The 60948-nt window shown below is 23.8% G+C and overlaps 12 protein-coding genes and 1 pseudogene across 12 annotated transcripts; 6 read left to right on the top strand and 7 right to left on the bottom strand.

Moving 5' to 3' along the window:
* Positions 1-17408: 17408 nt before the first annotated feature.
* On the bottom strand, positions 17409-18456 carry LOC128960040 (uncharacterized PE-PGRS family protein PE_PGRS46-like). Its single transcript, XM_054306106.1, has 2 exons — positions 18402-18456; positions 17409-18283 (listed from the first exon to the last, which is right to left on the bottom strand). The coding sequence occupies exons 1-2, from the start codon at positions 18454-18456 to the stop codon at positions 17409-17411; spliced, it is 930 nt and encodes a 309-aa protein (XP_054162081.1).
* Positions 18457-20572: 2116 nt separating this feature from the next.
* Positions 20573-22010, top strand: LOC128960051 (uncharacterized). The gene is made up of 4 exons (XM_054306117.1): positions 20573-21475; positions 21565-21736; positions 21811-21864; positions 21973-22010. The coding sequence occupies exons 1-4, from the start codon at positions 20615-20617 to the stop codon at positions 22008-22010; spliced, it is 1125 nt and encodes a 374-aa protein (XP_054162092.1). The 5' UTR covers positions 20573-20614.
* A 2111-nt stretch (positions 22011-24121) lies between these two features.
* On the top strand, positions 24122-26557 carry LOC128958610 (glycine receptor subunit alpha-2-like). The gene is made up of 8 exons (XM_054304499.1): positions 24122-24179; positions 24484-24656; positions 24749-24813; positions 25209-25545; positions 25622-25854; positions 25933-25965; positions 26030-26236; positions 26303-26557. The coding sequence occupies exons 2-8, from the start codon at positions 24500-24502 to the stop codon at positions 26555-26557; spliced, it is 1287 nt and encodes a 428-aa protein (XP_054160474.1). The 5' UTR covers positions 24122-24179; positions 24484-24499.
* Positions 26558-31229: 4672 nt separating this feature from the next.
* Positions 31230-32489, bottom strand: LOC128958170 (testis-specific serine/threonine-protein kinase 4-like). The gene has a single exon (XM_054303988.1). The coding sequence runs from the start codon at positions 32408-32410 to the stop codon at positions 31247-31249; it is 1164 nt and encodes a 387-aa protein (XP_054159963.1). The 5' UTR covers positions 32411-32489; the 3' UTR covers positions 31230-31246.
* Positions 32490-32644: 155 nt separating this feature from the next.
* On the top strand, positions 32645-33847 carry LOC128958203 (ubiquitin recognition factor in ER-associated degradation protein 1-like). Its single transcript, XM_054304022.1, has 2 exons — positions 32645-32870; positions 32935-33847. The coding sequence occupies exons 1-2, from the start codon at positions 32695-32697 to the stop codon at positions 33809-33811; spliced, it is 1053 nt and encodes a 350-aa protein (XP_054159997.1). The 5' UTR covers positions 32645-32694; the 3' UTR covers positions 33812-33847.
* A 1512-nt stretch (positions 33848-35359) lies between these two features.
* Positions 35360-36711, bottom strand: LOC128958192 (alpha-methylacyl-CoA racemase-like). The gene is made up of 2 exons (XM_054304010.1): positions 36554-36711; positions 35360-36479 (listed from the first exon to the last, which is right to left on the bottom strand). Exons 1-2 carry the CDS (start codon positions 36659-36661, stop codon positions 35433-35435), a joined length of 1155 nt encoding a protein of 384 aa, XP_054159985.1. The 5' UTR covers positions 36662-36711; the 3' UTR covers positions 35360-35432.
* Positions 36712-37102: 391 nt separating this feature from the next.
* LOC128961079 (small nucleolar RNA U3) lies at positions 37103-37316 on the bottom strand (annotated as a pseudogene).
* Positions 37317-42990: 5674 nt separating this feature from the next.
* On the top strand, positions 42991-45894 carry LOC128958236 (uncharacterized). The gene is made up of 4 exons (XM_054304055.1): positions 42991-43455; positions 44793-44882; positions 45031-45336; positions 45413-45894. Exons 1-4 carry the CDS (start codon positions 43416-43418, stop codon positions 45670-45672), a joined length of 696 nt encoding a protein of 231 aa, XP_054160030.1. The 5' UTR covers positions 42991-43415; the 3' UTR covers positions 45673-45894.
* A 942-nt stretch (positions 45895-46836) lies between these two features.
* On the top strand, positions 46837-47681 carry LOC128958247 (ubiquitin domain-containing protein UBFD1-like). Its single transcript, XM_054304066.1, has one exon. It carries the CDS (start codon positions 46896-46898, stop codon positions 47574-47576), a length of 681 nt encoding a protein of 226 aa, XP_054160041.1. The 5' UTR covers positions 46837-46895; the 3' UTR covers positions 47577-47681.
* A 278-nt stretch (positions 47682-47959) lies between these two features.
* Positions 47960-48550, bottom strand: LOC128960058 (uncharacterized). Its single transcript, XM_054306130.1, has 3 exons — positions 48493-48550; positions 48316-48412; positions 47960-48246 (listed from the first exon to the last, which is right to left on the bottom strand). The coding sequence occupies exons 1-3, from the start codon at positions 48508-48510 to the stop codon at positions 47960-47962; spliced, it is 402 nt and encodes a 133-aa protein (XP_054162105.1). The 5' UTR covers positions 48511-48550.
* A 1425-nt stretch (positions 48551-49975) lies between these two features.
* Positions 49976-51617, bottom strand: LOC128960068 (protoheme IX farnesyltransferase, mitochondrial-like; the record flags this gene model as incomplete). The annotated part of the gene is made up of 3 exons (XM_054306142.1): positions 50945-51617; positions 50458-50880; positions 49976-50394 (listed from the first exon to the last, which is right to left on the bottom strand). Coding segments are annotated over exons 1-3 (1323 nt in total), but the record flags the coding sequence as incomplete, so codon positions are not given.
* Positions 51618-52066: 449 nt separating this feature from the next.
* LOC128958225 (uncharacterized) lies at positions 52067-53122 on the bottom strand. Its single transcript, XM_054304044.1, has 3 exons — positions 52733-53122; positions 52355-52667; positions 52067-52273 (listed from the first exon to the last, which is right to left on the bottom strand). The coding sequence occupies exons 1-3, from the start codon at positions 53003-53005 to the stop codon at positions 52134-52136; spliced, it is 726 nt and encodes a 241-aa protein (XP_054160019.1). The 5' UTR covers positions 53006-53122; the 3' UTR covers positions 52067-52133.
* Positions 53123-56069: 2947 nt separating this feature from the next.
* Positions 56070-58150, top strand: LOC128960079 (syntaxin-12-like). Its single transcript, XM_054306152.1, has 6 exons — positions 56070-56236; positions 57084-57153; positions 57229-57328; positions 57426-57569; positions 57650-57982; positions 58055-58150. The coding sequence occupies exons 1-6, from the start codon at positions 56170-56172 to the stop codon at positions 58148-58150; spliced, it is 810 nt and encodes a 269-aa protein (XP_054162127.1). The 5' UTR covers positions 56070-56169.
* The last annotated feature ends 2798 nt before the right edge of the window (positions 58151-60948 follow it).

A 60948-nucleotide genomic window follows, 5' to 3' on the forward strand; every position in this document is an offset into this window, starting at 1 on the left:
TGTTTGCTTTAAACTTATTGCACTTGTAATAGGTTTTAGTTTAAGTTTTTATTTTGATGTAGTTTTTTTGCATAAATTATTTTTGCAAAACAACAGGCAGACAGAAAAAATATCTATAAAAAACTATTATTAAACAAAATAATGTTTTTATGGTCGTCAAACACTAACATTATTTATATGTAATTTAATTGTTTAGTTGCATTCACTTATTTTTATTTTACTCTCGTTTTTAAATATTTATTTAACTTAAATGACTAGTAAAATGAATTGATATACATATAACACAAAATAACAATTCAATTTAAAAGCACTCAATTTTTATTTAATCTTCAATTTTACACATCATTAATATAATGACTCTTTTAAAAACTAAATTATTTAATCAAATTTTATTTATTAAATAGAAAATGATTATTGTTATTTTTTCAATTTAATAACTTGTTGATAATAATCAAAAATGATTGCAATGAACAATACTATATAGTAATAACAGTATTAATATTAATAATAACTTTAAATTAAATAACAAAATATAGTTTATCATAATTTGCTATCTCGTCCTCATTTGAACTCATTTTTCATAATTATAGTTTAGTATAAAATACATTTCAATTTATTTATATAATTATTATTGTTTTAATATTATTATATATTATTAAATAGTAATTTAAGTGAGCTTACTTTTTGTTATATAATATATCAATTAAATTAAAATAAATAATATTCATAAATTGAATGCTTATTTGTTAATATATTTATAATTTAAAAATAGTTAATAAACTCATTTATTTTTAAAAATGGTATCATCATATAATTAATAGTTATGTTTATTATTATTTATAATATAATTGTATAATATTTTAAATTCAAACATTTGTTTTTTTATAAAATACAAAAATTATAAGAAATTATAAATTTTAATTAAATTTATTTGTATACCTATAATTATTTATAAAAAAAATGTAAAACACTTAAATTATTTTACTAAATTTAAAGTTTTGCTTATTTTAGTATAAATTCAAATTACAAAACATTTTATCTATTGATTATATCAAATCTTTCCAATCATCAACTATTATTGCATTAAAACAAAACAAAAATAAAAACACAGTAGTATTTTAATTTATTAATAATGAAAAATTAATAAATATAAATATCTATAGAAAAAAAATCTCATGTGATTCAACAACAAAAATGATTAAGTCATAGTGTTTACTGATAAAAAAATTATTGAAAATTTTATTGTAGTTGTTTACTATATTTGTAGTTTAAATTTATTTCCCAGAATAGCAACAATAACAAAATATATCAAAATAAATAAATATAACATAAAATTTTTTACTATCCTTCAATTTCTCAATTAATTTCTGAACCAATCACTAATATTTATATTATATAAAATTATAATGATAATAAAAAATTATTTGGCAAACATTAAAATTGAATCAAAAGGGCAAACAAAAAAAGGTAATAAATATTTTGTTAACTTTATTGAAGGCATCATTTGATGCGAAGGAATTTACTCTTATATATGTATAGCATATCCTATAATAACAATAAACAAGAGTTTTATTTTATGATTAACTTTATTGTGAATTACTTGACATTTTTATAACTATACTATTTATATATAGCTATAACTATTAGCAATAACCACAACATTGAGTATATAAATTAGATAAATCTTTGTCCAATTATAGGTAATATCAATTTTTACTATAAGATGTGTTTAGCGCTTTTTTAGTTAATGAAATATGTTTTAGTTAATGGTTTTATATATAAAAATATTAATATATTTAAGTAAGAGTTGTAATAAAGTTGAGATTTTTATATAATAAATATTCGGCTGTTTATCTAAAAGCGAAAAAAGCAAATAATTTGTTTCAACAAATTTTTTTTTGTAACAAATTTTCTGTACCTTAACTTTATGGGTTTGAAAAATAACACATTTCAATAGACATATATAGACAGTATTATATTATATTATATTATATAGTTTGTTTTCTATAGATCTATAGGAGTTTATTTTGTATATAAGAAAAGTTGGTAAATCAAATCGATTTTTTATATACTCTTCACCAACAATAGTCTGTTGGCTTTTTGGTCTATTGTTGTCTAAAGTGTGAGTCTATTAAAAGTTAAAACTCTCTTTAGATTTGTTATGGACTGTATATGTACTATATATGACTATATTGAAAGGAGAGAAAATATATGCGGAAACATATTTACAAGAGTTTTCATGATATCAATACTTGAAATTATTTGCTGAGAGAGAGAGAGAGAGAGAGAGAGAGAGAGAGAGAGAGAGAGAGAGAGAGAGAGACGAAAAACGGATACAACATATTTGTCTCTCATATATATACATATAAAACAGCTCTCCATTAATAATAAAGTGACTGCAATTGTGTACTTAAATTGTATAGAAAATAAGCCATTTTTCTTATATATACACACATATTATATTTGCAAAACTATGTACAGTGCGATAGCATAAACAAATTGTGTGAATATAGCTAACTATTATATAGTGAATTATACCGACTATTATATACGATTGGAGACAGCTATTGATGGTGACGGGTGTCTCGGGTCTCGTTTTCTTAGGGCTGTCCCAATGATTGGCGCTATGAAATTGAGACACATTTTATACATGTATTTATCTCTGTGTTAGTGATACACAATATAAGTTAAACTAATATTGCATTACTGTTTAAAAGATATTGAAACCTTATTATAATGGTGACAAAAGTGACGCCAAACACACAATATGACATTAATAGTGCCATTTTAGCTGCCAATACCCTACCCGTCCCCTCCTATGGTTTCTATTATTGAATAAGTCTACTATAATGATGTTCGCTATTTCAATATGAAGTTCATTTGGTCTATTCATTGGATAAACCTATTGACTCTCTCATTGCTATCCCGTTAAAAACGACTCTTATTTATAGAGAATTACATCTCAATCATAGGCCGATCGTATCACACATTTTTAGGATTGCAATTGCAATTGTGTCAAACCTATTGAAAAGGTTAACATAAAATATATTGCATCCAAACTTTTAACTAATACAACATTCACTCTATTCATTGATACCAACCTATCCTAGTTTAGGACTTTTTTATGGATAACTCAATAGTATTGCCTAAATACACAATTAAGAGTGACATCTGTTTATGTCTAAGTTTGTCTAACTTTACGCTAATCAAACAGTTTGTGTGGCTATTAGTTAACATATTAAAACATATTAACAAATTTTATTATAACAAAATATTTATTATTGCATATAACATACTGTATTACTGTATATACTTGTTTTTCAAAATAATTTTGAAAAATATTTTAATTAACTTATTTGAATATTTACAATATATGTATAGCTTATAATATCTCCTAAATAGACTATGAATAGCATAAGTAAATTATAGTGTGTTTAGTGTGAAGTGTTGAACACAAAGGCGAGGAGTATATCAACCTTTAGTTAACCGCCCGCTGTGTCTAACGATTCAATGTCTTAGATATATATTTATTGAACAACGAGTGCCACAAACTGTCTTAACTTATAATAAGGTGTGTATTGAAGATATATTACTTGATGTGCTTATGTACAGTATATACCATACATGTAAATACATGTGTATATCGTTATAGTCTCTCTCTCTCTCTCTCTCTCTCTCTCTCTCTCTCTCTCTTCTTTCTCATAACATGCAGAAAAAATTCACTAACAATAATGAACTTACTATTGATAGACTTCTTTATCCATACATTGGATGGCCGGACAAACCATTGGCCCGTAAACTATACTTTTAGCCAAAACTTTATAGGGAAAGGAAAATAAAATTTTTAGAAAATTACTGAACGCTTTTCAGTAGCATTTTTATCAATAGTAAGCTTTTAATGTATACATACTATACATATAATGTACTAATTTTACTGAGAATAGAGCTCTTATAATGTTATAAGTGATATAAAATGTATGTTTTTAACACATAACTAATGAGTTGTTAACTTTACTATAAAGTTATTTATGAAACTTTTTTCCTTTAAAAACCGTTTCAAACAGTTTTGTTGCACTCCTTAATATATTCATTGAACATAAATCTTGTTATTTTAATTTACTTAATATATGTATTATACTCATAGAGTACCTATAATATCATACTCAACATAAACATCATGATAAGTATAGAGTAATACTTTTAATAATAATTTGTAACAAAGGTTAACTTTTTTCAATTCACAATTTTCAATTAATTTTATGTTTAAAAATAATGATTTGATGGTAAAAATATTTTATTTTAAGGAAATGAATTAAGATTTTATACAGCATATAGTTGTATACAATTTGTACACACACACACACACACACACACACACACACACACACACACAGAGAGAGAGAGAGAGAGAGAGAGAGAGAGAGAGAGAGAGAGTATGAGGACAGGTATGACTGCAAAATTTATTGTTATTTATGATGATTATCTGATTTAAAATAATGTTATAAAATCAATTTTGAAACTACAGATTATTTTTATAACATATTTTTACTTTCTTTAATTTAACAAAGAGGACTGACACACGATTAGGTTAATATATAATTACAATTTCAAACTTAAAATATTTACATAAACTATACAAAAAACGTAAAAAATTGCTACTATTATTCAATTGTAACTACAGTATAAGTTAGAGATATTTACATTTCGTTTATTTAAATGTCCTAGGATAAATTGTATTAAATATGTCATATTTATCTATTTTTATATAATGCGTTTAAATATACAATTTTTATATCTTCACATGTAATAACTAATCACAATGGTAATCAATGTAAAATCAACATGGTAATATTATATATAGTAAAACTATATATATATATACCATTTACTTTATATACAATATATGTATAATTTATATATTGTAGAAAACATTTATAGTTTTTAAGTATTCAATTTTTGAGCGAAATTTGAGAGTAACGCCTAAAACACAATTTTTAAAGTCATTTTAAACACACGAAAATTATTTTAAGATATGTAAATATGAGCTAAAAACGGTTGAAATGTTATCTTATATTTTACTACAAAATAAAACTATAGTAAAATTTAAATATTTTAAAATACTGTACATTTATTGTGTATTGTATATGAAAGCATTAAATACGTGATTTCATTGAGCATTAACAGAAAAGTGTTAAATAAATACAGACTCACAGCTAATTCAATGATAAAAGCATTCAATAATCACCTAAAAACTCATATTATATTACAAATGTTTTGCTTAACTTGAAATGTTTGCTCTACTTTAGCATCACTTAACCACTGAAAAACCATAATAAATATCAATAGTTTATAAATACAGAGTATTGCAGAGTATTGCAGAGTATGATAAGCTATAAATTGTATAGTATTTAGTATATACCTAATGATATCAAATGTTGAGTAAAGGTTAATATTTTTTTTAAAAAATGGTCTACCTAGTTTATTTCCTAAATAAATATAAACTATTTTATAACATATAAAATAATGAATATTTAATTCCATAACAAAATTTTTAAAATTAAGCTATTAAGCTCACTTTTGGGATCATCAGGCATATATTATATATAGTACAATATATACTGTAGTTTATATACAGTATAGTATATACAAAATAATATTTTTATGCTAAATATTTTATTACACTGTATTGTATTATTAGTAATAATTTATTACTATATTATTTAATATTACTAATAATTATTGATGACTATATAATAAATAAAAATTGAAACATAAACTAAAGACTAAGATTTATTAAATAGATTATTTATAATAAAATAAAAATCACTTATAATTAAATAGAAAAATTATATAATATTTTAATTAATTGATAATTGAAATTTAAAAAGTTAATAATTAAAAATTTGTTTAATTAAATTAATTTGTATTTATTATTTTTACAATTATCACTAACAAAGTAATGATACTGAATTAATATTATTATTATTAAATAGTACTAAAAAAGCTATAGTATACATTATACAGTACAGTAGTAAAATATTAAATATAATAGACATTTAATTATATCAAAAATATTATCTCAATTAATCGTTGCATAGAAATTATAATGAAAGACATTTAAATATTATCATAATCATTGCATTCAATCACATTCACATAATTTATGATAGAGAGAGAGAGAGAGAGAGAGAGAGAGAGAGAGAGAGAGAGAGAGAGAGAGAGAGAGAGAGAGAGAGAGGTTATATTTTTAGTATTATAATATTTATATCCAGATAGAGAGTTGAGATGCAATTTAGATAATATTTTATGTGAATATATACATGAATTGTTAGGATCGACAATAGTTTTAAATATATAGTACATTATTATTACTATTATAAGTTATAACATTTATATGACTCTCAATATAAATATCTTAATTTAGAGCTTACATTAGAGATATGGTAAAATTTATTACATAATTGTAAAGATAAGCTAACAAAAAAATTGCCAAATAATATATTTAAAAATTTAATTTTAATAATTTATATTTTATTATATGTAATGTATATAACTTTAACTAAAATACTGTTTTATGGCAAATATTAAGCAATAATTCTAAGCTAAACTAAGTCAACAAAAGTCAATAACTAAATAATAAAAACAAAAGATATAGTAAAGCATAAAATGGCTTAAACTCAAGTATATTATGTATGCATATAACGATATTAATAATAATTGCAATAAAAATCCCATAAGAATTTACATTAATTTTTTATTATACTTGTGATATCCTCGTCATAATTGCAATATTAACTATAATAATCATACAGTAATTGTAAATTTATTTATCTTTAAGCATAACTTTTATACGAGCTTTTTTAAAAATAACTTAAATAATATAAATGCTTTTAATTATATGCAATCAAAGCTGCGATATAAAAATTATTGATAATCATCTAAAAAGGTTTTTTAGATTATTTTTATTTTACACTTTATAAGCAGTAAATAAATACATTTAATAGCACTAAAATTTTACTTATTTTATAAAATCATGAGATTTTTATTTTACAATAACTTTATTATTAAATTATCTTGTTTAATTAATTGTTGTCCATTTGCTTGACTTATATATAATTATCTACAATTTTGAAATACAGTATTTGCATAAAATTAATTATGGGATTTATTTTTTTAGATATATTAATTTAATAATTGCATTTATATTAATAATTATTTTTAATTGTTCTCAAAATATTAACAAAATTTTTGTTTATACAGATAATAATTTATTAAATTAAATAGTTTTTATAGTTGAGTTATAAAAAATATCATAAAAGTTAAATTATATGTGATTATTATATCTTAGTTAAGATCATTATATATTTTATATAAAAAAAATAAATCTTTGAAAACCTCAAACAAATAATTAGTAGTTTTAGTAAATTAACATTTTAAGTGCTTTGACAATATATTTAATTAACTAACTTTTTTTAATTCATTGTAAGTATTAGTTATATTTATTAATAGTAATTATTTATAATTATGTTTCAATGTCATATTTTATTAATTATATTATTTTGTTTTTTAACTTACTGTTCATATAATAAGTATTTTATATATAAAACAAATATTTTATTCAAACTATATACAAAATCTTATTAACTATTTTATATGAAATTAAAAACAATATTAATTATGAAAACATTTTGTAGTATAAAGATTATTCTGTATTAATATATTCATAGCATAAATGACAAAATAGTTGATACAATTATTATATTTATGGGTTATTATATCTACAATATATGATCACAGTTTACAAGATTAAGTAACAATGTGTCATATTATGTATTAATTAAAATTAATCTTATTTTTTTATCATTTTAGACATTATTTTATTATAATATTTATTATAATAATATTTTTATATTAGTCTTGTCTATTGTTATTTATTAATAATTAAAGATAAATCATAAAATATATGAAATTCATTTAATGTACTAATAAATTAATAGCTTTTTTAATAAAAAAAATAAATAAAATTTTTTATTGTAAGCCTAAATAAAATAAATTTAAATTAACACAAAAAACATAAATATTATTAATTAATTTTTTATTATAATTTTTGAAATTATTAAAGCATATATTAAATCTATAATATAATAATAAACTTTACACTATTTATTCAGAACTATAATAATATTAATAAATCATGTTATATTATATATTTCATTAAAATTGATTATTTTAAAATTGCTAAAAATATATATTTTTATTTATGTTTTGTTTGGTTAAAAGGAAACAACTAAATGATTACATGTTTTTATAATCCCATTCATTTCTTTTCCATTAAATTTCAACGAAAATTATTTATAATGATTTTACAATATTTAAGGTATACTTAAGTTATACTATAATCTTATGACAAACTTTCATTTAATAGACAACTTATCTCATAATAATATTCATTATTAATATATTAGGTATTAATTTATATAAAAATCTTTAGTTTCGTTCACATCTATTATTGAAATTTTATTAACTATTGACTGTTAAAAATCTTTTTCATGTCTGGAGGTATGGGATGTCCTGAGAGGGCTGACATCTCCTTATAATTATTATATTGTTTGGTTACTAATGTATTTCTGGTGCACAAAATTATAGTTATTTTCTAATGAATTTTGATTATGTGTTTTGCAAAATAAAACTAAAATACTATTTAATTTGTTTTAAACTTGTGTTTTGCTACTTGTCTATCATTTGTGTGTAAAAACACATTCAAACAGTATATTTATTAAGTCATAAGTGGTTTCATTTAAAGTTATTTAAAAAATGTTTACTCCATTTGCTTTTATAATTCAATCAAAGCATACATTCAATCATTTAAAAGTCAACATTTGAATGAATGGTTGCTATCGTATGATACCCTCAACAGTGTATTATATCTTAAAATCTTATCTTTAAAACTAAAAAGTCTTAATATTTTTAATGTTTTTAATGTTAGTATAAGCCATATATAAGTCAGACTAATGGCTCAAATAATTTGTTATATGATAGTTATAACTTAAAAATGTTTATCAAATATATGACAATTAATGTTATAAATATAATATTAAATTTATGTTTATAACCATATAATAATAAAAGGGAAAATATTATTTAAAAATACAACTCAACTACTTTACAAAATATTTACTTTTTTAATCACATTTAAGGATAAAATTATTAATTATTAATATACATTTGACATGAATTTTTTGCATAGTTTAAAACCAAAATTTTAATATTATTAATAATTTTTAAACGTTTACTACAAAAAACTTTATAATTTTGACTTTATAACAGTTATGACTTTTTTTTGTTATTAATATATTTGTTATTTTCTTATAAAAATTCATTTCAAATCACAAAAAAGTGTTAAACAAAAAATCCTTGAAAGTCAAACCAAAAACCTATTAATCAAATAAAATATGTTATTAAATAAATAAAATCCTCTAATGTTTAGTGTTTTTTTAATAATTATAATTTATATTTTTAACTTATTATATTTTATATGCTTATTATTATCATATAATACAGTATAATACTAATAACGTTAATATAGTATTTTAAGAGTTAGGTTTTGACATATAATTTATTTTATTTTATAAATTATTTTTTATTTTGCAAATAAATTGCAAAATATAATCCGTTAAATACATATTTTTATTATTTACTAAAAATATTTGTGATAATATCATAGATTAAATATTTTACGATAAACAGTTATGATATGTGCAATACTATAATACTGTATTAATTATATTATATTAACTCAATTTTTAATTACGATATAATAATATGAATACAATAAAATATATTTTTATTTTCTGATTAATTATATATTAATAAATAAATCATTATTTATAATTAGTATAAATAATAAAAATGTGATTATTAAAAATGTAATGTTAATCTTAACATAAAAAGAAACATTCTCAAAAAATTATATTAAAATTAAATATTTAACAATTGAATTAACATTATAGGATTTATAAATTTAAATCTAATAAATGCATTATAATTAGATAGAGTTGTTAGCATATTTGAATAATAAATTATAAAATTGTATATATAATGATAAATAATAAAAATATAACTTAAAACACACGAATAATGTTATACATATTAACTAGGGTTGCTAAGGGGGGGGTAAGACATCTTACCCCCCCTGAGATCAAAAAATTTTGACTTTTACCCCCCCCTGGCTGAAGCCAAAAAGTTAGGGGGCCCCTAGCAATTTTAAAATATGTAAAATTTTATATTAAACAAAAAAATAAATATTAAATTAGTTTTAATATAAAGTAATAGCTTATGTATAGAAAATAAATAGATAAAAATACTTAATTACATCTATTTAACATTATTTACACTAAATAATATCGTAATTTATGTAAGAAAACAATAAAAACTTAATTGTTTTTATATTTAGATATGAAAAATAATTATTTACTAATTAACGAAATATGTTCTTTAAAAATACTAATTATGATATTAAATAAATATTACATAAATAGAGTTGGGGCACTCCACAAAGGAAAAAAGTTCCCTAATAAATTCCCACCAATTACCCCCCTATAAATTTCCATTTTACCCCCCTGAAATCGAAAACCTTTAGCAACCCTGATATTAACATTAATTAAAAGTACTCATTGTTAAATAGATGTATTAAATATATTATGTATAATATTTTTTAATTAATAATAAGTTTTTTTAATAAATAAAAGTTTATACACGTGTTTTAATATTATGATAAAATTCTATATGAATTTATATTTTACAATACTTTTTAATAAATAGAAATTATATAATAATTATAATACAATAAATACAATTTATTAATATAAGCTTTATACAAAGTTTAATTTATACATATATTATTTCATTAATAATAGATTATATTTTAATATTATAAATTTTATTATATGTAGTAATAAAGTACTAATTATTAAATACTATAATATAATGTATAATATATTAAAACTAATTGATATAATTATGTCTTAAATAAATCTTCTCATGTCTCAAACAGATGTCTTGTCATAATAAATGGATTTTAAATTAATTTATTTTTTAAACTTAACATTGAATTACAATTTTATAGAAATTAGATGTATTTGTTTGTATGCAAATTGGTGTAACTATCGAGATATATATCATCTAAGATGTCTTAAAGCAAACACATTGGCAGTCATTGATCTTATCAAATGTTTTATGATTTTAAGCAATAGATATACAAAAAACATAATAAATGCAAAGTAAATGACAATTTTCTTGTTATCCGTAAATCGGTTTCACAAAAATTAATTTATTAATCTTAAAGTCGACAAAAAACATATACAAATGTATAGATTGTATGACATTTCAATAAAATAATAAATTAAATGTATATACAATAAAATTATTGCAGATACTATATACAGATGTTTGGGCAGATTTGTCCAATTAGTTTTTAAAAACAATTTTCAATAAAACAATACATTTTAGAAAATAAAGTTTTAATAAAGTAAAACAACTGGACTTTAATGGAAATCAGCTAAAAGTTGTATTAATATAAAATATCAATATAAAAATAATAAATCCAATTTAATAAAAATTTATATAATTTAATTATTAAATAACAGAATAATTGATATTTATTGTTTTTATATTTAAATAATATTATAATTTATTTTAATATTAATTATCGTAATACTACCACAATACAAAATAAAGATAAAAACAATATAAATTAATTTTATTACTTTTTCAATAATAAATCAGATAATAATTTATTTATAAAAATATTTAAAAATAATAGAATATAGTCTGTAGCTAAACACTAGATACTGTTAAGTGATTAATACATTAATAGATTGATTAGCAAATACACTATAATATAAAAGTTTTGACAAATATTAATTAATAGTATTATTTAAAAAACTATGAAATCATAAATTGAAAAAATATTGTTGCAAATAATATTCACAAACTTTTAATGACATTACGTTAATGGATATTATTTTATATTTGTATATCTATTATTTGCAATTTGTGTTAAGGAAATGAAATTTAAATATTTTTTAAATATTTTTTAATTACGTAAATGAATGAATTAGAGAGAGAGAGAGAGAGAAAGATTTAAATCATTTAGAATAAGTCATTAACTAAATTAATAGATTATAATAATTAATTTCAAACACAAATCATTTGGTATTATATAATAACATTATAGTCGGAACTGATTTTTTATGGTCTCTAATTATATAAGTTATACATAATATTAAATAACATTATGTTGATTATGATAATTATTGTGTAAAATACAATACAAATGATAGATTAGTGAATCCTTTGATATAAATAAGTTTTTTCTTCATTAGTCTTGTCATTGTTTTTTAAATATTTTTAAATAAATGATAGCATTGTTTTGTTTTTTTTTTATATTATACTTAAAATGTTATGTTAAAGCTTTTGTTTGTTAATTAACTAAAATAATATATAATATATACGATATTGTTATGCAATCACATATATTGTACGACAAAACATTAGAATCTTAATATTCTAAAGTTTTTATAAAAAATAATATTTGCTTATAATGTACTATACATTACAAACAATTACATTAATTACATTTACATAAATATATATAATTAAATACTTTATATTTTTATGTATGCATTATCAATTCAATTTGTTTTATATCATATATGATTACATCAAATAAGAGCTATTAAGTGTTTTTATCAAAAAATTATTTGACTAAAATCCTAAGCATTGTTTTAAATTGTATACATAAACTTAACTATTAATTAAGTTATGCAATTTTTGTGTATTTTTAGAATTATAACAAAATAATTTTTTAGATATATTTAACCCAATTATTATAAAAAATGTCTTATTATTAGTAATTTTTGAATTTAAAAAAAATATTATTATTAATTTAGCTATTTTTATTATTTTTTCAACAATTATTAAATATTATGTTAAATAATTGATTTATAATTATTAAATAAATAATATGTTAGAACGTTATGTAATTTAATTTTCGTTTAAAGGAGTGGTTTTCAGCAAACACTGTAATATATTATTTAGTAAATGTCTGAATAATCAAATTTCTATCAAATATTTGTGCACTAAAATGTTTTATTAGTACTGATATTTTGCATATAAATTAGATAATAATTATAAATAAATAATAATTATATTTATAATACTTAATAAAACAAACATACAATATAAATATTTTTTAATTTAATTTATATTATATTTTATTATATAAATAAAAAAATCAACTTGTAGAGTAACCCAAAATGACAATTAATTAATTTTAAAAAATTTAATAAATAATAATTATTGTTATAAAGTTATTATACGTTGATTTGATTAATAAAATTTTATAAAAAATATACATTTTGAGTTTTTATTAACTAATTCTTATTTGATTAACAAATAAATAATCAACACTTACGACTTTAGATACTAATATCAATTTTAAATAATATAAATTACATATTATGATAAATAATAATTAATTATATCATACTAGTAATCTCCCGCAACATGTATAGCCTTACAATTCTTATACTAATTTTAAAATATTCATCATAAGTAATTTGAATGACCGTCTAATTTACTACCTTATATAATAAATCAATATTTTTATTAAATACAAATTAAAATAAAATTAAAAAATAATTTATATACCGGTATATAAGTATCAGAAAATATTTAAAGTATAAAATATATGATAATAATTGCTATAATCTTTAATCAATAACTTTGGGATCTCTAATGAGTTAATGCCATTAATACAAATAACATTGCTTTCAATAAAAAGTGTAAATTTTAATACAAATTTAAAATTTTTGCATTTGAAAAAATTTTACAAAATTTTAGCACAGGTATCTAACCTCCCGGTGCCCTATGACTCATATAATATAGCAAAATGTAATTCCACAATACCTGCCTACCTGTACATAAAACCTACCAGTGCTCAATAATCATTTAAAATTTCTCATACAAATAACATGGCTTTGAATAAAAATTGAAAATATAACAATACATTTTTAGATTTGAATTAAAATATGGTTGTTGATGAAAGGTGTCATACAAACAGACAAACAAACAGAGACTATTATATTAAAGTGTTATCTTGATATTAATTTTAATCTAAATTACATTAAACAAATATAAATACTTAAATGTAGAGATCGGTAAATAAAAATTTTCTAATAAATTTCTCTAAGAAAGTTTTTCAGGAATAAATTTCTATAGAAATTTTTACTTTATCCTTATATTATGAGATCCCCATATTGTAATACTGTACTAATTATACATAATATACACTTCACTACTATAGTAATGGGACTCTTATTTATAAAATTCATATAATTATCTAATTATAATTTTAGTTTTTGTAAAATTTTATTTATAATTGATTTATATTTTTGTTTAGTGTAATTAAATGAATTATTTTTTACTTTGAATATTAATTAAAAATACTAATAATAAAATTTATTTACTATTTATAGTTATAATGAATTATTTCAAAATAACAAATATCGAGACAACAAAATTAATATTAGGATCTCATAGACGGAAATTTCTTTTAGAAAATTTCTAGAAATTTCCATTTTTTGCCATCACTACTGAAATACCATTGATATAAAGTCAGCAAATGATTGTTGTCTTAATAATAATAAATAATAAATAATAATAATATTGATTTATTATTGATAAAATTATAAACTATTAAACTATTTTTTATTTGTTAACATTTTAAATGAATTATTTTTCTAATTTGTTTTTTACATAAATATTTTATACACAAAAAATTATATATACCGTAATATATTTTGAGAGATTTAAGAGTAATGAATCATTACTAATGATATACAGTATTTAAATTTAAATAAAGTAAACATTCAATGAATAAAAAAAGACAATAAATTTTATATATTTTTTAAATTAATAAACTGTTTGTTGCCATTATTTTATTAAACATTATGATATTAAGCAATTATTGCAATAAAAATAAAAATAGTAGTTATTATTAATTATTTTTATGCAATTTATTGAAATTATTGCCACTTTAATTGAAATAATATTAAAACTTGTTTACAAATTATATTAATAATAAAATCATTGCAATATAATTACTTTTTACAAACAATTATTGCATATATTTTAGTGATTGTAAATTATATACTTTATTTAGTAAATTTGCTTTGCAATTATTAATAAAAATTAATTATTAAATATGTGAGTTGTATTATATTATTAAAAAAATTACTACAGATTTTATAGTTAAAAAAATATAAGCCTCACAATGATTAAACAAATTAAGTAACAAAATATTTTTGAATTATAATTTATGAAATGTACTTTTATAAAATAAAAATCTTTACGAGTAAACTACCATAAATTAAATATTAATTTGTTTATCTCATACTCTGACATTTTTTCAAAGTTATTATTACAGCAAACTTTTTTTATATTACATATACTGTATATATGTAAAACTATATTATTTATAAATGTCGTATAAAAAATCGTTATACTTTTATGTAAAAAATCTACCATGATACATTTAATGACAATTACTAATTTATACATTTTTGAATTTTCATATTTTGCGTTCGGGTTTACTATAAATATCATATCATTTTTAATTCATTAAAATATTTTATTTTTCATATTTAGTTCATATTTCTTATCTTTAAAGCATATCTTATCATTTATAGTATTTAGTATAATATATTTTATTAGTAATTTAGTAATTAATACGTTAATTTGATAATTATGCAATAAGTATCTGTATAAATATCTATAAAAAATAATGAATGCAATTATTATGAATGCTGTAATAGTCAACAAAGTTATCAATATTTAACATTAATAATAAATATTGATAATAAGTTTTTAATAAGTTACTAATAATATATTGAAGCTATTGTTAAAAACAAGATCTAGTTATTGTATCACAATATACATATATCTCACTATATTTATGAATAATATTTTACTTATTAAAAATATAAATTCAAACCTTTAAATTAAAAAAATAATAATTCTTATTTTAAGTAATAAAAACATTAGTATATATTATAACTATATAATACAAAATAAAGATCTTAAGATTTTAATCCTTATAAAATAAATAATAAACAAAATTTGTTTTACTATTATGTGATTTATTTAAAAATTCCTTTTCAAATATAATAAAAAATAAAAGTATTTACTAATGCATTGTAACTGTTTTTTAAATAATTATACAATAACTATGATTCAATTAAAATTTAAAAATTAGCAATTAGTATGTGGTTTAATACAGATTAGCTATTAAAACATTAGTAATTATTGTAATTATATTCATATAATATAGTAATATAACATTATATTACATTAAGTGAAATATACTATCAATTATCATATAAAATATAGAGTATTGTATTGTATTGTATATAAATATATTCTATAATATCAAGGCTTTTGTATTGATATTAATAATAAGAATAAATTTAATGTTTTAGTGATTATAAATAATTTTTTTATTTGTTTTAAAATTTTTTCTATGTTTTTTGTTTGTTTTTTATGTTTAATTGAAAACCTCTAAAAAGCAATAAATTTAGTGATAAATATGGGTCAAGACTTAATAATTACAAACGCTTGTGATTCATAACTATACGTATCTTTTATCTTAATAATGTATATTAAATATGTTTCAAACAAAAAATCTAATCAAAATAACTATTACTTAATTAAACTTTTGCTTTAAAATGTTTTGTATTCAAAGTAAATCACAAGTATTATTAATTGCAATTTGTATTAATTTATTAACCCTATAATTAAAACAACTTGTTATATAACAATTTATTTTTTTTAAATTTTGTTACGAAATTTACAAACACACATATAATTGTTTACAATTATTTATAATAATATTAATGATTATTTTGTAAAATATTAGTAATTATTTAAATTAAGTAAATAAAATATTTTATAATATCTTTATTTTTATTTTAATACTTTTTGAAATATTTAAAAACATACATGTAAAGTATTAACAATTGAATATTAATATATTGTTTTTCTATCAATTTAAATGTTTTAAATTTTGTTAATTATTAATATAATTCAAATATATTGAAATTATTTAAAATGCATAAAACTACAATTTATTGTTTGAAATGTTTATTACAATATAATTTTCATTATCATTAACAATAAAATAAATTAAAAAATAATACAATTTAAATTATATAATTTGAAATAATTGTTTACAAAAGCAAAAAAACAATGAATGAGATAATAAAATTGCTGTTTTAGAGAAATAGGTATTTAATGCTAAAAATCAAAGTCATGTCGTTTCCAGAAATCAGTGGTAATAAATGTCCGCATAATTATATTTTTCGTTGTCCAACACCATCAACGCCGTCGGGTCTACCCCTGTCACGACCGGCAGCTGTACTGTCGTCTTCATCATCCCATCCATCAGCGGTTTGTTGTGTTTGTGTTTCACCGATTGGAGTTTTTCCTGATGTTCCTGTCTGTCCCGGTCTGGTTCCGGGCATACCTGGCCATAAGTATTGAGGAACGCCTATTAGAGGATATCCTCCAGTACCCAAAGGTAAGCCTCCCATTCCCGCAATTCCACGACCAATAGGATAGCCACCAATTCCACCGCCTAGACCAACTATTCCAGGTAAACCGCCAATACCTCCGAGACCGCCACCACCACCAAGTCCACCGAGACCACCACCTAATCCACCATATCCTCCAAGACCTCCAAGACCTCCAAGACCTCCAAGACCTCCAAGACCTCCAAGACCTCCAAGACCTCCAAGTCCTCCAAGATTTCCTAATCCTCCAAGTCCACCTCCATGAGGGTATCCGCCACCAAGTCCTCCTAGACCACCAAGACCTCCAGTACTGCCAAGTAAAGTATGCAGACCACCACCATATGGTGAAATACCACCAAATTGTCCCCCAAATCCCCGTCCTCCTAATAATGGATAACCGCTAATTAAAGGGTAACCGCCAATACCACCAAATCCGGGCAGTCCTCCAGCTCCTGTTCCCACTCCCGGCATTCCTACACCAGGAATTCCACCAGTTCCAGCTCCTGGTATACCACCAATACTTGAAGGGCCAGAAGTTCCTGTCCCAGGTATACCTGGCACTCCTGGTGGAGCCACACCAACTCCAGTACCAGGTGGTCGACCTCCTGTAAGTCCGGGTCCGCGACCACCACCTTTGGTTCCATACTGCGCTCGTACTGATGTCGCAAACAATACGGTAACAAATATCACAACAAATTGTATTATTTTTAAAATAATCATTTTATGTCTGCTTATATATAAAACTATAAATACAGACAATTTATTTTATTTAACTCAACTTATTGTAGGCATTGTTTGCCTTTTTATATGGTCTGGTCATGAGATCCATCGAATAGAGTATTATGAAAGTCTAAGGATGTGATATATGTGAAGGACATAACCATTTGGCCAAAAATCAAACAATTATTTCATAAAATTCATAAAAAATAAAATTGTTTAATACATCAAATTTGTAACAGTAGTATGTTATAAATGTCAGTCTATATTGTAAATCATCTCAACATCATTGACTAAATAACATAGTTTAATAATTTAATTTTATAATTATTACATTTAAAAATTCAATAATTTATTAACTAATTTGCAGACACATTACTACCATTTTTAGAAAAAAATTTTGGATTTGTATCAATTGCTAAGTAATTGAAAACATATTGTTTTATTTATTTTAAACAAAAGCTCAAAACTCAATTTTATTAACAAATTTATATTTTTGTATTTTAAAACTAAAATCACTTTTTTTTTACTGAAAGCTATTATGTTTTACAATTTGTAATGTATAGCAAAAAATAAATAAATTAGATAATGTTTATCAACTCACATTTTATAATATATCTGGTAATAATTATAATTAAATGCATATTTTATGATTACTTATCAAATATTTCATTTATACAATCTTTAGATTTAAACTAATGAATATTAATAATGGCATATAATTTATACTAAATGTAAAAGTGTTTTTGAGAAAATAAAAAAAAAATACTTCAGATTTATAGTTAAAGTAAAATACAGTATATCATACTCTATATTCTATTAATAAATTTTGTTATATTTAACATATTAAACATTTTAATACTTAATTTTTTTAAACACTATCAATGTGTGGAGTCTCTCTCTTATATGAAAAATATTAATATATCATTAAAAGAGAAAATAAATATTTTATTCATATATAAGATATGCTTTAATACTGTATGTATATTTTGGAAAACATAAAATGCATTTAATTTGAATTTATAATCTATTTTTATGGACACACTTTTACTATCACTCTTTAAAATGAGATTTTATTTTATTATAAATTTTTTATATATCATATAAATAAAAATAAGTAAAAATAAAAACAAGTCATTTGTTTAATGAATATGTAAATTATATGAAAATATTTATACATTCTATGCCATTACGACATTTATAAATTAGATACAAAATATTTTTTTAATAAAATAAATAAGTTAATTTAATAAAATATATATAGTGTGTTAAATGATAAATATATTGCTATAAATTCAAATTTTCAGTGAAACAAAATAAAAAATATTAAATATATATTTTCATATTTTTTAATTAATGATAATTAAATTTAGTAGTATATGTCTTATAAGCTGAAATTAATGCACAGGTTTACTGATGTAATCATTATTTAAAAAAAACTTTTTTAACTTATATAATATTTTATATTCAATTTTTGTATTATGCTAAATATTATACTTATATTTTTTGTTTATATTATTTTATTTTATTTAAAATGCAAATAGGGATTATATTTGAATATATTCATAGTATATTTTACTGAATAAACATAATAATTGATGTGTCGATGTTTATACTTATAATATACAGTATATAATATAGTTATAATATTTTTGTATACAATATTAATTTGTATGGCATATCTTAAATGATTGCTATTTTGTATTTGACAGTATATCTTTACTTATGACTAAATATCTTTACCAATTAATCAATTAATGTAATCAACTAAAAATCAATTCATGTAATACATTTGTAAGTGTATTGTAATATATTGTTAATAGAGTTATTATTTTTTTTAAATAGACATTTTACATAACTATATCAAAAAATATTATTTTAAAACTTAGTCTTAACATTGAAATATTTTATTACCGAATATAGGATATAATATACAGTGAAAGTGATATTATTTAGTACACTATATTACTTTGATAATACTTTAACTATAATTTTTTGAAAAAATATTTTATAAACAAATTTTTATTTACAAATTTATAAATCATTAAAATCCATAATGTTAATTACACTAATACACATTTCTTTATAGTTTATTTTATATATAATATATAGTTTTAATTACTAATAGAAACACTTAACATAATATAACGATATTTAGTGGTTACGATTGCGCGTGAAATTAAAAAAACTCAATAAGTATTGTATTAATAAGTTTGTCCATCACTTCATTATTCAAATCCAAACCGTCATATTTAGAAATTTTATGATAAATGTCTTCAACAGAAATAATGTGTTTTATTATAATTTTATCTATAATACAATTACATGATAGTCTCGATACTCCCGGTGCTAATGTAGTGGTCAGACCCACAAACTCTAGTCCACCGGAAATGTGTGTTCATTCGTCACGATTTGATTCAATCACTCAATTCATATATTATGATAATGTAAATCTAAAGCCGGGATATTTCTTTGCCAAAAATGGTTATTATTGGATATTAGACAGCGATGTGATGCCGACGGCTGACAATTGTAAAGGTCGACTACCCGATGATTTTCGGGCCGACGCCGCCTTTTTCCGGATGTGGAAGCGCTGTGTCGATGACATAATTGTACCAATGATTGTGATTGTCGACTCTGACCTTAATTCTGAATATGGCGTTAATCTCAAAAGTAAGACTTATTTGATTCATAATTCTTCGTGGATTAACACCGTTGATCACCGACTCAATGATCCGTCACTCAAACACTTATGGCTTTATCCGGGCTTTCAATCTGTTGACGCAATCATCAACTTTAGTAACATAAAAGTCGGTCCAATGGCTAAAAAGTTGGGCGACGAGAGTATATTTGTGATGACATCGGCTCTTAATAATACCTATTATTACGATTGGGTTCGACTTATTGGATGTTTAGACAATGAGTTCAAGTTTAATGGGAAAGCCGTCAACTTTTTTGGTGGTCCACTATATCGAGCTCTTTGGAAAATGAATACATCTGTGGACGCGGCTATGGTTTACACTATGTATCCAATGGTTGACCCGAATGTGGGACCATTAGAGGGAGACATCAGTTTGTTTCAGGAGAACTCTCACTACCAGTTCTCCGTTGACTTAGAATTAGTGGCTAATGTTAGTCAACAAAATAACAGAAATAATTATTTTGTGAACAACTTTTGATAAAATATATTAAATATTATTTATTTATTTAATTATTTAAGGGTCATCTCTACTCCAATAACCTGATAACCCAATACTATTCAACGTGGTTGGAGTGCGCACCGGGAACTACACCCGAACCGCCAATAGTACCGTCAAAGTTTACAACAGATCCGTCAAATTTAGATGAAAAGACCACAACTATAGTTATTAAAACATCCAATTGGCCAATACGTATGACATATCTATATTTTATTATATATATAATAATTTGTTTACTAATTATATTATATATATTTGCCAATTAGTTGCAGATAATGCCAATGAAGAAAAAGGAGACATTGATTTCATATTAATAATTAGTGTAACAATTATATCAATATTAGTCTCAATATTAATCATTTTATCCATTTATTTGGTTCGTTGCGGATATTTCTCGACCCAAACTCATAGCTCTCGTATTAATTCAGAGTCTATTCTTAAGTCTAAAGACAAACAATATTTCTAATATAAATAACATTAAATAGAAAAACAGTTAATTTTTGTCAAATAACTTACTATACATTTAAATATATATATATATATTATTTTAATGTTTATAAACATTTATTTTTTAATGATATTTTGAGAAAATGTATAATTATTCTAAGACTAAAATCTTTGCATTAAAAACAATTTATTTATTTAAAAAATTAATTTAATATAAATCATTTTAATTTTTCAAATCACGTTTTTCATTAACATGACTATTATATTATTTATATCTAGACTTTTTTATGACAAGAGTAAGCAAATTTTTTTATAATCTCTAGACACTAGACTTAAATACGTATAATAAATAAATACTTTTAGACTTATATTGAAAACATTTTCAATTATTTCTAACAATTTGCGTTTTAATGTTGTAATTATTATTATAAAACAATCAAACAATTAGATGTAAGTTATGCTTTGTGCTTATGATATAAAAATTATGATATTACCTATAAAATCCATAATAATATAAAAAATAAATTATTAATAATTATGATTATGATATGATTAATATTAAGTGAACAGAAATTTATTTGTAATGAATTTTGATAATGTTTGCCAAATATATAGTAAGTATTGTCTCATAAATATATGAATAACAAATGTTATAGATTTGTTAAACGAGATAATACCAGTTAATGTTATAAATAAATTAATTGTTTTAAATATATTAACTTTTAAATATGTGGAAAACTGTGAGAAAGTGACGTCAATTTAAATAAATAAATTAATTTTTCTTTATTGTGTAACTATTGTAATAATTTTGACACTTAATCAAACAATACTTCTACATCACAGTCAAAAAATGGTTAATTAATATTTAAAAATCATTGATAACGATATAACAATTACAATGTGATTGAACGCATTAATCAATTTACTCAAGTTATACATTGAATTCATAATAATATCAAATGTAATAATTTTGTAAAAATGATTTGACCCATAGTTATTACAAAAATGATGGATATAATAGGTAATAACATTGCTATACATGCAAATAGGTAATACAATACTGTAAAGATTATAATAGTTTTCTGTAATATCACATAAATTTAAAATTATTAATTTTATATAAAAATAATACTGCACATTTTTAATTATACAGTTTAAATTTATAAAGTTGATTGATGATAACTAAAAAATTTAGTTTTGGAAATATAACCCAATTGTGATTTAAATTAAACAGTTTGTTAATTATAATTAGATGTTTACTGAGTTTTGTAACAAAATTAATATGGAAATGATATAATCATTAATACATATTTATGTAATATTATCTATAAATATACTGTATATATTTTGAGTTGATTTATTGATTTATATCAGTTTTATGTTTCTATTATTTTTTGCAAAATGATTAATACTAATATAATAAATACTAATATATAGTTATAAATTATTTATAGTTATAAATACTAATAATAAATACTAATATAAACCAGTTGAGAATGCTTCAAAAGCATTCCCATACGATCTCCTTAACTTAAAAAAGAAAAAAAACAAAAAAAAAATCAAAAAAAATTTTTGCAGCGGAGCCTGGATTCGAACCTATGTCCTCGTGGGACAGACAGACGGACAGACGGACAGACGGACAGACTTTTAGAATGCATATACGTATTCCTTTCAGGAATTCGTGAAAAGTTATTATAATTGTAACAAAATACTGTATATAATTTTGACAATAATTTATTGCTATTTTCCAAACTATTGATAGATTTTTACTTATGTAAACTTTTGTATGTGTGTGTCATTTGAGTGTTTTAGCAAATTTTTGCTACAAATTAAATACTATTTTTATTTAAAAATGTAATAAAAAATACAAAAAAATCAAATGTAATGAAATTGACGTTAAACATATTGAGTGATTCTTCAATTATTTTATTTGTTTGGCAATTGATTGCAAAATTATACGCTTTTAAGCCTCATATCCATTCAATTGATTATTTATTATAATTTGTATTTAATTTATATCCCATTCTCCAGAATATATAAAACAATACAAATTATTGTTTTCTGTTAAATTTATTTTTAATTAATTATTTATAATGTCATCCATATCTTTAATATACAGTTGTATTGTATGGATAAAAGAGCAAAACACGAGTCTTGTAGCTATGAATTTGTCAAGTCATCAATATATGTAAGTTATATTTATATATCTATATTATAATGTATATAATAAATATATAAATATATATATCGGTATAATACAATACATGAGGGGGTTAGCACTGATTTTGATGTTAGATCATCACAACAATTATATGAAATAATACTGTAATTATTATTATAATAATAGGATAGTAATTAATTAATAAAAATGATATGCATTTTTCCAATTAATATATAAACAAAAATTTTTATATTTACCAAAAAATCTAGAATACGTTTTCTGTCATAATATATATATAATTAACTAATTGATTGGATGTTTGTATGTGAAGGTAAAGTACTATTGAAATGACTAATTCTTTGAGTCAAACGAGAAAACTATGCATTTGTGTAATTCATTGTATTGTGGCGTCAATTCTTCAAATGAATACCAGTGCTCAGCTCTGGTCTATTGTCGATATCATACCCAAGACTTATGACCCGAAAAAGTCACCAAATCCTAGAGGTAAGCAATTATTGTAATTTATACATAATTTTTTAATATTTGATAAATGTTTGATTTATATTTCAATATGAATTTTCTCATACTTTTTAAAGGCGTTACTAAAGTCAACATTAGTGTCATTGTTAATGATTTATTGTCAGTCACTGAAAGTGATTCGGTGGGTATTTCTAAATCTTTATTAATAAATATTATGTCATTTACTATTTATAATTAGATATTTATTGATTGCTAATATATAATTAAAAATAGGAAATAAAAATATATAGATTCAGAAATACAGTACTCTTTTACTATATTTTAATTAGAAAATAAAAATTGATTAATAACGATAAAATGAAGTGCTGAAATTATTTACACATATTAAAATATTAATTTATATTAATATTTGTATTTTATAATAAAAATTGCTAACTAAAATTTATATAAAAAAATTAAATAGTTACTATTTTAAATTTAGTAAATTTTTAGTAAAATTATTACAATAAATTCCATAATTATCATATATATTTTAATATTCTTATTTTGTAAATTAATTATATTTTATTTAAATAGAGTTTTCAATTAGATTTAACATTAAAACTCAAATGGTATGATCAAAGGTTAAACCTGAGCTCAGGGATCCAAAATGATATTCTTGATCACAATAACACAATTGACAATATAATACTTGATAGCAGTTATATTTCAAAATTCTGGATCCCAGACATATATTTTCAAAACGCACTGTCCGTCTCTATTGTCAATTCTGGACTAAGTGTGCAGTATCTGGTGATAGGCATCGATAAAAATATCACATACACTGTTAGATATAGTGGTAAATTTATTTGTAAAATGGATTTAACTAACTATCCTCAAGACTACCAATTTTGCTCTATAGAGGCAGTTAGCCGTAAGTTTAAATAACATTAAAATTATTATATTTAATATATAAATTATTATATTTTGGAAATTATTATTAAAAACAGTTACACAAACCAGTTCTCAGTTATTGATGCAATGGGAAGACTTTGTGTCCGGTTATAGTAATTATCCCAAGTTTCGGATCAGATCCATATATACCGACTCTTGTGTAAGGACTTCATATGTCGGTAACTTTTCTTGTATGAGGGGAACACTTAAATTGGTCCGTCGGGTCAGTTATTATGTTATCCGTGTCTATGCACCTACTTTTCTATCGGTCATTATTGCATTTGTTGGCGTATGTGCTGTATTCACATTATTAATATTATATAATACTTTATTTATTACAATTTTATGTATTTTATATATTTAATAGTTTTGGATACCTATACTTGGATGGCCTGCGAGGGTAAATAGAAAAATAATTTATTAAAATCATGAAATGTATTAATAATAATAATATTTAATATTAGGTAACAATAATAGTGACTCCGCTGTTAAATTTGATAACATTAGATATATCACTGAATAATGAGATCAATGTGTCGTATGTGGTGGCCATTCACTGGTGGATGATTTGGTGTCAGATCTTTGTATTTTTGGCTCTCTTTGAGTACGCTTTGGCCATCTCTTGGGCGCACTTTATCAATGATAAAAAAGCATTTAAAACTGCAATAATTGTAATTTATTTATTTAACTATTTAATATTATATATTTTATAAAATATTATTTATATATATATATAGTCTCAAAAAGATCTGAACATGAATTTATTAAATGGCCATTACTTTGGTAACAATAATTATTTTGCCAAATGTGGTAAAATTGTCGACAAACTATTGATATTTTTCTTCGGTGTCGTTGACTATCATAAGGATCCGATGACCAGAAATAAAGTAGACTACTGTTCCCGTTTGATATTCCCATTCCTATGGATCTTATATTGTCTTATTTATATACTTGTTACAATATGTCCMTGGGCTGCTAATTATAATCTATAGACATAATCAATTTGATTATTTATTTATTTAATACTGTAAATAGTTATATATATATTGCAATATTTAGTACAAATAAATTTTAATATTTAGGATTTACAAGAAAATAATTTCATGTTTTACAAATATGTAAATATATGACAAAATACTTAAAAAATATTAGTATTTCTAACTAATTAAGAATAATAAAATACTGTATTATATTATATTTTTGTTTTTTTAATCAGTTATTTAAACATACTGTATATGTAGTACATATGTAATATAAATACAATTAAATTACTTGTAAATAAAATAAAAGTAGTAGTAATAATAATTGTATAAAAAACATTAAAAATGTTTACGAGTTAGTGTTAAGCAATAAAATTAATGTAGTGTTTGTTATGTGTTGTAATTAATGATTTGAATCATCATAACTTATAATTATAATTTTTATAATTAATAAACAATATTAATATTTTTATCAAAAAAAAAATATAACTATTACAATATCAGATTAATATAACTTTATATACAAGTTGATGACAAACAGATAAGTTTATTAACTTTAAAGTTTATAGAGTAATATAAGTTAATTTTACAGTAAAATAATAATCATATAATCAATATTATAAATACACAGTTCACACAAATTTTGACACACAAATCAATTAAAACTTATTGTAATTTAAAAAATACTCATTTTATTCAAATATTAAATTTTGTTACAATAGTTGCAGTCGTTAAGCACAGGCATATCAAGGCATGAAATATATATAAGGATTCAAACAAAGGGTTGACCTATAAATATGTCATCAGGTATTTGAAGGGCAATAAATGTAGTGAAAGTGCTATTTATGACAAATATGTTAAAAGTATTTAATTTTAGATTATTTTTAATAAATTGATAAGGTGTGTTTCACATATTACGTTCGCACTTGAGGGGAAGGGGGGGTTAGCTAAAGCGAACTTTTACGAACGAGGGGGAGGGGAGGGGTAGAGACTTTAAGAACGTTCGCATTTAGATAATATTTTATTTCTTGTGGGGGGTAGCGGTTAGGGACACGCGAACGTAATTTTTTAAATGACAGCATACGAACAATTGCGAACATAGGGGAGAGAGGGGGTCTAGATTTCTTAAAAAGTGCGAACGTAATATGTGAACCACGCCTAATGTGTAAAATATTTATTGTTTGTATCCATTTATATCCATTTTCGACAATTTTCGTTCAATTGTAAAGTATGTTTGAAAACAACCAAATGTTTGATTACTATTGCTGTCATATAATCTTATATTTACTGAATATTCCCCCTGTTTTTGATAATAATAATATATAGAATTATTGAATAATTGAATTATTAAATGGGAATTAACTAATTATTACATAATATATGATTGATTTTAAAATCTTTTACCTGAATATATGTTTTCAAAAACGTAAAGTCGGATAATAATATAATAACGTTATTCAATAATATATGACTTTCTTCAAATGGACAGTTAGCATCTGGTGCTAACTTTCCCATGTATTTAACATACATACGCCACAAATCGCATACATTATATGAACTAAATTATAAATTTTCTTTAAATAATTAATATTGAAAATTATGTTATATGTGTTATATAGATAGTGTAAATACAGTACCATGATCCTAGTTTTAAAATGCACGGTATCTTTGCACGTGTTGGCCATAACTTTTCAATATTGAGTTTTAGCTTAAAATTATCGGAAACAATGTCCTGTAAAACATCCAAATTGACTGAAAATTTGATTGAACCTAAAATTTTTGATTTATTTTATTAAATTACTATTATATAATAAAAAAGCATTACCTGGATATTTAATAGGATCTGGATCAATTGTAAAGTTATTAAATCTTATTAGTTTATTATCAGCTCCACAATCACTATAACTAAACTTTGAACAATTAATTGTGTTAAACAAAATACATATAATTGTTAACCAAAACATTGCTATTAAAATCCATAATACATACAATTTTAATGTCTGCTAAACTAAATTAAGCAAATGTTTTAAAATTAAGAAAAATAAATTTAAAAGAAAAAAGTATTTTGTTTATTTATAACATTAAACTAGTCTATTTAAAACAAATTAATTAATTATTATTATTTATAATATGTGTTATATTTGAACTAAATAAATATTATTAGAATTATAATCAGTTACAATTAAATAATTTAATTGTCTTAACAATGTTTCACAGATACTGTATTATTGTTATGCAATTCAAAGTAAACAAATTTTAGATTTTAGTTTATATTAATTAAATTATTATTGTTTTGTTTCATAATAACAAGCAAACAGATGATAGATCTTTATTATCAATTTTGATGGCATTTTGAAAAAGTGGATATTGTTATAGTCGTCGAAATAAATTGTTTGATAGAGTTGTTGGATATGACTGTCATATGTATTCTCAGTATAACTTGAATCCATTGATTGCTGTAAATTTCAAAGGGTGTGGTATGTGGTGAGGGAGGGAATGGTTGGGAAATGGATTTATAGTTAAGTTAATGATTTAAACAATACACTAAATGACAACAATAAATGGTCAGAAATTATTAAATTTTTCATTTTATCACATTTTTCAAAAAACCGATTCAATGGCAATGTATTTAGTATTGTCCGTCGAGTTTACAATCTGTGGTACGTTTGAATAAATTGAAAGAAAACATGAGAAATGTGTTGCGAGTGTTGGATAAAGAGGGCAACGGATGCATCAGTCCATCAGTTCAGACAAACAATGAATGAGAGGTTGAGTATTGAAGAAATTAATGAACTCATACTAGAAGTGGATTTGGGAGACAATCGTCAAATCAATTACAAAGAGCTCATCACTAGTTGGATATCAGTTTGCAAATAGATATCATTGACAATTGTTTTTGTATTTTTTTGGAAATTAATTTTATATCTTTCATAATTTTTCATTTATAACGTTTAAATTGAAATATTAATTTATCTCAAGTATCTATAATTAATTATTATATTTTTAAATTAAGATTATTATGAATTAGTTTTTTCATATAATTCAATAAAGAAAATTTTATTGGGAAAATATTTTCACTTTTTTTATTAATATTTATATAATCGAATTTATAATAAATAATTAAATATATAAAATATTATTAAATAAATTGAAAAAAATTATCCCCAAAGACTGATCCGCTGTTTGTTATCTTTGGTTCGTTCAATAGTGAAGTTAACTCGAGAACAGCCGAAAATCTCATTAGTTTTTGAATTGAAAACTTTTAGATCAGCTGTAAAATCACCCTAAAGTACAATATATTATAATTAATATAATTTTTAATATAATTAGGAAAATTAAAGTTAATTAATACTTCAATAATACTGGCAAAAAAGCTTAGGACACCAAACTTGGGTAATACTATTTTGGCATTTTTATAGTCATAGTTCCCGGCTTTTAATGGACATAAGGGAACAGTAGTTTCTTTTGGCATCACATCAAAAATGTCTTTCCAAAAGTTACAAAAATCTAATGAACTGTTAAAATTAGATACAAATTAACAACAACAAAAATTATACAATAATAATATATGTTTATTATAATACAGACATACCAGGAACCGACACCTAAAATACACGGTATTTTAACTTTAAATGGACTCAACTTTTTAGCCGATATTTTCACTTTTAAGTTATCTGTCGGCAAGTCTTTCAAAACATTCAAATTTATAGATAATTGTAGAGAACCTGTAATTATAGTTTGATGTGTAGTATTATTTGCAAAATGAAAAATATTTATTTATATCACAAATTACCTGGATATTTGAAAACATACGGATCTACAGTATAGTTATTAATTTTAAAAATGCTGTCACTGTCACCGCAATTGCTAAATGTAAAGTCACTGCAATCAATGTAATAAATTAATTGTAACAAAATTAATAAAATCATAATTTTATTAATTTTTACAATTTTTTAGTTAATGCCCCAAAAGTATGCGATAATTAGGTTCATTGAGTGTTGTATTTTGTTATAATTTTCATTTTTTTAATTGTGTATATTTCATATTTTAAGCACATTTGTATATAAAGCTGTTTTAATTGTACTAAATATTCACAAAAAATGAGACATAATTTTATACTGTACAGTATAAAAGCACTAAATATAAATTTGTTTTAAATAAACAGATTATTAGACAAAATATAACTCATATACAAATATTTAATAAAATTTTATATATAAATATAAATTATGCATTTATATTATCAAATTATATGTATAAAAATTGTAATAGTTTTTATTATAATAATCATAAAGTATAATCACATTAAATGTCTTTAATTTTCAAGAAATTTCTGTACAAATTTAATAATCATTTTATTTATTTCACTTTGAAAATATTGTCCACAAATAACAAATTACTATTTTATAATTTAATGATTTCATCGGTGAATGATTTGATGATAATATCAATGACATAACCGACAGAAATTTATTTTGAAGTTTTATATTTATTTTCAAAGAGATAAATATTAACTGATTTGTATATTAAAGTTTAATTTTATTATATTTATAATTTTTAATAATTTGATAAATACTGTATATTTATTGTTTAATATATTAAAGAAAACTATTTACAAAATTTAGTAAATTGAAACTGAAAATAATAATGTTATTTAAATTGTCAATTGATTTGAATTGTTTATTATAGAGATATTCATAGCTATTCAAGAGGTTTTGGTTGAGTCTTAATCCACGGATCATTCATTAATGTCTGAGTTGTTGCTCTTTTGGTGACATCCGGTTCAAGCATTTTTCCGATCATTATTTTCAGCTCATAAGACAACTTATTTTTAACCCTTTTCTTGAAATCCCAGTCCCGTTCCAGTTGTTTATTAAGCATTTGTTTGTCGTCATCTATTTTGAAGGGCAGTCCATCGCAAATCATGACATAGAAACAAACACCAAGACTCCAAACATCTGATATAAATGGGTTGTAAGGCTTTCGTTGCAATATTTCGGGTGAAAAATAAGGTAATGAACCGCAAAAAGTGGTCGATTGCATCTCTTTCTCGTCAATAATCATTGAAAAACTAAAATCACTTAGTTTTGGATATAGTCTTTGGTTGATTAAAATGTTCTCTAATTTGAGATCCCGGTGCGCTATTTTCAATGAATGCATATAATCAAGCCCTTCAAGTATGCGTGTGATGAACTCCCAGACCACTGGTTCGGGTAAAGCTCCGTTATCTCTCAACCATATGGTTACCGTTCCATAGGAACAGAACTCCATAATCATAAATATTCTGTTAACTGTTTGAGAGACTTCGTATGTCTTAATAATTCCCGGATGTCTTAGTCTACGGATAATATCGACTTCTCGGGGAAGAAACTGTATTCTATAGTTGTCATTGGTTTTGGTTAAGTCAATAACTTTGACGGCCACTAATCGATTTTTTTCAGTCATCACTTTATAGACTTCGGCATAATTGCCGGATCCGATGGACTCAATGAGTTGATAGTTCTTTGTCGCCAAATATTCGCGAACTATTTGAAACTCTTTTGATTCTTTGGAGACCAAACCCAATGAATTGTAATTAGAAGCCGAAAGCGCTTTCTTTTTCTCCTCTTTTTTATTATTCTTAAGCTTTCCGTAAGCACTTTGTCCTCCTTTAGCTGATATCTTCAGATTTGCCAGTTTTTCGTCTTCAATGATTTTTTTCTGGTCGTTATCGTTGTCCTCGACATCCAATTTAAACAACTTCTGTCCGTTGTTTCCAATATTTTTATGATCTGTCGGTCCCTTTGGGTTTGAGTTTGGGTTTGAATTCTCTTTTGATTTGTTTGTCTCATCGACACCTTTACAACAACAACAATAAGAGCCCATATTTTAACTTTTAATATCTAATGTTAAGAAAAATATCTGTAATTTCAATATTATGTATCAATTTATTTGGAAAAAAATTCAAACTGATTTTTGTTTTTAAATAACACCAATTATATGCGCGCACTCTAATAACCGTAATCGACAAAAATTATCATTAAATATAATTAATAATTTTGTTTGTTTTATTAATTAAATTTATATTATAAATATCGCGATATTTCTTGTTTTAGTTCAGATTTGAAAATTAAAAAATAAATTATTAAAATTATAATCCAAAAAACCAAATGGCAGTAAATTACAGAACTATAAAATTGGGAAAATTAAAGGCCTTTTCTATTGATCACATCGGAGACAATAGTAGTCAGAGAGTGTCAGAGGCCCAAAATGGGGGCAAAATTGTGTTACCCCACAGTATATTTCGGAGAGTTTACCGATTAGAACAGTCACCTATGATTTTTAGGTTATTATTAACTGATTTTAATTAAAACTAATTTGCCATTAATTTTATGTTTTTCTATAAATAGGTTAACAAACAAAAATCTGACAATACTTTCTGGCGTTTTCTCATTTGATAGCCAAGAAAAACAGGTATTGGTTCCCAATTGGATATTAAGAGGACTTCAAATTGATATGGGTATGGATGTGTCCATTGAAGTACTATTAACTCCACTTCCGAAGGGTGTGTTTGTTAAGTTTGAACCACTTTCGCGATCCTTTTATGACATCACTGATGCCAAGGCTGTCCTCGAGTACTGTATGTCAATGTATGTCTGCATTACCAGAGATGATGTCATTTCCATTTGTCATAACAAACACATATATGACTTGAGAATATGTGAAACACTGCCAAACAATACAATAGATATCACTGAATGTGATCTTAATGTAGATTTTGCAGAAATGAAGGAAGAGTTCAAACAGATTCCTTTGCCTAAAGAATGCGATTTGGATCACATGAAGGATCAAATGGATAAGTCTTGTTCGCCATTTCCTGGAACTGGACATACAGTTAGTGGTTTAAAAAGAAAGTCCAGAAAAGAAACAAAATCTAACACAAGAAAATCACTTCATAACAAAAGAGGAGTTCCAGATTTTGACCACAAAATCGGAAATATTTTGTTTAAAAGACACAAAAAAGATGTGATTTCAAACATGTCGTCAGAAAAGGACAAAAACCAAAAGGCAGAAGAAAAAGGTGAAGAAAATAATACAAATAATCAGAAAATGCTTAAAAATGAAGTGACACTCAATCCACAAACAAATGGTTTGCCCATTGCATCGACTAGTAGTGGACGGCAGTCATCACAATCAAGAAGAAAGGGAATCATCACTAGAAGTCAGACCCGAGAAAAAAGAAAAGAAAAAACTCTTTCAAAGAATTCAAAAAAGAAGAAAAAATGAATTATTTTTTATTTGAAAATCAGTCAAATATTTCAATTAAAATTCTCATTTAAAATGATATAAATTTATATTTATCATATATTTTGATTTTATTAAAAACACTGTATTTATGATTTAATGTAAGATCTATTTTTATAATATATTTAAAAAACATTATATAAATAATTATTAATTATTAGTAACAAATACTAATTATTTAGTAGTCATATCAGTATTTGTAAGTATAATTCAGTTTAGTTTAAGTCGAGCGACAATAATATAAAAACAATAAAATGTGATAAACGAGACAATAATATAAACTTAAATGGAATAGCAGTTAATTTCTATTAATTTTTAATAAAGTTATTCATAACTTACCGTTTATTTGACATTTATATATCAACTTTTCAGACAAAGATATCTAACTGTTGACCTATTTGTTGATAATACTAGAAATGTTGACAATTCAATGGTTACCGATTGCTGTTTTCATCATTTTATACTTAATGACTAACGGTGTGGTTGTCGCCCAATCGGTGGACTCGTTGTGCAACAAACCAATTATCAGTTCTGCGGACCGAATGATGAACGGAACGATACGTCTGTATCGCGACAAACACTATTGGGTGTTAAAAGGTGTGGTCGACAGCAATACCGGCCAACTGGACGGTCCGTTTCCATTGCCGTACGAAAAGATGAATCCCGTTGAACGAAATCAGGCGGTGGTCACTATATTGAGCGGTTCTGAAGAAGGCCGTACCGCCAAAATCGAAAACAAAGTGTTTTGGCTTTGGGACGAAAAGGGCAAATTGAAAACCGAAGAGGACGGACAAATCCATAACCGGTTTCCCGACGGTGGGTTTGAGGCGGCCATACATAACGGCAATCCTGACGACCCGCAGTTAATCGGTTTTCGCGGTATTAAAGTTTACTATTTCTCGACCCGATATAAGTTGTGGACAATCGATAATCGGCCGAGTGGTTGGAATGGTGGCAAAAACGGCGAAGAATTTCCAACTGATCTGACCGCTGCGTTCAGTGTTAAAGCTAATGACCCAAAAGATGGTTACATTGTCTACTTCTTCAAGAAATCAAAGTACTGTAAACGTACGAAAGTGCCGAAGACAGGCGCCAATTGTCAGACAGAGGCCGAATGGCTGCCAAACAAAGATCTTTTTGGTTGCAATGCAGTGATTGAGTCCGCAGCCTTCAGAAGTGATAACCAAACTGTTGCTCAAACTGACTCTCAAACTGATTCCCAAACTAAACCATCAGTGACTAACAAACCTTCTTTGGCTCAATCAGTGGTCATTAACGGTGCCTTCACTTCACTGGTTGTCATTTATTTTATGACAAAATTTTTGTATTACTTATTATAAAATTTTTTAAAAATATTACTTATAGTTTTTAGTCTATTACATGTTGAAAACTGTTAGTTATATAATCTATTTACTGTATTTATAGATTTTTTATTTTATTTATATAGAATGTAATTTTTCTAAATTTATTTAAAATAAAATATGAATACTTAATATATCAGTATTATAATTATAACAATATTAAATACATAATTATTGTATTATACTGTATTATAACTGTATTATAATATTAAATCAATGCACAAATTTTTATTAAATCATATCTAAAGTTTTGAGGCAATACTTTCAACTTCAATGACCCGTTTGTCGGTCAACTGTTTGATAAAAGCCTCAGTGTATCCATAATTTAAGAGAATCTGTTTTGTGTGCAAACAATCGTAATCAGAGTTGTCATGACTGAGAGGTGCGGCCGGTGTTCGGCATAGTATGGGTGCCGGTCGAGGCCTACCGTTAGTAAAATATGAATTTCTGTCCACATTATGCTTATATTTATGCGCCTCTTGTAAGTCGAGTACAGGTGTTACACAAGCGTCGACTTTTTCAAACATTTCTGTCCATTCTTTTTGTGTTTTAGTCTCAAAAACTTTTGCAAACTTTTCACTCAATTGATCCCAATTTGATACTTCATTTCTGTCGCATTCATCGATGTCCAGACCTAATGTCTCGACAAATGGCTGATAAAATTTCCACTCTTGAGAGCCAACAGCCATAAACTTGTCATCCTTTGTGCGATAGCACCGATAGAAAGGAGAGCCGCCATCCAAAAGATTGCTCATACGTTGGTCTTTCTTTGGCCACATGACATCATGCATAAGCCATGAATCTTCCATAGATTCCCATATCCAGGAGCACAAGTATGCCGTGCCTTCTGTAAGATTTGAGTCAATGATCTGACCCTTTCCTGATTTAGTTCTCTCAAATAGTGCCAATAATATCCCAATTGCTGCTATAAGACCTCCGCCTCCATAATCGCCTAAAACATTAATCGGTGGAATCGGTCTATCTTTGACACCTAATTTAGACAAAATGCCTGAAATGGCCAAATAGTTGATGTCATGTCCGGCCTTTTTGGCCAATGAGCCCGACTGACCAAAACCCGAAACTCGTGTATATATGAGTCTATCATTTACTGGCATCAACACGTCTGGTCCCAAACCTAACCGTTCCATAACTCCCGGTCTAAATGTTTCGATGACAACATCAGCCGTTTTGCACAATCTCTTGAATATGTCTTTTCCTTCATCTTTCTTGAGATCAATTAATACCAACTTTTTTCCTCTCTTTAAGTTTTCTATTTCCTTCTGATACGCCTTTTATATAATAAAACAGTTATTGTTTAATAATCTTATGATTAAATATAAATTAATTTTAATGAAATAAATACCTTATCGACTCTAATCACATCAGCACCAAAATCACTAAGTACTTGGCCACAAAAAGGTCCCGGTGCCAGACCTACCAGTTCTATTACTTTTACACCTTTTAAAGGCATTATAATATTTTATAATAACAACTTATTTTCAAATAGTTAATATAAAACAACTAGACATTAGTTTATAACTTTAGTTTTGTTAAATATAGTTAAGGAAAATTATGGGTTATTATGTTTTTTTTTAAAAAAAATATTTCATCATAACTTGATTAATAAACTATTATAATATTGTAATAAATTAAATTTAATATTATTTACGAAAGTAGTTATTGGGAAATGGTTTTTCCACCGGTATATGTCACTAACTTTACAATCATTAGTAATGTATCTCATTATAAAAATTGCTTTTTTTAATATAATATTTAAATTAAGAAATGTTAATACAGTATATGTGTCATAAATTAAATGTTGATATTTTCTATTACTTAATTAAAATAGTCTGTTGTTTTTATTATTATTATTAAAACTTTATAAATTGTAATTTTAGTTTTAAAATAAAATACTGCTCATAACCTATGCCTGTCTTCCCATTACATCTATGGATGTAAGGGAACGGTCATCTATAACCACAACTGCCGACACTATGGTCAGCATTGAGTTGATATCGCGCTCAGACAGGTATGGCATACACTGGTCATCGCAGTTAAGACTGACTTCTCATATTGGATGTGAAACTGAGGACACATACTATAGAAATGATTGCATGAAGTGGTGTATGATCTCAAACATTACATCACTTACACAACACATCACTTCAATCAACAAGTATTCACTAAAACTGACTAATATTGCATTAACTCTTAATTTCTATATTTTAGCAAAATATTAATATTTATTTTTACATTAATTCATTTGAATACTTTATAATTATGTCACTTTTTGTTTTTAACATAACTAATTTTATTGATTATATTAAATTAATTTGATTCAGTTTTTACTTAACTCATTTCTAATAACAACCAAAATAATTATTTTTCATTTTTTCTACTAACACTTGTAAGCAATACTGAATGTAAAGTTACTAAACACATGGGGATTAAGTATTGCTTAAAATAACTACTTTTTAAACTTATTATTAATACACTTACAGTACTTGACTTTATAATCAATTTATAATTACATACATATTAATAACTTATTTATAACTATGTTTTTATTTTATTTTATTGAAAATCATAATATGTTAAAAAGCAATAAAAGGTTATATACATATTGATTATTGATTTGGAAAGAATATAATATAAAGTATAAAGAAATTTAAAGTTTTTAAAATTAATAAATTTTGTAAAATTTGCAAAAACTAATACGAGTTACTGACTATCAATAAGTTTCTTCATTTGCAATGACAACCCAAGAACTGCTGAAACTTTTGGGACTCAATGACTTTGATGACGATTCACCCGAAGAAAGTGAAGGATAAGCCAACGCAGAGCTAAATCTTTGACTGTCTTTATGACTGCCCGTACGGTCTGTAAGTTGTGACAACTTTTCCGAAGACCAAATTGAGGACATTGTTTGCGGTGAATCGTTAGACCAAATGGTCGTCATTTTCAAATCCATATTTGATGGCAACGGATCGTTGAAGATATCAGTTTTATCAATGTTGTCATCAATGAAATTACTACTTATGTTACTTATGTCCCATTCCTCCAATGGATCGCTCAATGACTCACTAATTGTTGACATTTTATGTTTTTCACTCAATTCTTCACTTTTTTCATTTGATGTCGAATCAGAGTCGATGGCTTCCGATTGATCTTTCGGTAGTTTTGTATAAGTTTTACTGCCGACAGTCTTGAGAAACTGTGAGGTCGGTGTCAATATTGAAGTCATTGTTTCGGAACTCTTCTCAGACTTTTCATTTGATGGCTCAAAGTTTTGGTTCTCTTCATTTAACTTTTGGTTTTCATCAGTGTATTGGTTGACTTCAATTGATTTTGTATCAATTGGTGACAATCGATGATTTTGGTGTTGATATGATTTTTCAGAAGAAGATGATGGTTGTGGTAAACTCAACACACATTCCTGATCTTTGCTAACACAACAACCCATTGATAGAGACTTATAAAGTAAGCGATACAACAATAAGTCAAGAAATACTTCCAGAGATCCAAAGATAATGAATTTATTGATTGCAATCGATTTTGAAATATATTGAATACTAATTATAGCTCGAGATATTTAATAACTAATTTATTATAGTTTTTGTGATTTATTATTGTTATAATTTTTCTTGTGATATCAAAGTACAATAATTTTAATAATTCAAATAAAATAGAGTAACTAAATTAGTAAAGTTAGTTGTATACAGTAATACAGTATATAAATAATTTACTAACATAAATTATAATGATAAATTATATTATATTTATGAAATATTATTGAATTAACAAAAAATGCAATTTTTACAAATATTTATTTCTCTAAAAAAAAGTTTAGCAATAATAAATATTATATAATTATTATATAAAATATTTAAAAGTTATTTGCCATTCAAATTGAATTTAATCCACAATAAACATTATTTGCATCAGAACTGGAACTGTCTGTTCTGTATCGACATCTGTTCCCATAAATGTATACCACTTCTCCTGTTTTTCCTGTATTCAGAAGAAAAACTGATAAAAAATATATATTTTACAATTTGATTACAATGATTATCAATTGAAGCAATTGTATATAAAATCAACAAATCATTATCAAAGTTGTGATTTTAAAATCACTGATTTGATATGATTTTCTATAGATTGTAAATAAGATAAATAATATTTTATATACCGGTATATATCAATATATGATCAAACTATCAATAAGACTAAACATCTACTGTAATATCGACTCTAATATAAAAATTTACAGTAAGTTATATGTAAGCAGTGATGAAATGGTACTCAATGTGAGGTTATGTCGAGTCATTTAACAGCGATATTAATGTTTTAATATTAAATACAATTGATATACAATATAATTATCAAAAAAAACTTGAAAAGTTTTGTTTACTGAAATCTATAATGGCTTTTTGAGTCTGTCTGTCTGTGTGTGTGTAGCATTTCATTTTGCGAATTTTGAAATTCTGACTTCAGATTCGGTTAGAGGACTACTAATAATCTATTGAAAAGTTGTATTAAAATTTTGATATATCTTCGGGAACATAGACAAAATGGCGGTCAAAGTACAAAAAATTTTAAGAAAATTTTTTTAAAGTATAGATTTGAATAAAGCATCAAAAATAAGCATAAGAAATATGCCTTAAAATTTTGATATCTCTACAGGAACATAGAGAAAATGGCGGCCAAAGTAAAAAATTTTAGGTAACAATTTTAACGTTTAGAATTGTATAGAGCATCAAAAATAAGATAAAATATATCAAAATTATTATTTTATTTTTTTAAAAAATGGCGGCAAAGTATGATTTTAGCTGTTTATTTTGTTATACTTAATCATTTAATACCGCACATGTTGTTTATTTTTTCATACTCAATCATTTGATCCCCCACATGACTAAAGTTTGGTTTATTATGTCATACCGAGTCATTCAATACCCTACATGACTAAAGTTGAGTATATTTGTCATACTGAATCATTTGATACCCTACATGACTAAAGTTTAATTTATTTTGTCATTTTACTAAATGACTAAAGTCAACTGACAATTAATTTGCGAAGATAATAATTTATGTCGTCAAAGTTTTTTTTTCTAATAATGCTTTCTAGCATTCTTAACTGGTTTTTCTTAGTTTTAAAAAACAGTTGGAAATACTTATGAAAATATTATTAAGAATAAAGAGATAAATGAAAGTGTTTTTCTTAGGATTAAAAAAACATCTATTTATAGGTCAATAGTAAAATAAAATGATTGATAATATTTAATTGCATTACTATAGTACAGTAATATAAAGACAAAAATAAGTCAATAAATAAATGCAATAATAAAATTATTTAAAAATTTATAAATAATATATTTTTCTTATTTAGATTTAGATTTTAAAGTTATTAAAGTAATTTTTATAATAAATATTTTTTAAAACTATATTTCCTTAATTAACTTATTTATTATTCTAAATTACTTATTTAATAATTTAAATTACATAAACATTTATTGACAATTTTATATTTTCAACATAAATATTATATTGATACAGCAGTATTAAATTTATTACAGCAATAACTTAAATTGTAAACTGATTAACAATTATATAAAACTCAGAAAATATCCCAAACGACAAATATTATAAATATCATTAAATACAATATTTTGAAACTAAATAAAAATTATGATAATTGTTTATTGTGAATTTTATATTTTAAAATATTTTATATAGAAATTAATATAATTTAATCAAAATTATCAAATTTAAAATCAAATAGATTTTAACCAAAGTTAAAAATATAAACAAATTTTTGTTGTAATAAATTAAATTATTCAAATATTTACTTAAATAGAAAGTTTATATTTAATAAAAATGATTAATCAAATTTGATATAAAATTAAAAATAACTATAAATTAAAATCTAGTTTATGAAACTTATAATTTCTATAAGTTAACATTTGTTTAATATTACACTTTTTAATGTAATGCATTGACTTATATAAAATAAACTTTGAAAATCAATTAAATATATATTATGAAATCCTTGACCGAAACATTTTAAATAGTTTTTCAGTCTAAACACAATTTTAATTTTATTGCCTTTTTATCATTTTATCAAACATATGCTTATAATATAATATTTGAGGAAAATATAATTTATCTAAAATTGAGTTTCTTATTGATAGTATATATCAATTTTATTTTTAGCTAATTTTTTTAATAAATTTAAATATCAATTTAAATAATTATTTTTACATATTTTGAATGAAATTTTAATTTTTGAGTGTGCAAACACTTTTTTAAAGCATAAATAAAATTAATGTACAATTTAATAATTAATATCTGTATTTTCAAATATTATACTTGTATTGTATATTAAAATTTTATTATATTAACAATAAATTTATAAATAACATTTAATAAAAGTAAATATTGTATTTTAATGAAAACAATACAACAATAGTAAAGAGAATCACTTGTTTTGTGATTGATTTTTCTTTATTTTAAATTATTATTATTTTTCTTTTGAAAACAATCTAAACATACATATAATTATATTATAATACACTTAACGACACATTTGACATTGAGATGATACTTAACATTATATGCTAATGTATTATTTTTATTATTAGTATCTTAGTATTACTAATGTCTATGAATAGCATCATTTTTTCGTTGTTTTATATTTTTTAATACTTATTATTGCAATTATATTCAAGTCTTGACATTAATGGATTGATTTTCAAGAGAGAGAGAGAGAGAGAGAGAGAGAGAGAGAGAGAGAAAGAAAGAGAGAGAGGAGAGAGAGACTATGAGTCAAATATTTGTTGCACAAGTGTTTGTGACTTAACTATTAAACATATTATAGTTTTATTGTAAATTCAACAAAATGTTATTTTAAAATAATGATTTCAAGTGAATCTAACTACAGTATAATTAGATACACACAAAAAACTTTGGGACCCATTAAATAATTTAATCAATCATTATTTAGAAAATAACTCTTGTTTTCATTCATATTACATGTAATATTATTTTTTTAAAATTGCATTTTAAATATTGATAGAATTTAAATTTCTTTATTTTAAATATAACTTTGGTTTACATTATTTTTTACTTTTATTGACATTTTTCATTAAGATTATCAATTTGAATAATAAATGCATTGATAATTTTTGTCAAAACAGTATTATCCTTCAAAATTTAATTAGTGTTATATAAAACTTATTTCCGATTTCATTGGGTTAATGAATATTAATTATTTTTGTTAACACGTCATTCATTCATTAATTTAATATTTTTAATTATGCATTTAGATATCTAAGTTATACTCCATTATAAAAATAATTAATTATTATTTACATAGAAATTTGCATAAAATTAATATTTTATTAATATTACAAAGATTAAATTACAATTTAATCAAGTTAAATATATTTAAATTAAAATCAAAAGAAAATCATTAAAAATATTTTTCCAGTAAATATAATCAATAATTTTTTTAATAAGTAATTAGCAAATTGAATAAGCAATAAAAATATTTAAATTAGATTATAAATAATAATATAGCATCTAATTATTGAGTGAAAGTAATCATTTATAAACAATTAGTGTGAAAACATTGCAGTATACATATATATACAGTATATGTAAACCTAAAATTTGGTATCACTTTCCCCGAAATGGTTGCTGACGTACGAGATATTAGAGCAAAACTAGTTATTAAATTATGTTTAAACAAAAAAAAATTATGTTTTCAGGTATTTTATAGTATTTATAGTGCAATAGGCTTTGCTTTATAGCCTCGATATTACACTTAAACAAAATAATACACAACAAGTTGTGCAAGTCTTTTGAAAATCTCAAAAACCAGTGTTTCAGATATCATACTATTATTTGCTGGCGTTGTTGTCGTTGTTGTTGTTGTTGTTGTCATTAGACTCATAGAGGGATAGGGAGAGTAAAAGTTATAAAAAACAAAAGTCGTGTGATTTCATGCAAAAGAATCCAAGGATTGTGACCACAAAACAAGTCAACTGACAACTGATACTCTATAACAACGACAAGACGTAAACCACTGTCAGCTTAAGCGCAGTCACACCACCACTACTTTGCTTAGTCATTGCGATACAAGTCCTCCGACTATAAAGATCTCTGATTTTCATTTTTATTTAGCCATAAGTCTTGAAGTAAAGTGATTGTAACTAAAGAAGAAAGCGATGAAGTTTCTCATATTTGGTATCGCTTTCTTAGCTATCGGTATGCATTCAAATCATTTTATTTCATATAATTATTATTTTATTTTATCAATTGCTAATAATATTAATAAATTATTTATATTAAGATTTATACATTATATATTATACATTGTTTTATTTTATATAATACAATATATTTAATAATATAATTATTCAATTTATTATTTATATTAAATATAATTTACTGATATTTAATTTTAATCATTATTTACTATTTTCATTATATTACTAAACTTCTAAACTAATTATTATTAATTAAATATTTTTATTTTACTATATTTTTTATTTTACTTATAATGATAACTTAATTGAGAAGATTATTTATGTAACCTATATATTACTTGCAAATATATATTTATCGTATATTTTTTTAATTAATACATTTTATAACAAATATTTTATTATATTTTTTATGTGTATAATTGATATATAAATCTTTTGTTATTTATTTTATTATTTTAAAATAACTTTCTATTTTAATAACTTTCTAAAATGTAGAAAAAGTTTAGTTTATTTATATATACTTTTTTTAGTTCATTCATATAAATGTTAATATGAAATAAACTTATTATTTATATATCAAAATTATTTCCTTTAAAGTTTTGATTTTTACTTCTGATATGATATTTAACATACTTAAGTATATTTTCATAAAAATATTAAGAAAAAATAAGTTTAAAGTAAAAGTTATTTTAAGCAAATAATTTATATATGGTTTTGATTTTTATCATTATTGAATACAACTAATATAATTTTATTAACTATTCAAATATTTTAATGTATATAAATTATCTATTGATATACACAAAAAACAAAAATTAATATATAGTTTAACCACAATTTTAAACATTTTTATATTTATTATTAAACATTTGCAATGTTATTGTTTTTTTAGTTGACAGATATGTGATATATTTATCATTTTAAGTATATATTTATTTATTAAAATTTAGAAAAATAAAAGTTATATAAAGTATAAATTGTTTGCTTTTATAACATAACACTATATTAATTGTGTATTAAATAACTGGAACAATGACATGACATTCATGTGTTAAGACATTATCTTATTTTCAATCGTCTCTCACTTTATTATACAATATTTAGATAAAAGGCTAGAAAGTAAAACTTGAATTAAATTTAGTAGATTTATAAATAAAATGTGATTTTCAAGTCTTGTTTGTTAATTGAAATTTTATTTTTAAGTATTTAATTTTAGTTAATTTTTTGTTTAAATATAGATTATAATGTTTTTTTTCAAACATATAATATTTTCTAATTAATGTTTTAATGATAAAAATTATTAATATAATAATTTTATATTGTTTTTATAATTAGCGACTATTGTTGCCGCTCAAAGCTCATGTCATCTGCGAGAACTGGACTTATGTCTCGCCTCAGGACTGGCCTCTGGTCAGAACCTCCCGAGTAAGTTATGCAACCGTTTTGTAAATTTAATTTTTGTAAATCTTATTATTTTTCAATTTTTCTTAATTTGTCTAAAAATAACAATTTAAACTTTCATTAAATAATTTTAATAATTATTTGTATTTTAATTACCATTTGACTAAAACAGCAACCATTGCTGAGATCAACAAACAATGTAATGGTATGAAAGAGATGAACGAATGTATAGGCAATTACTCTCGTCGTTGTTCAACAAAATCCATGCGAGAGTTTATGAGAAGTTTGACCCAACAGGGAGACGTCAAATCATGGTATTCAGACTTCTGTACTAAAGATAACTCAGAGGAAAGGGAGAAATTTCTCAAACACTCAGTGTGTTTGAATACAGCACAGAAAGAGGCCAGAAGTTGTATACGGGATCTGACTGTTGCTCTCGATAAGGCCATCAACGCTGACGTTGAGAACAGGATTCCCGGTATTTATCATATTTTATATAACTTTATATTAGTTTTTTTTTATAATTATTTTTGTCTATTATTTTGTTATATCAGAGATGTGTTGCGCCGTCAGACGTATGAGAAAGTGTTCTTCAGATATCATTGAAGCCAAATGTGGTAAAGAAGGCATGAAATACAGTTCCCAAATGTTGCAATCAGTTGCCGGAACCAGAATTCCAGAAATCGCTTGCCGTGACTTTGATCCGACCTCACAGAAGTGTACGTCCATATTACCGGCTCCGGGAACTAAAGCTGGAAACACTAAATCCAATTCAGTGTTGTCGAGACTGTTGAACACCTATTCGGCGCTTTAAAAGATAAGAAACAGTGATTCAAAAACAATTAAAAGACAACTATAACACCAATTGATCCAAAAAAAACTTTATATATTTTTTTAATACAATGCGCGCGCTATCATTATTACTATAATTATTTTATTACACCTGAACGCCATTCCATACATTAGCACCTATTTTATTAAATTTTATATTTTTCTATATTATTAGATATAGTAATGTTATAATAATTATTTACATAATAAAAAAGTAAAAAATAAAAAATGATTTTCTTTGAAATTTGGTGTCCATTGATTAGTTGTTTTATTTGTGTTTAGTATTTACATTTTTCCTATTAAAAGTGTGTCAAAACTTTATGTTAATTATTAAATTAGACAATATATTTAAATTTTATGACAACAAACAGGTAATTATATATATATATATTACATAGAAATATGTTTTTTATTTGCAATTTTTCTACACTTGAGTGCTTATATCCAAGGATTTGCATAAACTTTAAAAATATTTTATGAAATATTAATATTATATAAAAAATTATTACATAAAATATACATTCAATAACAAATTGTGAATGTTTAGCTAAATATCTTAAACTTTTAACAAGTTTCATACAAAACATAAATTAATTTTAACTACGAAAGTTTGATATACTATTAATTAGTTAACAACTTTTAAAACATTGACCTAAACTGAATTTATTAATTTACATTATTAGTATATTAGTTATATTATAAATAATTTTTTATTACTTTTTATCTCTATATCATAGCTATAGTATACCATTTGTAATTTTAAATTAACAACAACTTTAAAATAATTCATAAAACTATTTTACAATATTTTTTTAATTTTTAGTAATTTAGCATTGCTTTAAATATTTCTATTAATTTAAACAAAATTATTTAATTATATTATAGACTCAGTAAGTCTTGTTTAATACATCTTAATCTGTATATAATATACAATACATAATTGTTATCAATTTATTTTTATCATAAAGATTCTCAAAATTTAAATCAAAACACATAAAAGATTAATAAAATTCTTAACACATGAAATAAATATAAACTATATATTTATTTATTTCGTGATAAATAATAGTTTTTTTATATAAAACTATTGTATATAATAGTGAATTATTATTGAATAACGTAAAATAATTTTAAAATTGATAAATAGATAATCTATTATAATTGAAAATTCAACAAATAGTGAGTTGAAACAAACCAATAAATAAAATGGTTAATAACGAGTCAGCAACTGATTTGTTAAAATTTAGGATAATTTACGATAAGAAAAGTTTTGAATTGAGTCTACAATCAAACACAACGGTAACACAACTGAAGAATGAGATCCAACGGTTGACTCAAATAGCACCCGATATGCAGAAACTCATACTTAAAGGAAAGGCAATCCATAAAAATGCTGATACGTTGGCTACCGTTGGCGTCAAAAATAACGATAAAATACTTGTTGTCGGCACCACTTTGTATGACATCTCCGCTGCTTTAAAGCCTGATATTGACGTCAATAATGACAAAGAGATCACAAATGGTCAGAGATTTTGCAATCAAAACAAACACAAGAAAATTGTCGACAAAGGAAAGCCTAAGAATGTTATGATTGGATATAAAAATGGAAACGAAGAGTTGCCCATCAATGGCATTGAAGGACTGGTCGACAAAATGGAGAAAACCTGTCGCCTGAGCTTCAAACTAGAGAGCGACCAGTTCTGCATCCATTACAATGCAAACTCTTATCAACACAATATCACTGATGTCGTACACATTGAGGATCAGACTATCGATGGTCACGAAGAGTATTGCATATTATGTATTGAACTAAAACACCGGAAAATCATTTGGCTTTATTGGGTTCCGCATCAGTATATCAAAGCCATTAGAAAAACTTTCAATTAATTTAGCAATAATTGTGCAAATGTTAGTAACTATTTATTTATACTATTTTCTAGTATTTCTATTAAAAAAAATAATTTGTGTAATTTAAAATATCACAATTTTAGCACAGCAGTAAATAAAATTGAATTTCAAAATGATTTAATTAATTTAGATATTAATATACTAATAAATTTCTTTATTGAGAAAAGATAATGAAATTAAAATTAACATTTACGGTAAATAAAAGAAATTAAAACATTGAATAAATAATTATTAATTTCTAAATGCAAACAAAATTAACTGAAAATAAAGATAAAGTAGTTTTATTTAAACAAAAGTATGTATAAAACTAAAAGAATATTAATATAAATGATTTACAAAATATATAACCAATTGCACTGACATTAAGCGACATCCAATGTAAACTCCGGATCTTCAATAGGCAGTGGCACTGTCTTTGCTGAGGTTGAGGGTGTGACTACCGGTGCAACGATAGGTAATATCGATACCTTATCTGATTCATCTGACACATCTGACTCATCCGATGGTACTTTCAATGAAACTCCATTATCTTCATCATCAGAATCTTCGTAGATCACGAATGGCTTTAATTTATTGACGTCTTCATCAGATTTGTGGTCATAACTATCAGTCTGAATGGTTGAATCTTTGGATGTTTCTACATTCATGTCTATTAAGTGTTTAACAATATATTTATTAATTAATTAAATATCATCAATAGTTTCAATATAATAATAACATCTTATTCTCTTATCAGTGATGGGAAGTCCTAAACTATTGGAGTACTCTTTGAGTTTATCCTTCTTCAATACTAACCAAATAATTGCTATAATTATCTGTAAATTATAATAAACAAAAATCACTAAATGCTATATTGTATCTAAAATTCAAAATAAGTAATGTTTATATTGCTGACCACTATTGTGATAAACATGAGACCAAATAGAGACAAATAGTTAAATATAAACTCTATCTTCATATTTGTAAAAAACAAATATTATTTAACCGTTACTATGAAATCATATATTATTTTAAACAATTAAAGTTAACTTAAAGCCTAACTTGTCATCGATTTATTGATATTTACCTTATTTTAATTGTTGTAATTTAACATTATTAAAAAAAACTCGATTTATTAACTTACGTGAATTATTTTAGTAAATTTATCACTGGATAATAAATTAAATACAATATGAATTACTTATATATGATTTATTCACAAACTATTCCGGGTGGAAAATTTTTAAAAATTAAACATTTTCATATACTGTAGTAATAATTCTCACATTTTATCCCACAATATTTGGAAATAATGTGAGGGTATGGGGGAAGCAATAAATAGTAACTAAGAAATTATATAACCGGTTATTACAGACGTCTAAAAAACTTAATGTATTACATTAATTTAGTAAATTACCGTATATAGCCCCTGGCCATCAGGGGGCCATATGTGAAAATGTGTGACAATAAGTGAGATATGTTTATTTTAATGAATTATCAAATACCCCCACTATTAAAATAATTGAAGTTTTTTTAATGTGTAACTACTCTCCCTTAAAAATACAATCTATTGACCGGTCTATTTAATGCCAAATAATGGTCTATAAATGGATAATTTTCAAGTTAATGACCGATCGGAAGCTGATTATTGTGTTAGTTATTTTTACTATTATTACGGTATTATCATATATTTAATTTTAACTATTTTAACACTAATTGCTATTAACTGGCCTTTAATGGTTTCTTATTGCAATAGACCGATTTTACATATAACCCTATCCCCCAATCATTCCTTACCCCCCACGACTTCACATATAGCCCCAGTAGGGGGTATTTGTGAGATACAGCCCCATACCAAATGTTGATTTATAAATTTAAAAAATTTGTCGGGGGCTATATGCGGGTCTATACGGTACTAATCAATATTTTTTATATACAGTATTATTGTACAGTATATGTTTAAACACCCTCATAATATTTACCGTAATACCAGACACTGTATTCCAATATATATATAATAAATGAATTAAATAATTTAGTTTATCAAAAATAAATTCGTAAGAAATATTTTAAGTACATTTAAATTATTCAATTAAATTATTTGATAAAATAAGTATTGTAATGTAAAAATTATTTATCTGAATAAACTGAAAATTTACTATTTAAAAATACAATATAATATAACAATTTTAACTTATAAGTTATATATAATTTTAAAATCTATCATAATTTTATAATTTTAAGTCAATAACTCAAGTAATTTAAAAAATTATTCTAATTCTGCATTTTTTGGCAGTGATTTACAGTTACATAATTTATACATAATTTTAGCTATAATTCTAATTAAAATTATTTAATTGTCAATTAATATTAATATTATTAGTAATTAATAATTTATTATCATCTTTGGGATTATTGTTGCTTTTAGTAGTTTTATTTGTTTGGTCTCTCCTTTTGCTTATACACATCAATAGTATGAGTGCCGGTAAATGTATTAATGAATAGAAAAATAATTTTCTCGAAGACTTTGCGTCCGGATTTGATCTAAACTGATGCGCCAAATATATGAGGTATAAGTTGATGGGTAAAGAGTCGACAGCAAACATCCAAGTGGTTAATGTAGAGCACATGATAGTACTGTAAACTAATATAAGACACGAGTGTCGAAGTGATGTATTTAGACATAGTTTAGGCTCAGTTACGGACATCATTCTGAAGCCAGCCCTGGCGTATTCGTGTCGCATATTCCAGGACAGGGCGTTAAAGTGTGGGAATTGCCACGAATACAGAATTAAACCCATTAGTATAGCATTAATTCCTGTAATTAAAAATAGATAAATAGCCCAATTGATAACTTTTGAGTTAAATTATCTTTTTTTACCGATGCTATTCGTGGCGGCTGTAAAACCCATGACTGGAGGTATGGCACCCACTATAGCACCGATCCATGTGTTTGCAATGTGAGCTCTTTTCATAGGAGTATAAATAAAGGAATAAAGTACTAAATTGGAAGCACCTAACAGTGCTGTCAATGGATTCACGTATAATAATAATGCGAGACCAGAAACACCGGTAACGGCCGCAAACCCGCACGCATGCAATGGACTAATTTTGCCCAAAACTAACGGCCGGTTCTTTGTCCTCTTCATTTGTGAGTCAAATGGTATTTCGAGAAACTGATTGATAGCTGTGGCCGAGCTTGAGGTAAGACCTGTGCCTAACAGTGTAAGTGATAATACCATTGGATCTAATGGCGATTGAAGACCCATATAGTAACCGGCCATAGTTGTCAAAACTACTAGTCCTAAAATAAATAATAATAAATATTTAAAAAAAAGATATTCACATTAAATGGTCAAATAAACTACCGGTTAGTCTTAGTTTCGCCAATTGTGAGTAATACTTGGCTAATGATTGACTATTAAGTTTATCAACTGATTTCCAATCGCCAATAAACTGTCCGTTGGTATCATCGCTAATGACTTTATCTAATTGATCGGTGATATCATCGGTGATTTTGGCAGACATTTTGGTTGTCTTGTTGTTGGTCTGATGGACGGCTGACTTATAGAAGACATCGTACATGAGCTGCCATTTGGGACAATACAGCAACAGATTATCGCTGTTATTGAGCTCTTGAATCACATTTGTCTCTACAGACAACTTATTGTCCATTTTGTTAGTACCGGTAGTTTCCGATAACACCAGTCTCTTGTGTTGTACTGTTTGACTACAATGTCTTCGCGATGTTATCGTTGTTGTAAGTAATCGGTAACATCTTTGGCACTCATTTGGTGATAATCTCGTGGTCGACGACATCAATATCTTTAGTCTTAACAGTGATTGCATTGCTTGGGAAGTGATTGTTAGCCCACAAAAGCTATCGATGGCCGCACTGTAACCAAAATTGTGATAATCGTGAAGATTAATGATTATAATTGTAAATATCAGTCATTTTAGACATTAATTTAGTTATAGTTTTTTGCATTCAATTAGTGTTTAAAAAATCACATTTTATTTACAAACAAAATAAACACTGATTTTATGACATCACTCTATATATGTGTACAGTTTATGTATAACTGTTGTTCACATAAACTGCCAAATAGTATGTGAGTTAAGTCAACAATAAAATGAGTGATAAATGACATTCAATTGAAGATTCATATCATTGATGTAATGCATTGATTGATAAAATGAATTCAAAATTGAATTTCAATTATTTAATACATTTGAATATAAATATAATTGAAAATATTGTTTAATATTTTAAGAATATATTAATTATGAGTTTTTGCACAAAAAAAACTTAACAAAAATTATTAAATATTTTTTTTGTTGTTGAAAAAGTTATAATATATTTTTTTAAAATATGGAAACAAATGTACAAAACATCAAATGAGAAATAATTTTGATGAATAAAAAAATTAAATAAAAAAATTAGAAATAATTGGATAAACTTTAGAAAAATTAATGATACAAATAATAAAATAAATGAATAATCAATTGAATAAATGATATTTGATTTTTGAGTCCAATTGAATGCCAAATATTTAGTTAAATAGAAGACCTTACGGACTGTTCCCGAGTTAGTTTGTCCGCTGATTTTGGTTTGTCTGCCGAACCCTTAGGCGGCGGCTTTGGACTCTGTGTGGGGTTTTCCTCCATTTGTTTATAGCCTACATCCGCCTTCAATACTGGGTTTGACAAAACAAAAAGTTTGTTTAATTTATAGATTTTTGATATCAAATAATAATTGGTTACAAATGAGTTCATACTTCTGCAGCAAACGAAAGTCAAGGCAGCGATCAGTAGTATTATTAAGACAATCACAAGGAGTATCCAAAGCCACGTCAGACTAGACTTTCTTTGTTTCTTTGGTTTGCGAGTCTTCGGGTTTTCAATCAATGCTTTGGCGTTGCATTGTTGATACTCTTCGCAACCATTGATTGTTTGAATGGGTGTCACCTCTTTGTAACAATTGTCATATTTACCGCCTCCGCAATCGCTTCCCGTTTGAATAATCCGATTCACTTCATACTGGATGGTAGAGACATAGTCATTGTCGTGAATATCGCATCCTTCGATGGCCTAAAACAAGTGGACAGTTTGCCGTTAGTTTTATTTTGCAAATCAATAGCAATTAAATACTTCACTTTCTTAACTCCAATGCATATCCTTTCACCATCGCGACAGCATCTGATTGATGAATGTTTGGCAGTATTGTTATCATCAGTTGACCATCTCTGTCGTGTACAAGTTGTGGTTTTAGTGGCAAATATAGTAACATTGAAATCACAATTTTCAGGATTCAACCGATTGAAGTCAAACATTCTTTGCGGTGAGTTTTCGGCGTTCAATGGTCTCATCATAATTGTCAGCATAACTACTATAAGACTTGCCATCAAAAGATACATTGTAGTCGACATTGTCTTTTAGTTGATACTACTATTGAATAAGTGTTTAGTTTTTTTTTGGTGGAAAAGATAACTCAAAGATATTCAACCGTTGCTCTAAAAAAGCGAATCTTTTGTGGTTTAAATAAATGGTTTTAAAACACGTGAAAACAAATAAACATTTGTTATGACGATTGATAATTACACGCGACTCGTGCTTCATGGCTAAGCGCGTGACCAATGATTGATAATATATAACAATTATACAAACCTATAAAAGTATATGTTATAAATTATAATAACTTATAATATAATTAGATAACAAACTTAATAAGTTTATTATACATATATTATAACATAGATCTTAATTCTAATCATAGATTCTAAATGATAATAATCAGTAATTATTAATTACTGATAATTATAATAATACTGTAATAATACGCTTAAATATATTAATATTATATTAAAGTGATACTGTATTTTAAAATTTATTAAACATTTAATTATCTATTTATTTGGTATATATTTGATATAAATTTATGTCTTCAAACTTCTTCAAACCGACTCATTCATCAAAACTACAAACAGTTGTATCACTAATTCTTCACTTTCTTAATAAAGATTTTTTACTTTTAAAATTGATTATCATTTGAATGTTTATTTGTTAAACAGTATTTCATATAAAATTTATTGTATATACTCTTTAAAAATGATACTTTCCATTAAAGATAACAAGACTTTAAAGCCCGTAATTACGGCCCGTTTTAATTAAATTAAATCAAAATTTTTATTATAAATATATTTTAATTCAAGGATAGTATTTATTGAGACAATAGCGACAAATAATTTGAAATATTAGTTTTGAAATGTTATGAAAACTTTGTGAAAGTGTCAGATAATCTTAAACAGCGTCGGCGGCGATGCTATTAATTACAATTATCTGGTTAACAATACGTTGAATTAATAAGTGACCAAGGGCAATGTTGTAGATAAATTTAAAATAAATAAAATTGTAATTGGTCATTTTTTAATTAATTGTATTATATGCTAAATAATTTACAGTCGACTGTTTAAAAATTTATAAATGATAGTCGACTGCATTTATCTGGCAAATCATACAATTAATTTAAAAATGACCAATTACAATTTTATTTAGTTTAAAATCATCTACAACATTGTCCTTGGTCACTTTTTAATTCAATGTATTGTTGACCATATAATTGTAATTAATAGCATCTCCGCCGCCACTATTTAAGACTCTGTAAAAGTGTTGCCTACTGTATGTCTCACATATGATATCAATGTTTATAATGTGTTTAAGTGTGTTATGTTAATACATGTACTGTAGATGTATTGTATAGCTTACTGTAGTTCACAGTCACACACACAGTGCTAGTGCTATATACACACAAATCTACTCCTATGTGGGTGTCGTTAATGAGTGTCGTAAACTGTCTTTTATATATATTAATACACACGTAAAGCCACTCCTATGCGGGGGTCGGTAATGGGGGTCGCTTACTGTCCTTTATATATATTAATATATAATATATAATATATATTTTATAAAAAATTATTAAATGTTCAAATAAGTTACTTAATATAAAAAGGTTTTAATATTTTGGGCATTAATTTGTTATATAGTGAGTTAAACTTGTTTCCCAATTGTTTAAATAAAATTATATCATATTTATTATTGTAATTATTTAATGTATTAGATTATAATATGTGGAACTCATATAAAAAGGTCCTACAGTTAGATACATATCTATTAAAATAAAAAAAGTTATAAAAATATAAATTTTATAAAATATAGTGTTTTGTATTGACAGTAAATTATGATTAGACATGTATTGGTTAAATGTATTGTTACCTAATCTGGTATTTGGATAGAGTCTTAAACAGCGGCGCCGGCGACTACAGAGGCGATGCTTTTAATTTCAATTATCTGGTCTACAATACAATGGATTTAAAAATGACCAAGGGCAATGTTGTAGATAATTTTAAACTAAATAAGATTGTAATTAATCATTTTTTAATTAATTGTATGATTAGTTATATAATATACAGTCGACTGTTAAAAAATTGTAAAAATGATAATCGACTACAATTATCTGCCCAATAATGAAATTAATTAAAAAATGACCAATTACAGTCTTATTTAGTTTAAAATTATCTATAAAATTGTCCTTGGTCACTTTTAAATCTAATGTATTGTTGACCATATAATTGAAATTAAAGCATCGCTGTTGTGGTCACCGGCGCCGCAGTTTAAACCTCTCTCTGGTGTTTGTCTCTCAACCTAAACCTAATTATAAGGTATTATTAATAATTAATAATAATTTGCATTACTATATACACTGTTTGTACTGTATGTACACTACTAATGCATACAAAAGACTATTTTGTAAAATTAAAATTAACATAACTTTTTTATTTTAAGATATATATTGTTTGAATACGAAGACCTTTTAATATTAGTTACACATATCATTAACTATCAAATAAATTTGTATGAGTTTTAAATAGACAGGCAATGAATAGACATTAAATTATAAATTTTATTTTCTTTTATATTTTTATACACTTTACAGTACAGTAAATAAATATGTTTTAGTTGTATATTAATATACAGTATATATAACACATATGTACTGTACTATACTTTCTCTGTTATGTTTGAGTAAAATATTTGTTTTAATTTACACACATTTTTTGAGTACAGTTTCTCAATCCTACAGTTTACTGATTTTAGTATTAAATTATTGTTTGCCTATTCATTACATTTATACAGTTAAGCCTACATTGAGTTTAATGTTTGGATGTTGTGTTTAATTATTATTTTCAATTTAAATATATTGTTTAAAAATTAATATATGATATTTTGTGGATTATATGAATAATAAATTATTTATAACTATTTGTATATTTAAAAAATATTGCGAAATTAGTAGTTTAAATAATTTAGTGTAAAATATATTAAAGTACTAACAAATTGTTTGTCTAATGATTACAATATCGCATGTCATTCATTGCCAGTGTATGACAACTATCCTAATATAAACAACAATACAATCTATTAATTTATACATTGTTTTTATAWATACTGTACTATTAATAGTCATTTAAGCCTAATATTAAATTTTTATTATTATAAACAATTGGGAATTTAATATATCATACAATTTGAAAAAATGAGTTATAATTTTACGAGTTTATCAAACTTATTGATCGCTAATATCCAACAAATCTCAACAAATGGTAAAAAACATATTTTTGTATACAATTATATKTAATTAAATTTAGTTTAATTGATATTTTTCATAATAAGTATATTTGTTTAGATTTATAATAATAATGTTATTCTAAAATATAATTTTTACATTTATTTTTAAATAATTATTTTACATAAAAATAAAAAAATGCATAAATTTAACAAAAAAAAACTACAAATAAGTTATGTCAACAAAGTTAGTCATCAATTATTATCAATAATGTCGACCCATAGTTACTATCGAGAAATAATAAATTAATTAAATGTCTATTTGTATATTATATCTTATAAATAGTGTATTATATATTTTATTCAATATTATACACACTATAACATAGAGTGTATTAAATTTAATTAACAATTTACATTTGTAGTTATAGTTTATTAATATAACGTAATAGTATTTTGTACAAAATAATTTATGTACTGTATTTAAAATACTATAAGCACTCCATCTATTGATTATATTATTAAAAATTTTTAACATTACAAAATTATTATTTCAGTATAGCTGCTGTAATATTTTTTAAAAAATTATTTGAATGTTATTTAAATAGCTGATAAAATTTAATTTAATTATCTATTTATATTGTTTTTTTCAAATCGTTTATTTCAATTTTGTTTTGTTTCAATTACGGCAGTACTGTATTTTATTATTAAAACCTTGATATAATTTTCATTAAATAAATGTATTAATTCACTAYTTTATATTATATTCAKTAATTGATGACAAACATGTATTTTTTTAAAAAATCAATTGATAATGTAAAGTGTTATATATATTGTAATTATTATTTTTTAATTAATTAGTTGATTAAATAATCTATTATTTAGTTAATACTTTGCAAAAATTGGTCCAACAGTTAGGCTGTGAATTGGATACAATAGAATTTCGAAGACAATTGTTTGTATTAAAATGTGTTAAACAATAATTTTCAAATAACTTGAATATATTTAATATAATTTATATAATATATAGACAAACACTTCAACATCAGACTAACGATTTGGCCAAACAATGCAATAGTAATCTACAAGAGTTGACTCGTCTCGGAGTTTCAACCGATGCCACACAAAATGTATTTTACAAATATGTTAATCATTTAATATTAAATAAAAGTGTAAAATACATATATTTTTTTWAATTTTCAATATATTTATTAATATTTTTTTAAGAGAAATAATAAATTGATGTGTGAGAAGATCAGGAGTGACTTTTTGATTATATTAAACAAATTTCAAGAAATTCAAAGAATTGCCGCACAAAAAGTTAAAGAATTTACTCCAAAACAACCAAAACATGATATCAATACTAATCAAGTGAATCCATATTTAATTATTTTATTAAAATATCGGTAAATATATTAATAAATTAATAAAAATTTAATGTATAATAATAGGACAAAAATTATGGTAACGACGACTTTAATTTCGAGTCGACTACCCTTTCATTTAAAGATGAACACCCTATGGGTCAGACACAGACACAATCACAGTTACAGATGACTGATCTTCAAGAGRAAAGAGATCGCTTGGCTATCGCTGAACAACAAAATGAAACGTTTAGACGTCTAGARGCAGACATAGTAGATGTGAACCAAATATTCACTGATTTGGCCCGTATGGTACACGACCAGGGTGACATTATTACAACCATTGAGGGTAGTATTGATGACACACATATCAATATTGTTAACGGCAATCAACAGTTACAGATTGCTGCCGATTATGCCGTAAGAAATCCTAAAACCAATTGTTTGTATTATTGAAATTAATTTATWTTTTAATTTTTTTATTGATCTCAGATGAAGGCCCGCAAAAAACGACTTTGGATTGTTGTTATACTTGTTGTTATCTTAATTATATTAACTATTATTATTTATTTTTCTGTTAATCACTAACTAAAAGCCAATTTTTGTAATATCTTTAATTGAAATTATATTTTAATATATATAAAACGTTTGTTAATATTTTTATTTAATATTTATATACTTAAATGCTATATCAGTATTTTAGTTTTAGATATTTATCATTAAAAATAAAATGAAAATAAAAGAATAAAAGTTTTTACAATTACCCATAATTTAAATTTACTGAATATTTTAATTTTTATGAAATACTAGTAGTTTGTAGTAGAAATCGAAACCTAAACGGTTTCGGTTTGGTTCCTAAATTTCGGTTCCGGCTTTCAAAACGGTTCTGTTTTCGTGATGGTTTCAGTTGTAAAAACCGCTTTCTATTTACCGTTTTTAACCAAATAACTTGACATCAATTTTTAAAATTAATTAAAAGTTTCAAAATGATATGCAACTAATTATCACTAAACCTGCCACAAATAATTAATAATAGATAATGCGATAACTAAAATAACCGAATGGCAGTAAATGTGATAACTGGTAACTACACTATTATTATAATTTAAATAATCTAAATTTAGTTATAATTAATTAAATATATGATCGATCAATCAATAAATAAATAATTTAATATTCTAGGATCGATCAATACTGTAAAATTAATAATCAAATAAATAATTAATTAATTAATTAAATAATGAGAAAAAATCATGAGTGGCATGAATTTGATACATAATAAAAACTTWTAACTTGACTGGGATTTTTTGTGCTCCAAATCAAGCAAACTCCAGGGGAAACAATTATCACCAAACTTACCACTTATCGCATTACCTGCCAATGGAAAACCGTGTGCGCAAAGACGGTAAGTGTTTTTGTTATTAAAAATATTTTATATTATAATTATCATAGTTATTATATAAATTATTATTATTACGGTAAACCTAATTATTATTACTAAATTAATTTATGCTTATTCTAATTATTCGACTCTATATTTTATATAAAAATAAAATGAGATATTTTTTAGAGTATGTGACGTAACTACGGTTCGGTTCCGATTCGATTCGGTTTTCTAAAATATGCTTCGGTTCCGACCTCTAGTTTGTAGTACAGTATTAATTTATAATATATATAAGTATATTGTATAATATATTACTACAAATTACAAATGATTATACATTAATAACAATTATAATCAATCAATTTGTAAATCTTTGGCAAATTTAATTACAACAGGTGTTATGTAATGCATTATAAAAATAGCGTTTTCATACTATTTTATATACATAATTATATTCATTTATTGTGTAATAAAATAAATGCTTTATAATTATAATATTGCAAATATATAGCAAATRTATGAAAAAAATAAATTTATAAAAAAAATTTACAAATTTATTTCTATTTTTAATGCTTGATTAGAACTGTATTTATAATTGTTTTACAACCAACAGTTCTATTAGTATAATATGATATGTAATTTTACATTTTAATATATAAATTAACTATAATTTATACAGAAATATTTAATTGGTTATAATTTAATTAAATATCCAAAGTACAAAACTTRATGCATTAGGTTTATTATTTTAAATATTAAACAAAGATCACATAAAACTTTATTTATAAATTTACATTAAATATGCCCTAGTACAATTTATTGATTACAATCATTGCAACCATTTATCTCTATAAAATATGATAGTTATATAAGTACTTTTCGTATATTTGATTTTTATGTATGTTATTTTAATATCCTGTTAATGTTTAATAATTTCTATATTTTAATTAACGGTTTTAGATATTTACTTTACTGTATATATTAATATTCTTTAGATATGGTCTTTAATATTAATAACATTTTTGTCAATAACTCAATAATAMGAATAAGATTAATATATTTTAGTTGTTATCAAATGCATGACTTAATCATGTTTTTTGATAGCTATTCTCAGGTTATCTGGAAAATGATTTCCACAACATATTTAGGAACTATATATCAAAGTTATAATAATTTTTAAAATAAAAAATTAGTATTGTTATAAATAATAATAATAATAATACTAATGTTTGTTTAATCAATAATAGATAAATTAAATGGTTTACATAAGAAAACTTATGCACTCTTACACATGGCTTATATAATAAGATCATTAATATTGATTAAATGYWTGTAGAGATGGGATAATAGAAAGTTTCTAGAAAATTTCTCAGGAATAAATTTCTATAGAAATTTAACTTTATTGTTATACTATGGGATYCCCATATCTATAGCTATTGTAATAATATATAAATAATACTACTATTCATATAACATTATACAGTACTACATGTCTACTACACACTACTGTATACACTACTATACAAAATGCGATACCTATATGTAAAATAATTATAATTATTTAATAATAATCAGTTTTSTAAAATTTTAATAATCATTTTATTATATATATATATAAATTTAAGATAATTAAATAAATTAATTTTTACTTTAATTGATARTTAAAATATCAATACTAATATTTAATTATTACTTGTAAAAACAATGTATTGTTACATAATAACATATATCGAGAAAAACAAAATTAACATGSGGATCCCATAGATAGWAATTTCTTTTAGAAACTTCCTAGAAATTTCTCTATTATTTTATAAATTTCTCTTTTTTGCCAACACTAAATGCATGTCATCATCAATACTATCAACAATTATTCACTATTATTGATTCAATAGACGATTTAAGTMAAAAAAATAATTTGAAGCCATTAATTCATTATTTATATTAAAGTTTACATTTAATTAATGTATAGATAAATAAATTTTAAATTATAAAAGTTTATTCA

The sequence above is a fragment of the Oppia nitens genome, unplaced genomic scaffold (assembly GCF_028296485.1).
Source record: "Oppia nitens isolate AA-2021 unplaced genomic scaffold, nextdenovo-longstitch-racon4-pilon3 scaffold13_pilon_pilon_pilon, whole genome shotgun sequence".
NCBI lineage: Eukaryota > Metazoa > Arthropoda > Arachnida > Sarcoptiformes > Oppiidae > Oppia > Oppia nitens.

What these genes read in the sequence shown, in the direction of transcription:
- LOC128958247 (XM_054304066.1), top strand. Translation starts at nt 46,896, where the DNA reads ATGGTTAATAACGAGTCAGCAACTGATTTGTTAAAATTTAGGATAATT.
- LOC128960051 (XM_054306117.1), top strand. Translation starts at nt 20,615, where the DNA reads ATGTCTTCAACAGAAATAATGTGTTTTATTATAATTTTATCTATAATA. An exon ending in ACTTAGAATTAGTGGCTAAT is followed by an intron (nt 21,476 to 21,564) that starts GTTAGTCAACAA and finishes TAATTATTTAAG; the next exon opens with GGTCATCTCTACTCCAATAA. An exon ending in TGATTTCATATTAATAATTA is followed by an intron (nt 21,865 to 21,972) that starts GTGTAACAATTA and finishes GTATTAATTCAG; the next exon opens with AGTCTATTCTTAAGTCTAAA.
- LOC128958236 (XM_054304055.1), top strand. Translation starts at nt 43,416, where the DNA reads ATGAAGTTTCTCATATTTGGTATCGCTTTCTTAGCTATCG. An exon ending in TATCGCTTTCTTAGCTATCG is followed by an intron (nt 43,456 to 44,792) that starts GTATGCATTCAA and finishes TTTTATAATTAG; the next exon opens with CGACTATTGTTGCCGCTCAA. An exon ending in CGTTGAGAACAGGATTCCCG is followed by an intron (nt 45,337 to 45,412) that starts GTATTTATCATA and finishes TTGTTATATCAG; the next exon opens with AGATGTGTTGCGCCGTCAGA.
- LOC128958203 (XM_054304022.1), top strand. Translation starts at nt 32,695, where the DNA reads ATGGCAGTAAATTACAGAACTATAAAATTGGGAAAATTAAAGGCCTTT. An exon ending in CAGTCACCTATGATTTTTAG is followed by an intron (nt 32,871 to 32,934) that starts GTTATTATTAAC and finishes TTCTATAAATAG; the next exon opens with GTTAACAAACAAAAATCTGA.
- LOC128958225 (XM_054304044.1), bottom strand. Translation starts at nt 53,005, where the DNA reads ATGTCGACTACAATGTATCTTTTGATGGCAAGTCTTATAGTAGTTATG. An exon ending in TATGCATTGGAGTTAAGAAA is followed by an intron (nt 52,668 to 52,732) that starts GTGAAGTATTTA and finishes CACTTGTTTTAG; the next exon opens with GCCATCGAAGGATGCGATAT. An exon ending in GACTTTCGTTTGCTGCAGAA is followed by an intron (nt 52,274 to 52,354) that starts GTATGAACTCAT and finishes TGTCAAACCCAG; the next exon opens with TATTGAAGGCGGATGTAGGC.
- LOC128958170 (XM_054303988.1), bottom strand. Translation starts at nt 32,410, where the DNA reads ATGGGCTCTTATTGTTGTTGTTGTAAAGGTGTCGATGAGACAAACAAA.
- LOC128958192 (XM_054304010.1), bottom strand. Translation starts at nt 36,661, where the DNA reads ATGCCTTTAAAAGGTGTAAAAGTAATAGAACTGGTAGGTCTGGCACCG. An exon ending in ATGTGATTAGAGTCGATAAG is followed by an intron (nt 36,480 to 36,553) that starts GTATTTATTTCA and finishes ATTATATAAAAG; the next exon opens with GCGTATCAGAAGGAAATAGA.
- LOC128960040 (XM_054306106.1), bottom strand. Translation starts at nt 18,456, where the DNA reads ATGGATCTCATGACCAGACCATATAAAAAGGCAAACAATGCCTACAAT. An exon ending in CAATGCCTACAATAAGTTGA is followed by an intron (nt 18,284 to 18,401) that starts GTTAAATAAAAT and finishes TTGCGACATCAG; the next exon opens with TACGAGCGCAGTATGGAACC.
- LOC128960058 (XM_054306130.1), bottom strand. An exon ending in CACTGATAAGAGAATAAGAT is followed by an intron (nt 48,247 to 48,315) that starts GTTATTATTATA and finishes AACACTTAATAG; the next exon opens with ACATGAATGTAGAAACATCC.